Consider the following 70,665-nt stretch of genomic DNA (forward strand, 5'->3'; position numbering starts at 1 on the left):
GCTGGAACAGGCAGACCTGCAAAGTCACTTCCAGGTTGTGTCAGCTTTTGAGTTGTACAGGCATGTCCTTGTGCCCAGTTGTCTCTGATGCTATTTCTAGACTTCATCAGCTTCTGGGCAGCTTTGTGCAATCGTGCATAGCTTTGTCCAGAGGGAAGGGATGGCAGGTGGCCATGGGGAGAGCAGTCCAGAGCCCACCCCCACGATTGCCTTTGCAGCAGGGCCAGGACCTGCAGTTGTTTTGGGTTTGCCATGGGGTGCAGGAGGAGGCGGATGAACAACAGCTTTGGTAAACAGAATGTCCAACCCAAGGCTTGTGTACTTGATTCCAGCCTTGCTGAGAAAGGGCCCAGTGCATCCCTGACAGGAAGTGATCCTTCCGCTGAAGTTTGAACAGGGCCTGGTTTGGCTCTTTAGCTGTGCCAGGGACAATGGGATACTAAGGAAGGGTGTGCATCTGCCCCTGCTGCCTCCACCCACCTTGCTGGACATGGCATGGGGGCCCCGGAGCAACTTGGGCCGGCAGAGGCCTTCCAGAGAGCAGCAGGGCAGGGAGCTCTGTGGATCTTCCTAAATGCCAGTGAGCCTGAGATGATGGATGTGTGGGAGCTGGAGAGCACCGAGCATCCCCAGAGCTCAGCAGCATCGGGGCTCAAAGGCTGCCGGGGAACTGTACGAGGGAAGGGAAGCAGCAGCAGAAAGGAGGGGCTTGAGAAAAGCAGGTTTGGACATCCTGCAGAATGGCTTTGTGGGGGCTTGGCTGGAGATCAGCACTGGCTGTTAGGTGCTTTAGGGACAGGGATCCAAGCCCATTCCCATACGATCCAAAAGGCCAGTGGAGGCAGTGGCACCACAGGACATCTTGGTGCCAAACATGTGGATGCCAGCTGGCAATCCAGCCATATTTCCAGAGAAGTGAGCACAGGGATAGAAGTGGCAAATGTGGGACATGGTCTCTCACTCACCACTTCCCTTTCCATTCCCTGTCCTAGACCAAGCTGCTCCATCAGTTTGACATTTCTGCCAGGTCCCAGCTAACACCATGGCTAAATGTCTTCAGGCATGAATGGGGGCAAGGCTGGATGCTTGATCTGAGGAGTACTGTGTTCTACTCTTTGCAGGCTTCCTTGCTGTTTTCCAGCGGTGGGGATATGAAGAAGGGGTCATTGGGACCACCTTTGATCCCCCCAATACGCAAGGCAGTGAGTCCCCCTGTGAGCAGTGCGGCAGCGTCTGTCCCAAGCTCTCTGCAGCTGGATTTCCAGGAGTCCCAGGAGACGAGGTAAGCCAAGGTGTCTGCTGCTCCAGTGTGCTGTTCCCCTCGCTCTTCTTGTTTCGTGAGGTTATTTTCCACAGTCATCTCTCCCATGTATTTAGGCAAACCTCCGTGTATTCCCCATTTTGCCCATCTGTGGTGATCCAGCGCAATGGCAAACCCAACACCATATGCCCTAAGAGCAGAGGTGGTTGTGGGGAAGAGGAGGCAGGGCTTAAGAGCACCTCAGAACAGGTCCTCTGCTGGACTTGGCTGCTGATTCCCTCTGTGGTGTTTGTGGTGTCATTTGGGAACTGTATTGCATGGATCTGGATACTGCAGTTCTTTGAATACTGTGATCCTTGACTGTCAACTTCTGCGGCCATGAGAATATGTCAGGGCAAATATTGGCTACTGAGGAGGTGTCTGCAAATTCAGGTGCTGCTTCTGTAAATGTCAGGCGTGACTTCTCTGTGCCTGGGCCTCCACCGTGAAACCAGAGCCCAGATAAAACTTGGGGTACAGATGTATAATCTGATCGATGTCTAGTATTTCGATCTGGGCTTAAGATCAAAGAGGGCAAGGTGCTAGAGAAGAGTTATAGGACTGTACCTGATGCAAAGATATTAGCTTGGATATAGGTGTGAGAAAATGTAGCTGTCAAGCTTATCCTAGTGACAAGGATAAGGAAGGAGTCACAGAAGTTGCAATTGAAAAGCATCCGTAGGGCTTTTAAAGTGCAATCTGAATATCCTTACCTAGCAGCTGAGATGAAAAAGGCCTTTTTGTCCTTGAAAGAGCAAGCAGGTGTACTGTCATTCTCAGGAGAGAGCAGTGCTATGACCCCATGTAGCCCGAGACTGTCACCAGTGTAAGGCATGAGCAGGCAAAGTCAAGCTTTGTCAGGAGAACAAAAGTAGCTGCCCTCCATACAGACTTGTGTCTCAGCTCAGCAGCTCTTGCTGCTTCACAGAGGCTGTAGGAGCCACTTGGCTCCAAAAGGAGAGAACTGGGCAGGTCTGATGCAAGTTGAAGAATGACTGCTGTGTTTCAGCCGGAGCTTGGCAAGCTCTGTGGGACTCCAGCAACTGAAAGCTTAAGGACAATTCATCAGCTTTGCAACTGGGTTTGCAGTTGGGTTGGTTTGCAGTTTTGCAGTTGGGTTTATGTGTTGCATTTCCTCCTTCATCAGGGGGACCGTGCTAAGAAGGTTTGCCTCCTTTGATGCTACACACATTCCATGCCCTTCTCTTTCTACCTGCTCATATGTTCTTTTGTCCTCCATTTTCTCAAGGCCAAGATCCAGCAGCAGAAGCAAAGAGAAGAACTCTGAACATGCAAGTAGGTACAGGGCATGTCTGTCCTAAAATGACCATTGGAATGCTGACCCAGGGGTGGCATTGGGACAGTTTGGTTGAAAACCATCCTGGTTTAAATTTCTTCAAATTCCTTTGAATTCCTTGATGGGCTCAGTGGACTCTCCCAGAGCCTGGTCACTGGGAGTGTGCTCCGGTGGTGCAGCGAAAATTACTCCAGGAGCTGCACTGGTACCTTGGGGCTTGGGAAATGTGCCACAGGAAAAGAAAACATTCCTCTCCATCCTGCACATGCCTTTCATCTCCCTGCACCCTTTCTAAGGTCATAATTAGTAGAGAAAAAAAGACATTTAGCATGAAAGGAGAAATGTTCCCACTCCTTCCTCCTGCCTTTGAAGGAGGACACCTTCCCTTGGGGCAGTTTCTGTGCTGAAGCCTTTGCGATCTGAAGGAGATTCATGGACATTGCCTGGTTTTGCATGGGGAGAAATAGGGAAACCTCCTTAGACAGAAAGGCCTTGTTAATGTTCCAATTAAGGGGAAGGAGACTTCCAAATGGATGCAGCCTATGCAGGACCAGAGTTTGTCATCCTCTGACAGCACAAGCCTAAAGCCACCTATGGCAGGTTCACGATGGCAAATCTCTTCCCCGACTCTCTCTGCCCGTGTCAGTAGTGCAGGCTGAGGCTGGGGGAGGAGATGGCTTCTGCCCTGTCCCCCCTCCCTGCCTTGCCTGAGCCCTGACAAGAAGAGTTGTGCCAGACAAAATGCGGTGTCTGGTGCATGTGTGTCAGCCCCTGCTTTCAAGTTCAAAGCCTCAATGACAGTGGTGTTGTTCCTTTGCCATCTCTGGGCGTGGAATGATAGGAGAGGTGAGATTTGAAGGAACAATTTTGCTGATGCAGAAAAAGGGATCAGATCCACTGGTCCCTTGCCTCAGGGTTAGTTCTGCCAAATCCTTGGCAAGGCCCCTTTGGAATGACTCCGTAATTGCTGATATGCAGCTGGAATGCTGAATGCATCTGGGGAGAAGTATTGTTGAGTATGTAAGGTGGCATTTCTGGATTAATTCTGGAGTAGAAATGAGCTATCTCTTTTAATATTGACCTGACCGTTCTACAGGGGGAAAAAAATCCAGATTTAAGACAGGTCTTCTTTTTATGACCTGCCCTATGCCACTTCCATTGAGAAAATTTTGAATTGTCAGGAACCGCCATGATCAGAAACATTCTGAGGCAGGTCATGTTTGTGTTGGGTTCCAGTTTCTTTGCAGAAAAGAAAGCAAGCAATAAATGCCTGGAACAATGAATTAGAGCAAAAGTGGGATGTTTGGATGAGCCGTTTGTTCCCAACAGATACAGGCTACTTAAGTATTGGGGACATCTCATGGGGAGTGCAAACCTTCTGCAGCTTCTAACATGGGGTGCCATTGTTTGTGTCCCAGCACTGCCTTTGTTGTAAAGAGAAATAAAAACCACCAACAAAACCCAGCCGAGAACTGAGGGGGAGTTACAGAAACAAAGGCCTTGAAAACTTGCTTGGGAAAGCAATTACTTCCTAGGCTGAATTGTCAAATTCTAGAGACCCCTGTGGGTTGCCAACTGTTTGGAAGGAAAGGGATCCCTTCCAAGTAGTGGATGAGCTATGAGCAGCACAGAAGCAAAAGTAGTGGAATGTCTCTCTCCTGTCCTGCCAGCTCCATAGAGTTCAGAGCAATTATAGTGATGCTAGTTTCATGAAAAATAAAAGGGATCTTCTCAATATTTAAATATCCCCTTGAATGCCTCACCCATGATTGTAAAGGTGGGAGTTGAACTAACTCACTTCTTCCCTTGTACCTGATCTACAGCTTCTTCTGGAGACAAAACCTCAAGGAAGAAGTGGATGGAGACCATGCCTAAGGAGGGCCCTGTGTGGCCTCCCCACCCTGGTGCCCTCCCGCCCCTGCCTGGCTGCAAGGATGCTGTGCAGACCCCCAGGCTTGGCAGTGCAGGTCTCCGCTCGCAGCCTGCTCAGGGGGCCTTGGCCCAGGAGCCCCGGCAGGGGCAGCTGAGCAGCGCTGCCCCCGGGGTCACTGCCAGGGAGGACACGGTGAAGGCTGAGCATGGCTCAGCCTCACAAAGAGGTAAGGCGGGAGCTGGGCCGCTCTCTGGCGGGAGGAAGGCTCTTGTGCCAGCCTAGAGAGCCTGGGCACATTGCCAGGGAACAGTTCTGCCCTGCATGTGCCCCCTGCAATGAGCTGTGCAGCTCCCAGTGCCCCGTGTAGCTGTAGGGCTGCTCAGCTGTGGGGCCGGGAGAGGAGCAGGAGGGTGCGTGTGCAGCTGAGCCATTCCTGGAAAGCACAGGGCTCTGGGCTCCCTGCTGTCCCAGGGCAGCCCAGAGGCCAGGCTGTTCCTGTGCTGGCTCTCTGGAAGTGGGTCAGGGTGTCTCCCTGGTCTGCCTCAAGTGGCTGCTGGCAGGAGCGTGTTTCCCTGTGCAGCTCTTTAGAAGTTTCCAGGTGGTCTGTCCCATTAAATACGTAGCTTCAGATGCTTTAGGTTTGCATTGCGGCCTCTGTTATATTTTGTGTCTCCGCTTTGCAGGCGTGACTGGCTACAGTCTTATCAAGAAGTTTTCCTTGGACATTTCCTATGTTCCCTTACCGACAAAGCCCTTGCCTCCTATCCAGAAGAGCTCTCTTTCCTCGAGCTCAGGAAGAAGGTGCTGCCTGTCCGAAGAATGTTTGAAGATTTGGATTTATACGTTAGGCTTTGTAGTTACAGATGTACATATGTTCTGACATGTAGATGTAGGTTTGAATAAATGTGTTGTGATTTTATCTTTTACATTTTGAAAATAGATTTTCAACAGTATATCTTTTATTTTGATTTTTTCGGTTTTAAATAAAATAATTTAAAAAAAACCAACAAGCCGAGAATGTGTGACCTGCTGGCCTAGAGGTTGTCAGAGTGCAGCTGACTCAACAAGCCACTGTCTCACGGTATTCTTTCCTCACAGGGCCTCTCCTCTTCCTCTTTTGCCATGTTTTCTTCATGTCATTTGTGCTGCTGTTTGTTAGTTAGCATTCCAATGGGGCCACCTATTACCATGTTTGGGGGACAATGGACCCAGAAGATCCTGTGTAGTCTACAGTTTTCTGCCTCAATGTATTCTGTGCTCACAAAAGGCCTGAGCAAAGCAACAAAGAGAATGTGCCCAAATCCCAAAGCTTTGCTCCTTTGCAATCTCAGACAGATCTGGCTCAGAGGTGTCTTCAATCACAATTCCATAGGTAAGAAGAGGACGTGTATTTCACTGGCAAAAGAGGCACTGCTTTGGAAAAGGCATCTGTATGTATATTTACCCAGGACAGCAGTCCAACAGCGTTGTTTGCGACTTGTTTGCAGAAGGATGAGCGAACTGTGAGGTTATTGAACAGGTGACAAGGGTTCCTCAAATCTGTACTGCAGCCTGGGTGCCATTCAGCCCAGAGTTATGGGATAATGGCGTAGTACGTCCCACACACATTCTGCCTCCAAGAAAAGCTTGGCTTGGCTTAATCGAGTGAAATAAATAGAAGAGCAATGAAATGCACATTTAAACTCGGCACTTTAGAGTGATTCTCCTGCTTTCCAATGTCAGCCCTGTACCTCATACTCCCAAGGCTTGTTATGAACGAGTGTTTGAGATTGCTTAAAAATTCACTGTCAAGGTTATCAGTAAAACCAGATTGAATATGTCCTAGGTTACAGTGTAAGATGCAACCAACAGTATGTATTCTATTGTCACCTTCACAAGCTGTTAAAAGAGATGGGGCTGTGTTTGTTATCTCCTACCATGACTCATCCTTGCTAAATCCCTCTGGAGGCTATCTCTGTTTAATGGGCAAGCAATGACCCACTGCATGACTCATAGAATTACATCAGCCCCTTGGGAGATGCTCCACCCAGGGGGAGGAGCCAAGCATTCCCACCTGGATATAATCAGGTAGGATTGAAGCACAAGCAGCTCTTCCCTCCTGGGTTCCCAGAGGATAAGAGTTACTACTGGACCTTCAGCCGAAGACCAGACCCTTCAACAGGATCACTGCTTCAATAGGACCACTTCATCTGGGCTGCTACCACCACCCTGATTAACAGGGTGTCAGGTTGTATCCTGACTCTGTCAGTGTTCTTGTACTATTGCAATTATTTTCATTTTCCTATTAAATTACAGTTCTGTCTTGTGATTTCTCACTGGTTTGTTTTCAAACTAGTGCAGAATATTAAGTAACAGCTCAACAAAATTTGTTGGCAACATTCACACTATTACTTACTAGTCCTTTAAGGCACAACAAGGGAAAAAAGCAACAAACAAAATGCAGTCAATCAAACCAGACATGAACTGAGAACTCTGTGTGTGTGTGTGTGTTTAGACGGGTTTTGACAAAGGGAGAGAAAGGACAAGGATGAAAAGGAATGTGGCCTAAAAGCTTAACAGCACTCAAGCTTAACAGTAGTTAAACTGGAGCCGTGAGGAGTGGGGGGATTGGCCCAGGATCCATTGTTGATCGATGATCCTGTGAGTACAGGAAACTTGAGCTCGCTGGCTCTGAGAGGCCCCACTGGAGGTTGCCAGTGGCAGCTGCTGTGGTCCAGGAGAGCTTCGAGGGCTTCCTTTTGGGCCGCTGTTGATGGGCCACAAGACAGTGGGCTTCAGTCATAAAATGCTTCCTCATGGCCGCACTTTGGGTCAGCAGCCTGTCTTTGGAAGTGCGAGAAGAAGGATGTTATGGCATTCAGGCAAGAAAAGTAGTTTCCAAGACTGTTCATAGAAAACCCCAGGATCTGGTTAGACAGCACAAGTTCCTGGGAGCACTCAGTGTTTTGGGCAAGCTCAAGAGGAGCTTAGTCCAGGGGCTGTTCATCAAGGCTGAGGCCTAACAAGCATTTCTGAGATCACAGTGTGGCCTGACAAGGCCAGGGAAGATTCACCACCCCAGTGTGAAGCATGAAGTTTTGATGTAAAAAGCCATGGCCCAGTGGAACCCCGGGGCAGTTTCCTCAGGCCTGCGGGAGAATCCTACTGCAGATCCTTGTGCCACTGATTCCATCTCTCCCCACTTTTCTAAGTTCTTGGTGGCAAGGTCACTTAGGTTAGACACACAGCTCACAAGAAGTGCTCCTGTGTTTCTCTATACAATGAATTAAAGTGAGACTACACATCCCAAATCTGCATTTTCTTTCTGGCAATCTGACTGATTGGAGGAATTTCTGGAGCAGGAAGCTTGCTTCCTCAAATATTTACTGTGCATGGTAGTGAGCACAGAGAAAAGATTTAATGTTAAAAGCTTTGCCCAGGCAATGCTCCTTTGACAAGTTCTCTCCTTAGCTCTCCTTGGGAAGATCTGAAAGGTTCAATGACCCCAGCAAAAGCTCCTGCAATGGCTGCCTGCCAGCAGAGCAGGGCTGTCAGCTGTGAACCAAGTGTTGCCACAGGCAGCAGCTTAGCCAGGGCAGCAAATCAGGAGCTAGGAAGGAGCTGATCTGAAGGCCAAACCTCCTTAGCTCCTTCCAAGAGCACTGCAACAATTCCTCATTCCAAGGAGGTGCAGTGCTGGACACCAGAGCTCTGTGTGAGGACTGGACACAAGTTTGCTCCCACGGAGTGCCGTGATGGTTTCTGCAGGAGCTGTGGGCTCCTGTGCCTGCCGGACACCATGAGGAGAGAAGGAGCCGAGTACACTGACACACCTTTGCCTTGAGCATAGCCCGGCCTTGACCAAACACACTGAAAGGTTTCCCCCTTGGCCCATGTTTCAAAACGCCAGGCCAGCTGTGTGAGGGACAAAATGATGTTTTCGTTCAGGCATTGCAGGTAGCCATGAGAAGGAGTGCTCCTGTCACACAGGCAAAGATGGAACGAGCAGGAGGCCAGGCCTGCTGAGTGTGGGCGGGAGGAAAAGGGGAGTGAACCCACGCTTGTTACCGGCAGAGAAAGGGGAGGGGAAAGGAGCTGTTGCTTGGAGCCTGGTGGGCAGTGGGAAAGAATGTAAGTTCCTGAGCAGCCAGCACGTGGGAAAGGGGACAGGCAGCCCCACGGGCCGGGCAAAGGCATAAAGGTTTGTGCATTTGAGGGGGAGCTGTGCCTCATCAGGGAGATGCACGCAACTCAGCTGACTTGTTTATACTCATAAAGAGTTTTGCTTAGATGACTTTCTCCTCTTTCAGCCTTATGGGTGAGTGAATATTTCTCACAGCTGTTTGACAGCTCAGGTTGGTTTGTTGTCAGAGAATTTCCCTCAGAAACAGGAGGGTTATCTTCCTCTGTGCCTTCCTCTCAGCAGCCTTGGGGCTGTTGCTGTGTGAAGCCATCATAGGGGACTAGTAAAATATGATCACTGGCCAGCATTTTTCTCCTAGGAGAGCCCTGCATGCTGTTCCACACATCTTTCCTAAAGGCCCAAACAAACCCCAGACACACTGCCTACAGCAGGTTTCCACAAAGGGCTGCAGAAATCCAGGACAGCTCCAAGTGAGTGTTGGAAGGGTTTTGTCCTGGTCCTGACAGGAGAATTCTTAATGATCTGAAGCAATTTCATTCAGATGTAGCATAGGATCTGAGTTTTTTCTATGGATATGTTTCAGGATGACTTACAAGCCTTGGGAGAATCAGGTACAAGGCTGACATCAACAGCGTGATCGTATCCAAGTATAATTGCCCATTTTATTATTCATCTATTTTTTTCCACTCTAATAAGCCAAGGCAAGCTTTTCCTGGAGACAGAACGTGTGTGGGATGAACTGTGGTCCCTCACAGGGTCACCAGGGCTGGCAGTGACAAAGCAGGCAATCTGCTTCATTGGGAACCACTACAGAGCTACACCCCAGTGTGGGTTTCAGTAGCAGGGTATTATTAAGAGCTCCTTTCCTGCATGAGATACAAAAAGGAGGTCCCAAATGATCTTCATGCAAGCATGCAGTAAAGAACTGAACCTGCTGTCCTAATGAAGCTATTGCCTATAATGTGGAGCCTCCCAGGAGGCTGCTCTGCAGAGGTTCTGATGCACCGGTGTCCCTTCATTCACACAGCCTGCTTCAAGTGGCTGCTGGCAGGAGCATGTTTCCCTGTGCAGCTATTTTAAAGTTTCCAGGGAATCTCTCCATACTGTAGCTTCAGATGCTTTATGTTGGCATTGTGGCCTCTGTTATATTTTGTCTCCACTTTGCACTTGGGACTGACTGCACTGCTCCCAAGGAGGTTACCCTGGAGTCAGTAGTTTTTCCCTATTAACTTCCCAGATGCTCTTACCTTCCGAGGCCTTGCCCCCAATCCAGAATAGCCCTCCTTCCTCAAAGCCCATATCTAACTCTTTTTTATTATTAAGCTGACCATTTTGCAGGGAAAAAAATCCTGATTTAAGACATTGGTTTTTTGCTACTTTGCTGCCACGGGATTTTATCCTCTGTGAAGCCATGTAAAGAGTGACTCATCCTCTGAGTTCTAAGGGCTCTGTTGGGGAGTATTTCAGAACGAGTTACATTGTTCCACTTCCATTAGGAAAATCAGCCTTTAGTCAGACTGGCCTGAAAGTGGCCCAATCTCACACAGTTTAGAATGAAAATCCTCGGGGAAAGCAAATGATCCCGTTTCAAGAACACAATTCACATTTGGCTAACACTCCTGCAATCCTAAGCTTTTCTTTTCATGTCCTCTAAAATATTGCCACAAAGAGAAGAAAATACTGATCTAAATGCTTACAGGTATTAGAACCCAGGAGTTCTTTTAGGAACCAGGAAGAAGATGTGTACTAAAATCAGCATGAATTAGGGCAGATAAGAATCTCTGTCAGGAGCAAGCTCCGTCTCTGCCCTTCTCTATCAAACACAGCGGCTCTCCAGCACCCAGGGGTGAGGCCTTCATCATGCAGGAGGTTTCACTCTGCTGGCCAACAGAGCAATGCCATGTCTGCTGCCAGTGCACTGTGGCAGTAGCCCATCCATTGGGAGAGGTTCTAGGCATATGTACCTTGCTGCTCTCAGACACAATCTCTGGGCCTTATCAGAGCTCCGCAGTCTGGAAGCTGTCTTGCCTGTTGCCCAGCGTGGCGCTGTTGGGGGCTTGAAGTGTGCCAGAGATTTACAGGAACCTTTGCTTCCATTAACAGGCCTCCCACTGAGCCAGGCCAAGGAGACGGATCACCCCACCGGTGCTGGCCTTACGAATGCCGAAGCCCTGAAGGATGGCTTTCGAAAGGTGAGGGATAAGGACAGGCATGAGCAGACTTCCTTTCCAGTGACTGTTTAGTGTTTGGCCCAAAATGTCCCTGAAAATCATAATCTTCCACTCTTGGGGGATGGGGATTCTCTTGGGAATATATTTGACAGCTCCAGAGCAATTGCTTGGCTATTTCCAGTGGTGGCAAGGTCACTGGTTTGGAGATGGTGCTAAGGTCATGCCAGAAGCATTCTTTATGTGCAAAGGCCCTTGTAGAGAAGTTCTGAATGGCAGAGCAAGCTACACATCAGTGAATGTGGGCAAAGTGCATCCTTGGAAGCACAGAAGCAAGGATTCTAATGCTGAGTGTAAGCAAGGCTGCAAAATAAAATGGGAGACTTTGATTTTTCCTGGTTACCTTTCTTGCTGTATCTCACAGCCCTCTCATTCTCAATTTTTCCGCACATTAACATCAATGTTTCTGCAACTTGTTTTCACGTGACTCCTCTTTTTGGCCTCACGGTCTCTGAGAGCAGCTGAGTCCTTCAGAAGCCAGAAGTGAGAAACTGCTGCAATTCCTGGCCACGAGTGTTAAGCAACAGCTAATTACCCCTCCTTGCTGCGTATTGCACATGGTTTTTATTCTTCCTGCCATGTAGGAAGGGAACTGCCTGCCCACCGGTCACGTGGGCTCTTCATCTGTCTTGGAGCACTCCTGTGATTTTCTTGCTTCAAGCAGGGCCTCTTGACATAGGCTGAGAAACAGTACCTTGGAGCAGTGGAAGGTTATGGCAATAAAGCGTTCCACCTCACTGTGTGTAATTGCCAAGGTGAGGACAGGAGACATTCTTCAGAAACCATTGGAGTGTACATGGAGCTGCATCAAGGACTGTGGAACTCGATGGACTCTGTGCTCCTGATGAGATGTTGTGTCTGGTTTGTGTGTCTCTGCTTACAGTCTGTGATGCATTCCCATTGCATGTAGATCCTTGCTGCATTGTGCATTTTGGCTCAAAGGAACTTAGAGCGGAATCCAATGGGGCCTTTGGAGACAGAGATCAAGACAAAGAGAGAAAAGGAAACGTCCTTGCAGCTGCCTCCACAGACAGTTGACCCCGGGGATGCAGCTGCAGCAAGTAAGTGGTTGCTACACCTGGGGTCCTTTCTGATCACTCGCTTGCCCTCTGCACAGTGTTGCCCTGAGACTGGGGGGCTGTTACACTCGCATCCAAGTGGGAGTTTGCATAGGATGTATTTCCGGTCCCCAAAGAAAAATGGAGAGGCATGAAGTGTCTTGCCCAGGGCCTCACTGAGTCAGTAACAGAATATCAGCTTCCCACCTTCCCCTCTGAAGTCCTTCAGAGTGTAAAATTCTGTCTTGCAAAGTACACTGGGGCTTCAGACTCTCTCCTGGCTAGCAGCCTCCAGGAAAAGTGGGTCCAAAAGAATGCTTTTCAACCAAGGTGCAACCTGGAAGAAACAAAATTCAACTCCTTCTAATGAAAACCCCAGAGACCCTTCTCCCACCACTCCCTGCTGAGGAGCTGGCGCTGTAGAGCTGTGCTGAAGCCCCGAGCCAGTGCTTCTGTTGTAGCCCCAGGAGCAAGCAGCGTTCCCGACTGAATCCCGGCTGAGGGGCTCTGACTGCAGTGCTGTGTGCGCTGCCCCAGGGCAGCAGCAGGGACCTCAGGAGGCAGCACTCAGCCCGAGGGCATCACGCAAGGTTATCTGCGCTTTCTTTTGGGAACTTCCCCAGCCAGCCTCTGAAACAGGGAAACAAAAGAAAAGCAATACTGGGGTTTCCTTGTTTCTTCAGGGAAGCATCCCTGCAATTTGGTTTGAAACCAGAAGAGGGTAGATTTCGATTAGATATTAGGAAGAACTTTTTTATAATGAAGGGGATGAAACACTGGAAGAGTTTGCCCCGAGAAGCTGTTGTTGATCGATCCTTGAAGGTGTTCAAGGCCATGTTAGATGGGGCCCTGAGGAACCTGCTCTAGCTGAAGATGTCCCTGCTCATGGGGGCTGGACTAGATGGTGGTTAAAGGTGCCTTCAGACCCAAACTCTTCTAGGAGTCTGTGATTCTGTGATCACTTTCCCATGGTACTGTGCCACTGTTATACTTGAAGTTCGTTGGGATAACAAAGAGACGTTACCCAGCTCCAGCAAGTTTTCTGGGCCTTTCCATTGTCAGCCTCCACTCCCAAGCTCCTCTTTGGTCCCTGCAGGCTTTAGCCTACTGCCTGTCAATGGCACAGCTTCCAGTGTGCAGAGAAAACACCCTGGTAGTGCCTTGAAGGAGAAGGTCTTGAGGAAGCAGGACAATGTGCCCTTACTGCCCAATAAGCCCATCATCCATGGAGACGGCAGCTTCCCACGCAACTCCTCAGGTAAGCCTGCTCCACAGCAGCTTTTTCCTGCACCGGTTTTCCTTGCACAAGGAGCGCAAACCGCCTCCTGCCTCAGCCACCACAGCTGGGATCTTGGGTTCATAGCCTGTGCTGAGAATGGACAGCAAATCTACTCTTGAGTTACTCCAGCTCGGCAGTACTGGAGCACTTGGTTCTTAGAGATCCATTGGAAAGCTGAGCTGCATAAAGTAGTGGTAAAGACCTAAGCTCTGGCTTTTGCCCATCCTGATAGACCAAACTACAGCACTGGTGCCAGGAGGCAGCTGTAACTGCAGGGATGAGCTCGGGGCAGTCTGGCAGGGTGTGCTCACTGTGCACCTCCGAGTACCACCACGATCAACTGTCCGCTCTCCATCTTGGCCCTCTGCCTGTGCTGCTGTCCGGCTCTGCAGCCAGCTTTCCTGCTCTCCCAGCAAGGGTTGTCTCTGCATGGCAGTCAGCCACTTGGTGCAGCCGTGCTGCTGCTCCCAGAAGTGCCCAATGGCTTCTCGCTGCTGCCATCCCACGGCCTGCAATGCCAAGAGGGAACAAGCAGCGCCTCCTGTGTCACCCCACCCAAATACAGCGGCCTGTGTAGCAGGTGACAGCCAGGAGGGGCTGCCTGGTGCTCCCAGGCTGTTTGCTGCCCGCCGTGAATACACAGCACATAGTCCCTAGTGGCTCTTGCCTCTCCTTTGAGGGCAGCCTGCCTGTGCTATGATCCTGAGTAGGGTGAGATAAGAAGAAGGGAGCTAGGAATGATACTTTGAGTGCTCTTTTCTAGTGATGCTACTTCCATGGTCACAATTGACCAGAACTAGCCTGACGTGGCTCCCCATTCATTTTGAATATAGATGTATACATCGACATCCTGCTGCAGTGACACCACTGATGGCAGTGACAGGGCTACATCAGTGACAGCCAGATTAGCTCCCATCTGAATATTCTAGATTCTGTGCAATATTTAAACTCCATCATTTGAGACAGCTCAGATGTTTCCATGTACACATTAGAAAACGACCTGTTGAGTGCATGACATGAAATTTATGATCAACAGTCCTTTTGATGACAAATGGGTTTCATAAGAAATGGATTTATCGTCTGAATTTTCTCATACCTTGTAAACTGACTATCAAGAGATTGTGTCTGCCCACAATTTGCATCTGTATTTAGGTATTCTTATCATCAATTTGCATTTGGAAGGCTTTTTTATCAACCATCTGGGCTAGAGATTCCATTTTTCCACAAGAGAAAGCTTAGGCTTGCACAGTGTGCACACAAGTCCATTTGATGACAAACAAATTTCACCTCAGCATCTTTGAAATACAGCCAGTATGTACTTTACTGAAATAGTAAAGATTCGTGATGCTTAGAAAGAACAAAATCCATGAACTACTCCCTTCCCAATAGCAGGCTGAAATGTAAGTGCACTCAGCTGCCCTCTGTCTAGAGCAGCTGAAGTCAATGGGAACAGAGGCGCTGTGAGGTGTGAAGGGTCAGGTATCGCTGTTCCCTGGTAGTTGCTCTGAGGGGATTCAGCCGGGCCCAGCAGGGCTCGGTTGTTCAGGCTCGGCTTGGTGCTGTCACGAGGCAGCTGCAGGTCTTTCCTCAGGGAGTTGCAGAGTGCCTCTGTCCTCAGGGCTCGGGGAAATCAGGGCGCTGAGACAAGAGAGGCAGCTGAGGGGTCCCTCCTGGGGTAGCAAGTCCTGCTGGTGGGCACTGTCTCACAGGGAGTGGGAGCTCTGCGGCCTCAGGAAGGTGCCGCTGGCTGTGGTACCTGTGGCACTCGGGAGCTGGCGCTGTGTGGGCAATTGTCAGGTTTAGCCAAGGAGCTGTGCCCAGCTAGGGGGGGCTGGGAGAAAGCAAGGAGCCAGAGAGCAGGGAATTCTCTGAGCCAGTGCCAGTTTGTACCTCATGGAAGCCTGGCTGGGAGATGGGGCTGCAGGCCGCTCCATGGCGGGGTGCCTTGCCCGGGGCTGCAGCGCTCAGGGCTGACCCTCTCCTTACAGTGACCCCGCAGACGGCCACTGGTGCCGAGCGCCGAGAGGAGCCGCTCCATGGGAAGGGGCAGAAGGACGGAGCCTCTTTGGAGCCACAGCAGTCCTTGCTCGAGGCACTCTCCTTGCTCAGCAGCGATGACTGGTAAGAAAGGCCCCGTTCCCTCTTTCTCCCTCTTAGCGTTAAGGTAGGTGAGGAGAGTATCTTGCTAGTGCCTCTGAGCCCCAACAGCCCAGAGGGCCGAGGGGCACCAGTGAAACCACTCCAGAGCAGAGAGAGGATAAAGATTTGAGAGCAGCCTTTTCTTGGCCTTGCTCTGCAGCAGTGCTCCAGCTGCAGCAGGTCCGTGCTGTTTCCTCGCTTTGCCTGCTGCTCTGTGGAGCTGCAAAGGAAATCTTGAGGGAAGAGGGAAAGCTGTGGGACAAGATGATTTGCTGGCTGAAGCCAGAAGCAGGATGGCAGCAGTTTGGAGTGTAGAGATTTGGGTGCCTCGGGTTGCAGTGGGACTGAGTAAGATTTGTCTCTGGCCCCACTGCTGGCAGCAGTGGCAGGAGTCGGGGTCTGCCTGTGACCTTCCGCATGTGAGTCCCAGGAGCAGCTACAGGGAGTTCTTCTTTCTGAGAAATGCACTGAGTTGTGCCATAGAGTCACAGGGAGGTGACAAGAAACAGCAGCATGGCACAGTCTCACAGCTTCCAGGAAGCACTGACATAGGGACTTCATGTGCCAGAGACTTCAGAAAGGCTGCCTTGTTAAACGGCCACAAACGAAGACTCTGAAACCCCTCTATTTGCCTCTTGGATTTGTGTATGCTTTTGACAGCCACAGCAACCTGTGGCAGCGAGTGCCACGATTTCATCAAGTACTGCCTGAAAAGCACCTCCCTTTGTTTGACTGAGCCGCCAGCCTGGTAATTTCAGAGGGTGCTGCCTAGTTCTTGGGTGGAGAGAAAGTCAATCTTTTTGGTACTTGCCTTTCAGGGAGCTGAAGGAGAAGGGACTCTTCAGCATCAAACACCTGGCTGAGTCCCACTCAGAAGTCCTTCTTTGTAGACTTCGTGAGGTTTGCTTGGCACTTACCAACGAGGTAAGAACATTGTTCTGAATCGTCCTCCGTGCCTCATACACGGTGTGTAGAGTAGATATGTGCCTGTTCATCTCCCTGTGTGCTCAGGGACTGCCTTCATTTCTGTTTCTAGACCTTATATTTCTCATGTCTGTCAGCTCTCTATAGGATCTGTGTGCACGTGTAGCTCTATTTACTGCTAGGTCGGGCACTCTCGGGCACTCTCCTCTTGGAGCGAGCTGCCATTATCATGCAACGTGCAAATGCAGAAACGGAGACACCAATTATGTTATTTGCTCCAGTCCAAATCTCTGCAGATCCTTGTGCCACTGCCTTGGAACCAAAGTACAAGTAAAAACACCTCAAAAAAGTATTAAAATACATCCAACACATCTTAAAACACTTGTAAAAGTATACAGTAAACACAGGAAAGATAACTCTTATGGTGTACAATGGTTTGAAGTTTGAAAAGGGAGCATTAAGTTGGGAATTTTAACTGGGGAATTTTTACTGGGAAGGGTGCAACTCTCTTACTAAACTACTTTGAACAATTGAAAACACTGATAATGGAACTTGATTTTTGTACCTGGGCTGATGGGCTGATTTGAACATTCAATTTAAAAATATTTAACTCAAAATTAATTAATTAAAGCACTTAATATGCAAAGACCAAGCACAAATAGGGATTTCATGTATGACAAACGGCGTTGTTTGCAGAAGGATGAGAGGACTGTGAGGTTATTGAACAAGGGATCCTCAAATCTGTACTGCAGCCTGGGTGCCATTCAGCCCACGGGTATGGGATCATTTGGTACCATGGACCAGTGCTTGCCAGCATATTGAATTCCTGCCCAGCTGGAAGAAGCAATTCTGGGTTCAGCTCCAGCTCTTGGTGGGCTGCATGATCACGGACAATGCTGCCTTTCCAGAATTTATTTCTCAGTTGCCTTTCATAGTCATTTGAAGCTTTTAAACCTCACATGTCAATTTGCTCTGCCTTAGGGAAAAACACTTCTGAGCCCAGTGCAAACTGTAACCTTTTGACACCAAAGTCTTCATGGTTTCCAGGTTCTGATGTTAGAGAAGAAAATGCATGTGAATGTGTTAATTAGCTTTTCTGGAGGAAAAACTCTGTGTCACGTGGCTGCGTGTGTTTGCTTAGCTATGGCTTAAATCCCAGCCTAGTAAAGCCCGGGAAGGCTGGCATGTGTCAGGGAAAACTAGTCTGTGAGCTTATGGGGTTGCCTGCCATCACCAGCAGAGTGGATGTGTCCTTTGGGGATTCCACTGGAGACAAAATTAGGCACCTGCTCCCTCCTGCAATATTCTCTTAGATCTTTCTAAAATATCCTAGAAAAGACAGTGAAACTTCATGTCTACTTGCACACCCACTGTTTGAATAGGGGCATTTTTGTCTCTCCGCTAAGTCATTGCCCTTGCACATCAGAAACAGGAACACCAACAAACGGGAATGACGCATGATCCTCCTGCTGGTGCCTCAGAATACTGGTAAGTGCAGATCTGGGTAGCTACCAAGATGAACATTTAATTAGCATTTCATGCTCCTTCAAGATACCCAGATCTCAGGGCATTTTGTTTCCAAGCTGCAGCTATACCGTCACTCTCTGGGGAAGAACAGTCAATAGGAAACAGCGACTGCCAGTATTGCAAAAGTGTGGGGCAAAACCTGAAGTGTCTGTGTGAAAAGGTGAGTGGGAAGAGTGTAATTCCCACAGCCAAAGCTTAATTAGGGCAGCAGGATCACTTCTTTACTGCATGGCTGCAAGATGATCATCAGGGACCTCCTTTTTGTATCTCATGCAGGAAAGGAGCTCTTAATAATACCCTGCTACTGAAACCCACACTGGGGTGTAGCTCTGTAGTGGTTCCCAATGAAGCAGATTGCCTGCTTTGTCACTGCCAGCCCTGTGACCCTGCGAGGGACCACAGTTCATCCCACACATGTTCTGTCTCCAGGAAAAGCTTGCCTTGGCTTATTAGAGGGGAAAAGACCAGAAGAATAATGAAATGGACAATTAATCTGGTCACTTTGGAGGACATGCTCATGCTTTCACATGGCAGCCTTGTACCGGCTTGTTAGTCATCGTGAAACATATCCATAGAAAAAACTCCGATCCTATACTACATCTGAATGAAATTCCTTCAGATTATTAAGATTTCTGTTGTCAGGACCAGGATAAAACCCTTCCAACACTCACTTGCAGCTGTCCTGGACTTCTGCAGCCCTTTATGGAAACCTGCTGTAGGTACAGTGTCTGGAGTTGGTTTGGGTCTCTATGAAAGATGTGTGGAACAGTATGCAGGGCTCTCCTAGGAGAAAACTGTTTGTCCAAGACCGGGGACATCGTGCCTGCAGAAGTGCAGTAGCCCCGCTCCCAGCCCAAGAGTCTGTGAGCTGAGCCACGCTGGAGAGAAAAGACACCGAGGGGCACCAGCCCAGCCACTTCACCTGCCATGACCGTTCTGCGGAGCTCTGCCGTGGGGGGGAAGTCGACGCTGGGCGAGCCACCGAGCTTTCATCTGCTGCTAGAACTACTCCGTGATAGCTCCTGTTTTTCCCGAGAGAGAAGCCGGCGCCATCTTGTAACGCGTGTCATGGGCGGGTTTTCCTCTGGCATTTTGGGTCTTTGTTCCAGTGGGAGGACGGTGAGGTCTGACAGTTTGATATCTACAAGTTACTTACTTATTTTTCCTTGCCTTGTGGGCATTCTGTTTGTTAATAAAGTGTTGGGTTTTTTCCACTTTCATCTATTAGTATTCCTTTCCTATTGCTGGAAAGGGATTGTTGGAACAGTTTAGAGGGGACAACTTATTCCAGACTGCCCTAAGTTTTCTCAAACTGAGACAGATGGCTTCACATAGGAACATCCCCAAGGCTGCTGAGAGGAAGGCACGGAGGAAGACAAACCTAGTTGTACCGGTTTGGCCAAATTTTGAAATATATCCCCTGAGAGAAGGCAGGTCACCACCCCTCCCCCACCAGCTTCAGGAAAAAATAAATTTTCCTCAAAGGAAAGTGAAAGAGATAAAAATTATTTCTTTAACAAACAAACGTGAAAAGGAAAATAATGCTAAATAATAAAAATCTCTCGCTGTGGAGAAAAAACCTGGGAAAGTGTTAAGAGTCCTCCCTTTAGTCTCCTCGGAGCTGGGACTTGGCCCAGGGCCAGGCCCTCTGTGCTCGATGGAAAGTCCTCTCGACGTGCACTGATATTGAAGCAGTCCAGTAGAAAAGAGAGAAAATCTGAAATTCCAGGGAAGGAAAAAAAGTTCAACTCTCAGTCTCTCTCTGGAGAAAAAGAAACTGAACAACTGGCCAAAAACTGACCGGGCAGCCGCGAGCCAGGTGCCTCCTCCCTCCCCTGCCACAGCTGGAAAAAAAGTCGCTATCTCTGTGTGACCTTGAACAAGCTGCAAACTGCTTTGAAAAAGTTTTGCTCAGTTTTTCCTTCCCCTTCTCAGGCTCAGTTTAAAGGCATAAAAAGGCACAAAAATTAATTTCTGGGCATAGGGCAGCAATAAGGAATACACATCATAAAGTCACCCCAAGACACTAGTATTTCTGAGGGAAATTCTTTTACACCAAACCACCTGGAGTCATCAAACAGCTGACCTGGCGTTTCGAGACATGGGCCAAGGGGGAACCTTTCAGTGTGTTTGGTCAAGGCCGGGCTATGCTCAAGGCAAAGGTGTGTCAGTGTACTCGGCTCCTTCTCTCCTCATGGTGTCCGGCAGGCACAGGAGCCCACAGCTCCTGCAGAAACCATCACGGCACTCCGTGGGAGCAAACTTGTGTCCAGTCCTCACACAGAGCTCTGGTGTCCAGCACTGCACCTCCTTGGAATGAGGAATTGTTGCAGTGCTCTTGGAAGGAGCTAAGGAGGTTTGGCCTTCAGATCAGCTCCTTCCTAGCTCCTGATTTGCTGCCCTGGCTAAGCTGCTGCCTGTGGCAACACTTGGTTCACAGCTGACAGCCCTGCTCTGCTGGCAGGCAGCCATTGCAGGAGCTTTTGCTGGGGTCATTGAACCTTTCAGATCTTCCCAAGGAGAGCTAAGGAGGGAACTTGTCAAAGGAGCATTGCCTGGGCAAAGCTTTTAACATTAAATCTTTTCTTTGTGCTCACTACCATGCACAGTAAATATTTGAGGAAGCAAGCTTCCTGCTCCAGAAATTCCCCAAATCTATCAGTTTTCCAGAAAGAAAGCACAGATTTGGGATGTGTAATTGCACTTTAATTCATTGTGCAGAAAAATACAGGAGCATTTCTTGTGAGCTGTGTGTCTAACCTAAGTGACCTTGCCACCAAGAACTTAGAAAAGTGGGGAGAGATGGAATCAGTGGCACAAGGATCTGCAGTGGGATTCTCCCGCAGGCCTGAGGAAACTGCCCCGGGGTTCCACTGGGCCATGGCTTTTTACATCAAAACTTCATGCTTCACACTGGGGTGGTGAATCTTCCCTGGCCTTGTCAGGCCACACTGTGATCTCAGAAATGCTTGTTAGGCCTCAGCCTTGATGAACAGCCCCTGGACTAAGCTCCTCTTGAGCTTGCCCAAAACACTGAGTGCTCCCAGGAACTTGTGCTGTCTAACCAGATCCTGGGGTTTTCTATGAACAGTCTTGGAAACTACTTTTCTTGCCTGAATGCCATAACATCCTTCTTCTCGCACTTCCAAAGACAGGCTGCTGACCCAAAGTGCGGCCATGAGGAAGCATTTTATGACTGAAGCCCACTGTCTTGTGGCCCATCAACAGCGGCCCAAAAGGAAGCCCTCGAAGCTCTCCTGGACCACAGCAGCTGCCACTGGCAACCTCCAGTGGGGCCTCTCAGAGCCAGCGAGCTCAAGTTTCCTGTACTCACAGGATCGTCGATCAACAATGGATCCTGGGCCAATCCCCCCACTCCTCACGGCTCCAGTTTAACTACTGTTAAGCTTGAGTGCTGTTAAGCTTTTAGGCCACATTCCTTTTCATCCTTGTCCTTTCTCTCCCTTTGTCAAAACCCGTCTAAACACACACACACACAAACACACACACACAGAGTTCTCAGTTCATGTCTGGTTTGATTGACTGCATTTTGTTTGTTGCTTTTTTCCCTTGTTGTGCCTTAAAGGACTAGTAAGTAATAGTGTGAATGTTGCCAACAAATTTTGTTGAGCTGTTACTTCATATTCTGCACTAGTTTGAAAACAAACCAGTGAGAAATCACAAGACAGAACTGTAATTTAATAGGAAAATGAAAATAATTGCAATAGTACAAGAACACTGACAGAGTCAGGATACAACCTGACACCCTGTTAATCAGGGTGGTGGTAGCAGCCCAGATGAAGTGGTCCTTATTGAAGCAGTGATCCTGTTGAAGGGTCTGGTCTTCGGCTGAAGGTCCAGTAGTAACTCTTATCCTCTGGGAACCCAGGAGGGAAGAGCTGCTTGTGCTTCAATCCTACCTGATTATATCCAGGTGGGAATGCTTGGCTCCTCCCCCTGGGTGGAGCATCTCCCAAGGGGCTGATGTAATTCTGTGAGTCATGCAGTGGGTCATTGCTTGCCCATTAAACAGAGATAGCCTCCAGAGGGATTTAGCAAGGATGAGTCATGGTAGGAGATAACAAACACAGCCCCATCTCTTTTAACAGCTTGTGAAGGTGACAATAGAATACATACTGTTGGTTGCATCTTACACTGTAACCTAGGACATATTCAATCTGGTTTTACTGATAACCTTGACAGTGAATTTTTAAGCAATCTCAGACACTCGTTCATAACAAGCCTTGGGAGCATGAGGTACAGGGCTGACATTGGAAAGCAGGAGAATCACTCTAAAGTGCCGAGTTTAAATGTCCATTTCATTTCTCTTCTATTTATTTCACTCGATTAAGCCAAGCCAAGCTTTTCTTGGAGGCAGAATGTGTGTGGGACGTACTACGCCATTATCCCATAACTCTGGGCTGAATGGCACCCAGGCTGCAGTACAGATTTGAGGAACCCTTGTCACCTGTTCAATAACCTCACAGTTCGCTCATCCTTCTGCAAACAAGTCGCAAACAACGCTGTTGGACTGCTGTCCTGGGTAAATATACATACAGATGCCTTTTCCAAAGCAGTGCCTCTTTTGCCAGTGAAATACACGTCCTCTTCTTACCTATGGAATTGTGATTGAAGACACCTCTGAGCCAGATCTGTCTGAGATTGCAAAGGAGCAAAGATTTGGGATTTGGGCACATTCTCTTTGTTGCTTTGCTCAGGCCTTTTGTGAGCACAGAATACATTGAGGCAGAAAACTGTAGACTATACAGGATCTTCTGGGTCCATTGTCCCCCAAACATGGTAATAGGTGGCCCCATTGGAATGCTAACTAACAAACAGCAGCACAAATGACATGAAGAAAACATGGCAAAAGAGGAAGAGGAGAGGCCCTGTGAGGAAAGAATACCGTGAGACAGTGGCTTGTTGAGTCAGCTGCACTCTGACAACCTCTAGGTCAGCAGGTCTCACATTCTCGGCTTGGTTTTTTTTTTAAATTATTTTATTTAAAACCGAAAAAATCAAAATAAAAGATATACAGTTGAAAATCTATTTTCAAAATGTAAAAGATAAAATCACAACACATTTATTCAAACCTACATCTACATATCAGAACATATGTACATCTGTAACTACAAAGCCTAAAGTATAAATCCAAATCTTCAAACATTCTTCGGACAGGCAGCACCTTCTTCCTGAGCTCGAGGAAAGAGAGCTCTTCTGGATAGGAGGCAAGGGCTTTGTCGGTTAGGGAACATAGGAAATGTCCAAGGAAAACTTCTTGATAAGACTGTAGCCAGTCAGTCCTGCAAAGTGGAGACACAAAATATAACAGAGGCCGCAATGCAAACCTAAAGCATCTGAAGCTATGTATTTAATGGGACAGACCACCTGGAAACTTCTAAAGAGCTGCACAGGGAAACACGCTCCTGCCAGCAGCCACTTGAGGCAGACCAGGGAGACACCCTGACCCACTTCCAGAGAGCCAGCACAGGAACAGCCTGGCCTCTGGGCTGCCCTGGGACAGCAGGGAGCCCAGAGCCCTGTGCTTTCCAGGAATGGCTCAGCTGCACACGCACCCTCCTGCTCCTCTCCCGGCCCCACAGCTGAGCAGCCCTACAGCTACACGGGGCACTGGGAGCTGCACAGCTCATTGCAGGGGGCACATGCAGGGCAGAACTGTTCCCTGGCAATGTGCCCAGGCTCTCTAGGCTGGCACAAGAGCCTTCCTCCCGCCAGAGAGCGGCCCAGCTCCCGCCTTACCTCTTTGTGAGGCTGAGCCATGCTCAGCCTTCACCTTGTCCTCAATCGGAAGTTGCTTCAGGCACCCCATGCCACGACTAGGAAGGGGGGTGGAGAGAGCGGGGGCAGGTGCACACCCTTCCTTTGCATTCTGTCATTTTTGGCACAGCTAAGAAGTCACATCCGGAGGTGTCCAACTCAGCACTTTGTCATCTTTCTACAGGTCATCGACACTCCACCAGCCCAAAATGTTGGAGAGGTTTTCCTGCACATGCGGAGGCTGGCTGGCAGCATGCTTCCTCAGCTTGGCGCCCATCACCTTGTAGAGGGCGCAGGCAAGCTTGGTGACCACAGTGCAGACATTGGCGCTTCGGACAGGCAGCGCCTTGTTCCCCAGGAAGGACCAGAGCACGGGCAGGGCGTAGCGCTGGACGACTTTGGGGCTCCTGGGATAAACCCATCCCACAAGCGCTGCCGGAAGAGAGACACAAACTTCTTAACCACCAGCCTTAATGCAAACAAGGATCTACCTCTACTTGTGATTTTGGGAGTCTCTCTGGCTAAGATCAGTGAAATAACAGTGAGAGCCTCATGATCCAGAAATGGGCAAAGCAGCTGAACATCCCCGAAACAGAACCACCAAGCTCTCAGGACTAATTTCTCCAAACAGAGCCTTGTACCTGTGGCAGACTTCACACCTTTACTAAATCATTCCACAATTTATTTCTGCATGAACAGTGACTGAAATGTCAAATTGCCGTTTATTTCCATTTAGAAGTTGTCGAAACCCACGCCAAAGATTTTGAAATGCACCATAGAGAGGCAGTTGAGAGATTTCTAATAAAAGGGATGATTCCATTGTTGTGACCTTTGATGTCAAGTGCCAAAAGTCTCATCTGGCTCTTCCCTTTGCTTGGTGGCACACGGCAAAGGGCAGTATTAGACCACACTTGGAAACTCCAGCCCACCAGAGATGGGTGCTGTTTGACAGCTGGATTTGAAACATCAGTGACTAGCCGGTGTCTTTGGCAGAAGGCTTTTGTGGCTTCTAACAAACAGCTGTTTCAAACCTCAGGCTGTCTTAGGTAATTAGCCAGACCCCATTGCCATGGCATTGGAGCATCTCCAAATTTTAATGGCATTTCCCCTCACAATGTTAATGGCATTTTTTCTTACAATGTGCGCTGAAATAGGGGAATAGAGAGAGAAGAATGCTACACAGGGGACAGAAATGTAACCAAAACACAAGTGTTCTCTCCCGCTGTCTCCAAAGCCTGCTCTCTGCTCATTTTCTGAACTGTATCAAACACAGACAAAAATCTACTACCAACAGGCTCCTTGCATGGCAGATCTGGCTGAGCGATCAAAACCTGATATGGTCTGGGGACCATTCTTATTTTCTGACCAGGCAAAATGTTATGTAGTCGCCATTTATTATTCTGTAGTGGAAGAGACTTCATTTTCTCTATGCTGTTAATCCACCAGCAGTCATCAACATTTAAACAGCTCCTGAAAGTACCTAAAACCAATTTTGCTAAGCAGGAAAAGGCTTACGGTACCCATTTTAAAATGGGAGTTCATTTGAGCTTACATGCAATTAAAGACATCGGTCACTACGCAACTTGCGCAGAGAAATCTCAGAGAGATTGCCACTAAATCTCAGAGAGAGCATCTGCTCTTTCTAAAGAAGTCCTAATTCCAGTTGAATTCCTTTATTTGAAAAAGAGATTAAAATAGCTGCAAAACTAAATTCCCTATTCCTGGAGATCTACTTTATTCAAATGCTCTGTAAAGGGCCTTTGACACTCCAATGGCTGAAGGTGCCCTTTTGAGATTCAGAATGAAGACACAAAGTGTATTAAACCTTGCATTTAAAGATGCTGGCATAATTAGCAGTGGATTTAGCCCCAGCTAAAGCAAGGCTATAAATAAAGCAAGGCTGTACACTGTCTTCTCTAGCGTATATTGAGATTATCATTTTTCCATCCCTTGGCTATTGCTGACATAGCAAGCTCCTCTGAGCAATCAATTATCAGCTGCATTTGGAGCATTTTGGGCAGCGCTGACATAGGAAGACCCTGACTGCACACCCTGAAATGCTCAGTCCAATGGCACTTTGACAGCACAGGCAGGGAGCCTCAGCACTCTGCTTCTGCCCCTCTGCCCCCAAAGGCTGCCTTGCACAAAATCCGGGGCTGAGTTTTGACCTAAGCTGTGACCCCCAGGCACTGCAGGCTTCCACCTCAAAACTTTCCAAGAGCAAAGCAAGAATTCTGTGAGGACAAAACAAATGGATCCCCTGAAACAGCATTTGCCACCATTTTCCCTAAAGGATCAGAGCTGTCCCGGAGCTTCCAAGAGAGGAGCCAGCTTGGGAATTTTTAGCCCCTCCCTTTCCTGGAGGCGGCCCCAGTGAGAGCTCAGCCCCGAGGCCGAGCGCCACCCCCATCTCAGATGCTGCACACCTCTGCAGCAGCCAGGGAAAACCTGCCCAATACACCTTCCATGGGTATTGGGCAGGAGGGACAAGCTCAGCACCTCCTGATTTGGACCTGTCTATTCACTGGCATTCCCTGTAAATTCTGCCTCGGAAGACCTCTTGGCTTAGAAGGGGAGGCCATACCTGAGAGATGCTCCGTGACATCCAGCAGAGCTTGGCCCTTCAGTTCACTCCTTCGGTGGCTGAACTCTTTCATCAGTGATACTTTATCTACAAGGGAAACACACATTTCTGCTCTCTCTTCTGAGGTCATAAGAGAAAGGACAGTGGGGAGGGAAAGGGCAGGGGCAACTACATTTTGTAAAAGAAAGGAAATTCCTGCCGATTTTTGAATCCTTTTCTTCTTTCCTTCCAGCCTACTTGGGAGGATTTTAAATTCCAAAAGAAAAGCTCTCCTTTCACATTTATAAATCCAAAGTTGTCTGCTGTACCAGGAGCTATGTAAAACATTTCACATCAGGGACCTCAAGAGTTCAATCACATGTAAGCAGTGAAAAGGTTTTGCATCCCAGAGCTTTGCAGAAGTGATCTTCTCCCTCCCCTCTGGAAAAGGGTGAGAAGGCTCCAAAATTCACACATCCATTCCCACCTGAAGGATAAGCTGTTTTTAAATTGCAGGTTACCTGTGTGGATCTAGGGACAAGACACCAAGTTACTCATACAAGAGCTATTACTGTTCAGTGCCTCAGTATCCTGTGGGTTTCTGTAACATCTGTGAAATCAGATCTTGGCAGAGAGACTGGAAAATGAACTGATTTCCCAATACTTGACCGTCGTATGTATTTTAGTTTTCCTTGTGCCTATCTGTTGCGGTTTTGGGGGTCTTGTTTGAGTTTAGACACTGTTGCCTGCATTGTCCTGCAAGCCTCCAGTCCTACCACTCTAATAAGCCAAGGCAAGCTTTTCCTGGAGACAGAACGTGTGTGGGATGAACTGTAGTCCCTCGCAGGGTCACCAGGGCTGGCAGTGACAAAGCAGGCAATCTGCTTCATTGGGAACCACTACAGAGCTACACCCCAGTGTGGGTTTCAGTAGCAGGGTATTATTAAGAGCTCCTTTCCTGCATGAGATACAAAAAGGAGGTCCCAAATGATCTTCATGCAAGCATGCAGTAAAGAACTGATCCTGCTGTCCTAATGAAGCTAATGCCTATAATGTGGAGCCTCCCAGGAGGCTGCTCTGCAGAGGTTCTGATGCACCGGCGTCCCTTCATGCCAACAGCAAAGCTATTCATTTGGGAAGTCAAATGGGGACCAGGAAAACTCCAAACATCCCTTTGGCCCTGAATTCCAGCAAAGCTGTAGTCCAGCACTTCCTCTTCAGACAAGCAGCACAGAGCCAAGGGCTCCTGGGACTTTTGGGAAATGCCAATGCACATTCAGGCCTGTTGGGGGACTGGTGCGTAAGGACTGCACCTGCACAGCTTCTGGTGGATGTCAGCTGGAGGTTTCCACAGACAACAACAGCTGTCAAGGCACTCAGCGTTCTCTTGACTTGCAGAGGCAGAGACACAGTTGAGGAGAGTCCATGCCAGGGCTCAGCCTTACCTAAGTGAGCCATGGATGCTTCCAGCGCTTTCACAGCTGCGGCATAAACCCCGGGGTCCTTTGAGTTTAGGTTGTTTGTTATTCCTTCAACCAAACAGATGATCACCGGGTTTAAGGCATCTTTCAGGACGCCTATGATTTCAGCCAGCACGTCCAGCGCCTTCTGCTTCACTTTCTTGTGCGTATCACCAAGTCTCGGGACAAAATAATCAAAAATCTGTGAAGAGAACAAACAACATGAAAGCTGGATTAAAATGTCCTTGTTTGAGGAAGGGATGTAGAAATGAGCACTCAGCAATGTAAAAGATGAAAGTGATCCTTCCTGTCAGGTCAGCACTTGCTTGCACAATTTTCCTGTGGGCCACTCACTGGAATGGTTGCGCAACCTCATGCTGGTTGAAAGATTTTCATATATTTTGAAGAGGTTTGGGCGGGGACAGAATAGTTCCTATGGTGTTTCTCTCCACATCTAAATCATTAAATTAATCCCATTTATTGATGCAAAACAGTATCTTTGCTTTCCAAGTATGGAACCAGATATTTACAATGCCCGTTTTTCTACACAGTTGTCTCAAGTTCTGAGGGCAGTTATGATTTTGCCAAAACTATGGCTGGAGGAGATCCAGGTTTTGTTCCGTCTGTCTCAGAACCTGTGTCTGGAGAAGTGCAGGGCTCGGATCAACTCTTCCAGGATCCAGACCAATTGTCTACCTAGCAGGTAGACTTCTGAAATTTAATGTGCTGTACCGCTCTCATTAGAGCAGGTTCAGTCCCTTGACAGCCACATTATCAGGCACCATTTTCTGGACAAAGGGAAAAAGCAGCTCCTGGGAGGAGAAGGAAGAGATCTGTCCCTAGCTATTTCCCTCCTTTTCCAAAGAGAAAAAAACGACCCCCCCAAGAAGGGTGAGCACCGTCTTTACCAAGAGGAATAGGGATGCCGATGGAAACGAGTAGCCAGAGTTGTGCCTGTGCAAGACAAGTCGGAGTTTACAGAAGTATCCTTTGAAAAAAATTGGTTTAAACCTGCCCAGCCTGATACTTCTCTTCCCCATCCAAACCCATTTTTTTGTCTAGAGAATAATTGCCACGCTTTCAGTGGCTGCATTCCCTTCACTTAACCCAAGTGGGAGTAGGAGACAGCAGAAGTTACACCAGCAGAAAACTCTGTCCTCATTTGATGAACAACATCAATAGGCACCTGCCAGACAAATATATCTGGACTGAAATAACTTGTCCTGAAGCGTGGAGCTGAATTAAATATTTCAGGGTAAGAGGCACCAGCCTGTCCCACACAGCCAGGATGTAGTGCCAAGACACACTGAATTAACTTTCCTGCTACAGGCTTGGGAAAGGAGCTAAAGGAAAGGAACAATGAAGACACCCTACATACTTGGACAGTGTTAGTGGAGACGAGCTGGGGGCTGGTTTTACACAGGTCTAGGAGGAGTGCCACTCCTTCCATCCGTGTCTTAAACTCCTTGGCTTCCAGGAGATTGTAAAGCTTCTGGAGTGGCTCCGTTTCTTTCACAGCCAGAGGTAACGTGACCTGGGCTTTTGGGCGGCGTAGGAGGCGTTCATCAGAGGTAGACTTCACCCTGGAAAATAAAACCAAATTAGGACCTGTTGGTGATCATACCTTCGGTTAACTGTGAGCAGAACATCTTGCGGAGGTTTCCTAATGATGTGATTTCAAGCTAGAAAATCCTGACCTGAAAAACAACGTGACACCTCATGACAATCATTACAGGAGACAATCTGCAAGCAACATTCTCACCAGTGCTTACTCAGGAAAACCAAGGATGAGATGCATCTCACTTATCTCCAGACAGCTTCCCAGGTACACATGTCGCACTGCTTTGTGAGGAAAGAGAGACGCTATTTCCAAGTTTAAATGCCTCATCATGAGGGAGGTGTGTGTCTTATAATAAGGAAACTCATCCCTCTGGAGAAGTGTCTCTACAGCAGGCATGACAATCTGGAAAAGTAGCTCAGATGCATCTGAACAGATGGATAGGGGCATATCTGAAGGATCCAGAAAATCAGTAACAGGGATAAAAACAGAAGCCAGACATCCCAGCACTACGCTCACATGATTGCTTCCCTAGAGACTAGATCCACAGCCTAACAAACCCACTGGGAACAACTCTCTTGGATCAGCCGGTCTCTTCCATGAGCATGGGAAGATCCTGACTATGCTACTGAGCCATGTGGTCACTCTCCTGCCAGCGCTGACCATGACAGAGCTAAATAAATCCCCTCTGTTATCAGAGGACAACAGGTACAAGTAGCTCTCCCACTGGCAGGAAGAGACAGCAAGGACCAAATTCCTGTCTCAAATGCTGATTGCAGCACAGGGGGAAATAAACCAAACATGCTGCCCATCAAGCAAACGGTATGAAGGACAGGAATGTCAAGACAAAACGTCCACATTGAGACACCTGTTGACCAAAGTTGCTCAGGAACTGGCTTGCTACTTACTACTCATCTTGGTACTGTCTGAGGGTAAGAAAACCATGGTTCAGGAAGGCCAAACCACATGCATGGGAAGTGCTATTTTGGGGAACGGCATCTTGCTTCAAGACTGGGACTTCTCATCAAAACCCCCATCTGAAAAAGACTGCTCTCAGAGGAAAAAAACCCTGCTTGAATTTACTTGTCCCAAGTGAGGCAGTGGAGACATGGCCCTCTCACAGCCTCCACAGCACTGTCCTTGCCACTGCACTGGATCTTCTGAGCTGCAACCGATGGGTGTCTTTTTGTCGCCCATTTTTTGTGGAAACCCTTCCAGAGAAGTTGTGTTCAGAGTAATGCAGAAGGAGACATATTTTTTGATAGAGCATTTGTAGGGAAAGGAAACAATCTCTGGCACAGGTCATCTCCACCGGAAAGATTTTCCTGAGGAAGAGACATGTAAAGCTTGTCATGTGCTTTGTCACATCTAACTAAAGTGCTCAGTACCGTTTACTAGAAGGCAATGTGGCCTGGGGCTTCTTCGAGCCATCACTCCTCTTCTTCACAGGCTCCTGGACAGATGGGTGCTCAGCCTTCTGCGTTTCCATCCCCTACAAAGGCATAAAGAAACCCCATGGATCTTTAGAATGTAAAATAGGAAATTACCTGTTTAAAACACAACTTAGAACCAGGATCGCTGCTACCAAGGCTTAGGCAAACATTTCGGAACTTACAGAAGGAAACAGGCCAGAGGTTCAGTGATGCCAACTCTTTGTTTTCAATAGCCCAAGGCAGGTTGTGGCTGCTACCATACTGAGCAGCAGTCTAAAATCCCAAATGCATTACTCTTGAGCATAAATGGGAATAATGCAAACTGGTAGGGAACGAATGTTCTTAAAGGAAGCTGCAGAAAAATTTGGACTCTTTGGAGGTTGGCCCATTGTGTTGGAAGTTGATTTGGTGCCACACTCACTCTCCCTGTTGCTGCACAAAGGCACACTCCCTTCTATAATGTAGGTAAAAAGAATAAAAAAACCTCCAGGCAAACAAATGATTTTCCACTGGATGCTGCTGAATTCACCAAGCTTCTTCCAGCTCCACAGGGCATGACAGCAGGGCAGTATTGCCAGAAGACAGACAGTAATTGTAGTAATTGGGATTGACTGGGACATCTTTTGTATATTTGGAAATTTTCTTGGCACTACTGCTTCCTGTGTCTTTTGCAAAGACTCTGTTATCTCCAGAAGCACTGTTCTCACTTAATTGCGTCACTGGGGGCAGAGTAGGGATAGTGGGGTGGGGGGTTATGCTTAAATGTAAACCCATTTTCTCCTCTTTCCCTTCCCTGTTTGTGGCCGATATTCAAAATATCCAATACTACACTTTTCCCCTAATACTATCTATCAGTTCCTTTGTGCTCTGCAGATGAACAGGTTGAGGATCAACAGTTCGTTCCCAGGAGCAAAAGGATTCGGCAGAAAAGGAATGAGATAAGATTAGGTATGTTTGATCTCATATCAGCAGTGGCAATACTTGCACAAAGGAGACATGTCTCCTACCAAGCACTTACTTTCTTCTTAATTCTTGTCAGAATATCTTCCAGGTCACGGGTGGAAAAAGATTGTTCCAAAAGCCTGTTAAATTTTCGGTGACTCAGCATCATTTTCACCATCTCCTGTCCATAATGCCTAACAAGAAAGAAAGAAAGAAAGGTGAACAAACAAAGGAGGAGTGTTAACAGAATAAGCTGATACCTTAAACTCAGCAGCTGCCATACCTGCATGAGAAGGCATTACCTACTCAGCAAAGAGAGAGATTTACCTCCACTTGTCACTGCACAGTGCTGTCAGCTGAACACAAGAGACAAGAGGCGAACGTGGGGCAACAGAAAATACAATCTCACTCTGAAACTGTGGGTGCGCTTCTGTGGCATCGAAGGATCCCAGGGAACAAGCGAAACACCTCTGCTTTGAGTCAGAGCTTATTAGCAGTGCCTTGCTGCCATTGCACAGTCATTTGCCTTTCTTTAACTGGCAGGGAAGCCAGGACCAAATGCCTCATGCTTGCTTTTGATTATTCTATACCATATGTATGCACAGGGGCAGCTAGTTGCTCATGCGTTCTTGGCAGCTATTAATGGGAATTTAATCCTCAAAGTAAGGGGATTTTGGTGGTTTGGGTTGATTTTGCCACTAGGAAACCACAGTTTTCTTCAAGAAGCAATTTGGAGGTCATTCAGCCCCAGATAACAGCATTATAGAAATCTGCAGAAGAGGTTTAGAAAGACTGAATACATTGGCTAAAGATCCCTGGAATATTTCTAGGAAAGTCTTAAGTTAATGAGAAAGAGATGTATGGGATCCTTCAGTGATGAACATTAGCCAACATTTTGGCTTTGTCTTGTGCACCTAAGGCCAAGCAAAACTGTTTGACTGCCTCATCTGATGGCTCTTTTGATCTCAGGAAAGACTCATTCCAGTCCCAGGAAGCTGGCAATGCTCCCTCTTGCGGGACAACCTCAGGTTCCCCAGCACAGTCATTTCCCCAGACAAGCCAGGGCAGTGGTCACAGCACCAAGCCTGACAGAGCTCAAGAAGCGTTTGGACAATGCTCTCGGGCACATGGAGTGACCCTTGGGGGGCCCTGCGCACGGGCAGGAGCTGGACTCGATGACCCTGATGGGTCCCTTCCAACTCAGCGTATTCCGTGACTCTGTGAACCTCATCCACACAGTGAGGTAACTTAATATTTCCTTTAGCTTCCACTCTTCTGTGGTTTTGCCCTTTACAGCCAGACACCCAACAGTTTTCCTGTTTTAGGAGGGGAAATGAAGATCATTACCTTGTGTCCTCGTGACAGTCCTGAGCAAGCGTCCCTGCCGCGTGCGCCAGCCTCTCAGCCCTGGGCGTTCCTGCGAGCTTCGTGACTCCAGTTTTCTCCATCAAGGACAGGAGGAGTTGGGCCGCGCACTTCCGCACCTGGACGTGGCGGCTCCTGGGAAGAAGAGAGCAAACACTGGGGCACAAGGAGCAGAGGGACACAGCGCAGGCCTTGGCCAGAGCATGCTGTCATTGCTGGGGGAAGGAGGCCTGGATTCTCCCTGACACTTGGGACACCTGTAGAAGGTTCTGTCCTCAGAGAACCACAAAGTTAGCCCTGTACAGAAGGACTGCCTGCAAGCAAGAGCGAGGAACTCAGTCTCCCTGCACTATCTGATACTCAATGTCTTTCCCCAAATTCACTCGGAGAAAGAGGGAAATTAAAGACAAGCCAGGCTGACCCATCAGGGGCCAGCCGCTACACAGACAGCTGCAGCAGGATTGAGGATATTTCCACCCATTTACCCCCAAATCTGCAGACCTTGGGAAAAAAACAAATGCAGGCAAAACACGCTGTGGGACATGAAGTTGCAGAATATCCAGCAATGCAGCCGGTTTCTTCTGTGAGGCTTGGCAAGAGATACATCTGAACGTTTCCCCCTTTTCCAAAGCTGAGGAAAGGGTGGCAGTCAGTTTAGCCAGGTTGTCCTGTTCTAGAGAGTGTCTCTTGGGGACTATCAGGCCCAGCACCAACACTTAAGGCAGCACCTGGTTCAGCTGTCCCATGGCAGTCGGCCTGTGAAGGTGCCTGTACAGTGATTCATCATCTCAAGGCTAACATGAGACATCAGTTTGAATAGAAAGGGGGGCTCTAAGGCCAGGACAGTCATACAAGACTCCTCTTGGCCGGAGCTGCACCTGCTGTGCAGGCTGTGCCACACCCAGCACGTTGTCCCCCATGTGCTCCATGCCCCAGCAAGAACCCTCCTTACTTCTCAAGGGAATGGCATAATGAGGATGCATGGTTTTTCCCAGGGCCTCTGTGGTTAGGGCTGTGAAATATCAAAGAGCGCTCACAGCTGCAGTTGCAATTGTCCCTCTTCCCACAAAACCACAGGGCTCTATCCTTAGCCTTTGCAGGCACTTTCACTTGCCCGCCATTCACCACATCTAGGCAACTCGGACAGACTGGGAGAACTCCAGGAAGCAGCAGCAAGCTGAGTCAGGGGAGGTTGAGGTTGGATATCAGGAAAAAGTTTTTCACCCAGAGGGTGGCTGGGCACTGGAACAGGCTCCCCAGGGCAGTGGTCACAGCACCAAGCCTGAGAGAGCTCAGGAAGCCTTTGGACAACGCTCTCAGGCACATGGTGGGACCCTTGGGGTGTTCTGTGCAAGGCCAGGAGCTGGACTCGATGATCCTGATGGGCCCCTTCCAACTCAGCATATTCTGATTCAGCTCTGTGATTCTGTCAACTAATGGGCTGCACGAGGGCAGAAATAGGTGACAAGAGGAAAGAAGTGAGGTTGATCGGAGAGTCACTGAGTTCACAGAAGATGCAGGATACAGGACCCTTCCCTCCCACCATTCCCATTCTCTCTCTCAGCCCTTCTCCCCCCCACACAATAGAAGGTGAAGAATATCACTAAGACAAGAAGAACCTACTGGACTCCACTGTCCATGAGAGCAGTCATTGCTCGTGCAGGAGTCACATGCTCCACCATGACTCCCAGGGTCTGACTGGCTGCTTTCTGAACAAACTCTGGGGAGTTCCACACCATCTGGAGAAGGACCCGAGCAACCTCATCCACCTCCGAGTCCATGTCCTTCTGCAAGGTCACAAAGAGCTCTCCAAGAGTGACGATTGCACAGTAAGACACCTTTGAGCGAAGGTTGGTCACCTGGGGAAGTCATGAGGGGAAACATAAGAATCACCTTGAAAAGAAAACCAGTTGCCTTAGACAAAAGTCCCAGGAAACGACAACACTTCCAGCTGTGTCCTGGGGAACACAAAAGCACAGGCAGAGCAGAAGAGCACAAGCACAGAAAGGCACTTACTCTGGCACCAACTTGTGCTAGGCCTCAGGCCTGCTTACTGCAGGCCTGAAACATATTATTTCACTTAAAGTGTTCTACTTAACTCTTCTGTAATGTCCACTGCTTTGGTTTTAGGCCCTTTTATTCAAAAAACAAAGAAACAAATTAAAGCAAGGGCTGCTCTCAAACCATAAAGGCACAAGCCATAAAGACAAAGGAGTCATTTACTCCTGTTTGAAAAAGCAACAGCAGCGGTTGAAGCCCTCAGCCAGGAAACAGAAAACACAGGCTCAAGTCTACAGACTAATTGGCAGGGTTGAATCACAGCTTGGGCAGAGATTTGGACTGCAGCAAATAACATAATTGGTGTCTCCGTTTCTGCATTTGCACGTTGCATGATAATGGCAGCTCGCTCCAAGAGGAGAGTGCCCGAGAGTGCCCGACCTAGCAGTAAATAGAGCTACACGTGCACACAGATCCTATAGAGAGCTGACAGACATGAGAAATATAAGGTCTAGAAACAGAAATGAAGGCAGTCCCTGAGCACACAGGGAGATGAACAGGCACATATCTACTCTACACACCGTGTATGAGGCACGGAGGACGATTCAGAACAATGTTCTTACCTCGTTGGTAAGTGCCAAGCAAACCTCACGAAGTCTACAAAGAAGGACTTCTGAGTGGGACTCAGCCAGGTGTTTGATGCTGAAGAGTCCCTTCTCCTTCAGCTCCCTGAAAGGCAAGTACCAAAAAGATTGACTTTCTCTCCACCCAAGAACTAGGCAGCACCCTCTGAAATTACCAGGCTGGTGGCTCAGTCAAACAAAGGGAGGTGCTTTTCAGGCAGTACTTGATGAAATCGTGGCACTCGCTGCCACAGGTTGCTGTGGCTGTCAAAAGCATACACAAATCCAAGAGGCAAACAGAGGGGTTTCAGAGTCTTCGTTTGTGGCCGTTTAACAAGGCAGCCTTTCTGAAGTCTCTGGCACATGAAGTCCCTATGTCAGTGCTTCCTGGAAGCTGTGAGACCGTGCCATGCTGCTGTTTCTTGTCACCTCCCTGTGACTCTATGGCACAACTCAGTGCATTTCTCAGAAAGAAGAACTCCCTGTAGCTGCTCCTGGGACTCACATGCGGAAGGTCACAGGCAGACCCCGACTCCTGCCACTGCTGCCAGCAGTGGGGCCAGAGACAAATCTTACTCAGTCCCACTGGGCCCTGAGGCACCCAAATCTCTACACTCCAAACTGCTGCCATCCTGCTTCTGGCTTCAGCCAGCAAATCATCTTGTCCCACAGCTTTCTCTCTTCCCTCAAGATTTCCTTTGCAGCTCCACAGAGCAGCAGGCAAAGCGAGGAAACAGCACGGACCTGCTGCAGCTGGAGCACTGCTGCAGAGCAAGGCCAAGAAAAGGCTGCTCTCAAATCTTTATCCTCTCTCTGCTCTGGAGTGGTTTCACTGGTGCCCCTCGGCCCTCTGGGCTGTTGGGGCTCAGAGGCACTAGCAAGATACTCTCCTCACCTACCTTAACGCTAAGAGGGAGAAAGAGGGAACGGGGCCTTTCTTACCAGTCATCGCTGCTGAGCAAGGAGAGTGCCTCGAGCAAGGACTGCTGTGGCTCCAAAGAGGCTCCGTCCTTCTGCCCCTTCCCACGGAGCGGCTCCTCTCGGCGCTCGGCACCAGTGGCCGTCTGCGGGGTCACTGTAAGGAGAGGGTCAGCCCTGAGCGCTGCAGCCCCGGGCAAGGCACCCCGCCATGGAGCGGCCTGCAGCCCCATCTCCCAGCCAGGCTTCCATGAGGTACAAACTGGCACTGGCTCAGAGAATTCCCTGCTCTCTGGCTCCTTGCTTTCTCCCAGCCCCCCCCAGCTGGGCACAGCTCCTTGGCTAAACCTGACAATTGCCCACACAGCGCCAGCTCCCGAGTGCCACAGGTACCACAGCCAGCGGCACCTTCCTGAGGCCGCAGAGCTCCCACTCCCTGTGAGACAGTGCCCACCAGCAGGACTTGCTACCCCAGGAGGGACCCCTCAGCTGCCTCTCTTGTCTCAGCACCCTGATTTCCCCGAGCCCTGAGGACAGAGGCACTCTGCAACTCCCTGAGGAAAGACCTGCAGCTGCCTCGTGACAGCACCAAGCCGAGCCTGAACAACCGAGCCCTGCTGGGCCCGGCTGAATCCCCTCAGAGCAACTACCAGGGAACAGCGATACCTGACCCTTCACACCTCACAGCGCCTCTGTTCCCATTGACTTCAACTGCTCTAGACAGAGGGCAGCTGAGTGCACTTACATTTCAGCCTGCTATTGAGAAGGGAGTAGTTCATGGAGTTTGTTCTTTCTAAGCATCAGGAATCTTTACTATTTCGGTAAAGTACACACTGGCTGTATTTCAAAGATGCTGAGGTGAAATTTGTTTGCCATCAAATGGACTTGTGTGCACACTGTGCAAGCCTAAGCTTTCTCTTATGGAAAAATGGAATCTCTAGCCCAGATGGTTGATAAAAAAGCCTTCCAAATGCAAATTGATGATATGAATACCTAAAGACAGATGCAATTTGTGGGCAGATGAACTCTCTTGATAGTCAGTTTACAAGGTATGAGAAAATTCAGACGATAAATCCATTTCTTATGAAACCCATTTGTCATCAAAAGGACTGTTCATCATAAATTTCATGTCATGCACTCAACAGGTAGTTTTCTAATGTGTACATGGAAACATCTGAGCTGTCTCAAATGATGGAGTTTAAATATTGCACAGAATCTAGAATATTCAGATGGGAGCTAATCTGGCTGTCACTGATGTAGCCCTGTCACTGCCATCAGTGGTGTCACTGCAGCAGGATGTCGATGTATACATCTATATTCAGAATGAATGGGGAGCCACGTCAGGCTAGTTCTGGTCAATTGTGACCATGGAAGTAGCATCACTAGAAAAGAGCACTCAAAGTATCATTCCTAGCTCCCTTCTTCTTATCTCACCCTACTCAGGATCATAGCACAGGCAGGCTGCCCTCAAAGGAGAGGCAAGAGCCACTAGGGACTATGTGCTGTGTATTCACGGCGGGCAGCAAACAGCCTGGGAGCACCAGGCAGCCCCTCCTGGCTGTCACCTGCTACACAGGCCGCTGTATTTGGGTGGGGTGACACAGGAGGCGCTGCTTGTTCCCTCTTGGCATTGCAGGCCGTGGGATGGCAGCAGCGAGAAGCCATTGGGCACTTCTGGGAGCAGCAGCACGGCTGCACCAAGTGGCTGACTGCCATGCAGAGACAACCCTTGCTGGGAGAGCAGGAAAGCTGGCTGCAGAGCCGGACAGCAGCACAGGCAGAGGGCCAAGATGGAGAGCGGACAGTTGATCGTGGTGGTACTCGGAGGTGCACAGTGAGCACACCCTGCCAGACTGCCCCGAGCTCATCCCTGCAGTTACAGCTGCCTCCTGGCACCAGTGCTGTAGTTTGGTCTATCAGGATGGGCAAAAGCCAGAGCTTAGGTCTTTACCACTACTTTATGCAGCTCAGCTTTCCAATGGATCTCTAAGAACCAAGTGCTCCAGTACTGCCGAGCTGGAGTAACTCAAGAGTAGATTTGCTGTCCATTCTCAGCACAGGCTATGAACCCAAGATCCCAGCTGTGGTGGCTGAGGCAGGAGGCGGTTTGCGCTCCTTGTGCAAGGAAAACCGGTGCAGGAAAAAGCTGCTGTGGAGCAGGCTTACCTGAGGAGTTGCGTGGGAAGCTGCCGTCTCCATGGATGATGGGCTTATTGGGCAGTAAGGGCACATTGTCCTGCTTCCTCAAGACCTTCTCCTTCAAGGCACTACCAGGGTGTTTTCTCTGCACACTGGAAGCTGTGCCATTGACAGGCAGTAGGCTAAAGCCTGCAGGGACCAAAGAGGAGCTTGGGAGTGGAGGCTGACAATGGAAAGGCCCAGAAAACTTGCTGGAGCTGGGTAACGTCTCTTTGTTATCCCAACGAACTTCAAGTATAACAGTGGCACAGTACCACGGGAAAGTGATCACAGAATCACAGACTCCTAGAAGAGTTTGGGTCTGAAGGCACCTTTTACCACCATCTAGTCCAGCTCCCATGAGCAGGGACATCTTCAGCTAGAGCAGGTTCCTCAGGGCCCCATCTAACACGGCCTTGAACACCTTCAAGGATCGATCAACAACAGCTTCTCGGGCCAAACTCTTCCAGTGTTTCATCCCCTTCATTATAAAAAAGTTCTTCCTAATATCTAATCGAAATCTACCCTCTTCTGGTTTCAAACCAAATTGCAGGGATGCTTCCCTGAAGAAACAAGGAAACCCCAGTATTGCTTTTCTTTTGTTTCCCTGTTTCAGAAGCTGGCTGGGGAAGTTCCCAAAAGAAAGCGCAGATAACCTTGCGTGATGCCCTCGGGCTGAGTGCTGCCTCCTGAGGTCCCTGCTGCTGCCCTGGGGCAGCGCACACAGCACTGCAGTCAGAGCCCCTCAGCCGGGATTCAGTCGGGAACGCTGCTTGCTCCTGGGGCTACAACAGAAGCACTGGCTCGGGGCTTCAGCACAGCTCTACAGCGCCAGCTCCTCAGCAGGGAGTGGTGGGAGAAGGGTCTCTGGGGTTTTCATTAGAAGGAGTTGAATTTTGTTTCTTCCAGGTTGCACCTTGGTTGAAAAGCATTCTTTTGGACCCACTTTTCCTGGAGGCTGCTAGCCAGGAGAGAGTCTGAAGCCCCAGTGTACTTTGCAAGACAGAATTTTACACTCTGAAGGACTTCAGAGGGGAAGGTGGGAAGCTGATATTCTGTTACTGACTCAGTGAGGCCCTGGGCAAGACACTTCATGCCTCTCCATTTTTCTTTGGGGACTGGAAATACATCCTATGCAAACTCCCACTTGGATGCGAGTGTAACAGCCCTCCAGTCTGAGGGCAACACTGTGCAGAGGGCAAGCAAGTGATCAGAAAGGACCCCAGGTGTAGCAACCACTTACTTGCTGCAGCTGCATCCCCGGGGTCAACTGTCTGTGGAAGCAGCTGCAAGGACGTTTCCTTTTCTCTCTTTGTCTTGATCTCTGTCTCCAAAGGCCCCATTGGATTCCGCTCTAAGTTCCTTTGAGCCAAAATGCACAATGCAGCACGGATCTACATGCAATGGGAATGCATCAGAGACTGTAAGCAGAGACACACAAACCAGACACAACATCTCATCAGGAGCACAGAGTCCATCGAGTTCCACAGTCCTTGATGCAGCTCCATGTACATTCCAATGGTTCCTGAAGAATGTCTCCTGTCCTCACCTTGGCAATTACACACAGTGAGGTGGAACGCTTTATTGCCATAACCTTCCACTGCTCCAAGGTACTGTTTCTCCGCCTATGTCAAGAGGCCCTGCTTGAAGCAAGAAAATCACAGGAGTGCTCCAAGACAGATGAAGAGCCCACGTGACCGGTGGGCAGGCAGTTCCCTTCCTACATGGCAGGAAGAATAAAAACCATGTGCAATACGCAGCAAGGAGGGGTAATTAGCTGTTGCTTAACACTCATGGCCAGGAATTGCAGCAGTTTCTCACTTCTGGCTTCTGAAGGACTCAGCTGCTCTCGGAGATCGTGAGGCCAAAAAGAGGAGTCACGTGAAAACAAGTTGCAGAAACATTGATGTTAATGTGCAGAAAAATTGAGAATGAGAGGGCTGTGAGATACAGCAAGAAAGGTAACCAGGAAAAATCAAAGTCTCCCATTTTATTTTGCAGCCTTGCTTACACTCAGCATTAGAATCCTTGCTTCTGTGCTTCCGAGGATGCACTTTGCCCACATTCACTGATGTGTAGCTTGCTCTGCCATTCAGAACTTCTCTACAAGGGCCTTTGCACATAAAGAATGCTTCTGGCATGACCTTAGCACCATCTCCAAACCAGTGACCTTGCCACCACTGGAAATAGCCAAGCAATTGCTCTGGAGCTGTCAAATATATTCCCAAGAGAATCCCCATCCCCCAAGAGTGGAAGATTATGATTTTCAGGGACATTTTGGGCCAAACACTAAACAGTCACTGGAAAGGAAGTCTGCTCATCCCTGTCCTTATCCCTCACCTTTTGAAAGCCATCCTTCAGGGCTTCGGCATTCGTAAGGCCAGCACCGGTGGGGTGATCCGTCTCCTTGGCCTGGCTCAGTGGGAGGCCTGTTAATGGAAGCAAAGGTTCCTGTAAATCTCTGGCACACTTCAAGCCCCCAACAGCGCCACGCTGGGCAACAGGCAAGACAGCTTCCAGACTGCGGAGCTCTGATAAGGCCCAGAGATTGTGTCTGAGAGCAGCAAGGTACATATGCCTAGAACCTCTCCCAATGGATGGGCTACTGCCACAGTGCACTGGCAGCAGACATGGCATTGCTCTGTTGGCCAGCAGAGTGAAACCTCCTGCATGATGAAGGCCTCATCCCTGGGTGCTGGAGAGCCGCTGTGTTTGATAGAGAAGGGCAGAGACGGAGCTTGCTCCTGACAGAGATTCTTATCTGCCCTAATTCATGCTGATTTTAGTACACATCTTCTTCCTGGGTCCTAAAAGAACTCCTGGGTTCTAATACCTGTAAGCATTTAGATCAATATTTTCTTCTCTTTGTGGCAATATTTTAGAGGACATGAAAAGAAAAGCTTAGGATTGCAGGAGTGTTAGCCAAACGTGAATTGTGTTCTTGAAACGGGATCATTTGCTTTCCCCGAGGATTTTCATTCTAAACTGTGTGAGATTGGGCCACTTTCAGGCCAGTCTGACTAAAGGCTGATTTTCCTAATGGAAGTGGAACAATGTAACTCGTTCTGAAATACTCCCCAACAGAGCCCTTAGAACTCAGAGGATGAGTCACTCTTTACATGGCTTCACAGAGGATAAAATCCCGTGGCAGCAAAGTAGCAAAAAACCAATGTCTTAAATCAGGATTTTTTTCCCTGCAAAATGGTCAGCTTAATAATAAAAAAGAGTTAGATATGGGCTTTGAGGAAGGAGGGCTATTCTGGATTGGGGGCAAGGCCTCGGAAGGTAAGAGCATCTGGGAAGTTAACAGGGAAAAACTACTGACTCCAGGGTAACCTCCTTGGGAGCAGTGCAGTCAGTCCCAAGTGCAAAGTGGAGACACAAAATGTAACAGAGGCCACAATGCCAACATAAAGTATCTGAAGCTACACTATTTCATTGGAGAGATTCCCAGGTAACTTCTAAAGAGCTGCACAGGGAAACACGCTCCTGCCAGCAGCCACTTGAGGCAGACCAGGGAGACACCCTGACCCACTTCCAGAGAGCCAGCACAGGAACAGCCTGGCCTCTGGGCTGCCCTGGGACAGCAGGGAGCCCAGAGCCCTGTGCTTTCCAGGAATGGCTCAGCTGCACACGCACCCTCCTGCTCCTCTCCCGGCCCCACAGCTGAGCAGCCCTACAGCTACACGGGGCACTGGGAGCTGCACAGCTCATTGCAGGGGGCACATGCAGGGCAGAACTGTTCCCTGGCAATGTGCCCAGGCTCTCTAGGCTGGCACAAGAGCCTTCCTCCCGCCAGAGAGCGGCCCAGCTCCCGCCTTACCTCTTTGTGAGGCTGAGCCATGCTCAGCCTTCACCGTGTCCTCCCTGGCAGTGACCCCGGGGGCAGCGCTGCTCAGCTGCCCCTGCCGGGGCTCCTGGGCCAAGGCCCCCTGAGCAGGCTGCGAGCGGAGACCTGCACTGCCAAGGCCGGGCTTCCGCACGTCAGTTGGCACCAAGCCGAAAAGTTCAGCCAGGTCCCTTGGGAACAGAGGCATCCCAGGTCCTATCACACACCATGAATTTTTTTTCTTCCTCTGGGCTTTTGTTGTAGACTCAGAAGAAGCTGTAGATCAGGTACAAGGGAAGAAGTGAGTTAGTTGAACTCCCACCTTTACAATCACCACAACTAATGGGTGAGGCACTCGAGGGGTGTTTTAATATTGAGAAGATCGCTTTGTTTTTATTTTTCATGAGACTAGCATCACTATAATTGGTCTGAACTCTATGGAGCTGGCAGGACAGGAGAGAGACATTCCACTACTTTGCTTCTGTGCTGCTCATGGCTCATCCACTAGTTGGGGATCCCTTTCCTTCCAAACAGTTGGCAACCCACAGGGGGGTCTCTAGAATTTGACAATTCCACCTAGGAAGTAATTGCTTTCCAAAGCCAGTTTTCAAGGCCTTTGTTTCTGTAACTCCCCCTCAGTTCTCGGCTGGGTTTTGTTGGTGGTTTTTATTTCTCTTTACAACAAAGGCAGTGCTGGGACACAAACAATGGCACCACGTGTTAGAAGCTGCAGAAGATTTGCAATCAAAATTAGATGTCCCCAGTATTCAAGCAGCCCATATCTGTAGGGAGCACATTGTTCATGCAAACGTTCCAGCTTTTCTCTGCTTTGTTGCTCCAGGGGTTTATTCCCTGCTTTCTCCCCTGTGGAGACACCCAAACCCAACATAAACATGACCTGCCTCAAAACATTTCTGATCTTCGCTAATCCTGACAATTCAAAATTTTCTTAATGGAAATGGCAGGGGCAGGTTAATCTGAAATGCTCTCCAACGGAGCTTTTAAAACTCAGAGAACTAATCATTCTGTACAGGCCTCCACCGATGATAAAATCATGTGGCAGCAGGGCAGTAAAAAGGAATAACTGTCTTAAATCAGGATTTTTTTCCCCTGTAGAATGGTCAGCACAATTATAAAAGCGTAACAGGTAAGCTTTAATGAGATAGCTCATTTCTAGTGCAGAATTAATCCAGCTAAAATGCCACCTTACATACTCAGCAATACTTCTCCCCAGATGCATTCAGCATTCCAGCTGCATATCAGCAATTACGGAGTCATTCCAAAGGGGCCTTGCCAAGGATTTGGCAGAACTAACCCTGAGGCAAGGAACCAGTGGATCTGATCCCTTTTTCTGCATCAGCAAAATTGTTCCTTCAAATCTCACCTCTCCTATCATTCCACGCCCAGAGATGGCAAAGGAACAACACCACTGTCATTGAGGCTTTGAACTTGAAAGCAGGGGCTGACACACATGCACCAGACACCGCATTTTGTCTGGCACAACTCTTCTTGTCAGGGCTCAGGCAAGGCAGGGAGGGGGGACAGGGCAGAAGCCATCTCCTCCCCCAGCCTCAGCCTGCACTACTGACACGGGCAGAGAGAGTCGGGGAAGAGATTTGCCATCGTGAACCTGCCATAGGTGGCTTTAGGCCTGTGCTGTCAGAGGATGACAAACTCTGATCCTGCATAGGCTGCATCCATTTGGAAGTCTCCTTCCCCTTAATTGGAACATTAACAAGGCCTTTCTGTCTAAGGAGGTTTCCCTATTTCTCCCCATGCAAAACCAGGCAATGTCCATGAATCTCCTTCAGATCGCAAAGGCTTCAGCACAGAAACTGCCCCAAGGGAAGGTGTCCTCCTTCAAAGGCAGGAGGAAGGAGTGGGAACATTTCTCCTTTCATGCTAAATGTCTTTTTTTCTCTACTAATTATGACCTTAGAAAGGGTGCAGGGAGACGAAAGGCATGTGCAGGATGGAGAGGAATGTTTTCTTTTCTTGTGGCACATTTCCCGAGCCCCAAGGTACCAGTGCAGCTCCTGGAGTAATTTTCGCTGCACCACCGGAGCACACTCCCAGTGACCAGGCTCTGGGAGAGTCCACTGAGCCCATCAAGGAATTGAAAGGGATTCGAAGAAATTTAAAGCAGGATGGTTTTCAACCCAAATGTCCCAATGCCACCCCTGGATCAGCATTCCAATGGTCATTTTAGGGACAGACATGCCCTGTACCTACTTGCATGTTCAGAGTTCTTCTCTTTGCTTCTGCTGCTGGATCTTGGCCTTGAGAAAATGGAGGACAAAAGAACATATGAGCAGGTAGAAAGAGAAGGGCATGGAATGTGTGTAGCAACAAAGGAGGCAAACCTTCTTAGCATGGTCCCCCTGATGAAGGAGGAAATGCAACACATAAACCCAACTGCAAAACTGCAAACCAACCCAACTGCAAACCCAATTGCAAAGCTGATGAATTGTCCTTAAGCTTTCAGTTGCTGGAGTCCCACAGAGCTTGCCAAGCTCCGGCTGAAACACAGCAGTCATTCTTCAACTTGCATCAGACCTGCCCAGTTCTCTCCTTTTGGAGCCAAGTGGCTCCTACAGCCTCTGTGAAGCAGCAAGAGCTGCTGAGCTGAGACACAAGTCTGTATGGAGGGCAGCTACTTTTGTTCTCCTGACAAAGCTTGACTTTGCCTGCTCATGCCTTACACTGGTGACAGTCTCGGGCTACATGGGGTCATAGCACTGCTCTCTCCTGAGAATGACAGTACACCTGCTTGCTCTTTCAAGGACAAAAAGGCCTTTTCCAACTCAGCTGCTAGGTAAGGATACTCAGATTGCACTTTAAAAGCCCTACGGATGCTTTTCAATTGCATCTTCTGTGACTCCTTCCTTATCCTTGTCACTAGGATAAGCTTGACAGCTACATTTTCTCACACCTATATCCAAGCTAATATCTTTGCATCAGGTACAGTCCTGTAACTCTTCTCTAGCACCTTGCCCTCTTTGATCTTAAGCCCAGATCGAAATACTAGACATCGATCAGATTATACATCTGTACCCCAAGTTTTATCTGGGCTCTGGTTTCACGGTGGAGGCCCAGGCACAGAGAAGTCACGCCTGACATTTACAGAAGCAGCACCTGAATTTGCAGACACCTCCTCAGTAGCCAATATTTGCCCTGCCATATTCTCATGGCTGCAGAAGTTGACAGTCAAGGATCACAGTATTCAAAGAACTGCAGTATCCAGATCCATGCAATACAGTTCCCAAATGACACCACAAACATCATAGAGGGAATCAGCAGCCAAGTCCAGCAGAGGACCTGTTCTGAGGAGCTCTTAAGCCCTGCCTCCTCTTCCCCACAACCACCTCTGCTCTTAGGGCATATGGTGTTGGGTTTGCCATTGCGCTGGATCACCACAGATGGGCAAAATGGGGAATACACGGAGGTTTGCCTAAATACATGGGAGAGATGACTGTGGAAAATAACCTCACAAGACTGAAAGAGCGAGAGGAACAGCACACTGGAGCAGCAGACACCTTGGCTTACCTCATCTCCGGGGACTCCTGGAAATCCAGCTGCAGAGAGCTTGGGACAGACGCTGCCGCACTGCTCACAGGGGGACTCACTGCCTTGCGTATTGGGGGGATCAAAGGTGGTCCCAATGACCCCTTCTTCATATCCCCACCACTGGAAAACAGCAAGGAAGCCTGCAAAGAGTAGAACACAGTACTCCTCAGATCAAGCATCCAGCCTTGCCCCCATTCATGCCTGAAGACATTTAGCCATGGTGTTAGCTGGGACCTGGCAGAAATGTCAAACTGATGGAGCAGCTTGGTCTAGGACAGGGAATGGAAAGGGAAGTGGTGAGTGAGAGACCATGTCCCACATTTGCCACTTCTATCCCTGTGCTCACTTCTCTGGAAATATGGCTGGATTGCCAGCTGGCATCCACATGTTTGGCACCAAGATGTCCTGTGGTGCCACTGCCTCCACTGGCCTTTTGGATCGTATGGGAATGGGCTTGGATCCCTGTCCCTAAAGCACCTAACAGCCAGTGCTGATCTCCAGCCAAGCCCCCACAAAGCCATTCTGCAGGATGTCCAAACCTGCTTTTCTCAAGCCCCTCCTTTCTGCTGCTGCTTCCCTTCCCTCGTACAGTTCCCCAGCAGCCTTTGAGCCCCGATGCTGCTGAGCTCTGGGGATGCTCGGTGCTCTCCAGCTCCCACACATCCATCATCTCAGGCTCACTGGCATTTAGGAAGTTCCACAGAGCTCCCTGCCCTGCTGCTCTCTGGAAGGCCTCTGCCGGCCCAAGTTGCTCCAGGGCCCCCATGCCATGTCCAGCAAGGGGGGTGGAGGCAGCAGGGGCAGATGCACACCCTTCCTTAATATCCCATTGCCCCTGGCACAGCTAAAGAGCCAAACCAGGCCCTGTTCAAACTTCAGCGGAAGGATCACTTCCTGTCAGGGATACGCTGGGCCCTTTCTCAGCAAGGCTGGAATCAAGTACACAAGCCTTGGGTTGGACATTCTGTTTACCAAAGCTGTTGTTCATCCGCCTCCTCCTGCACCCCACGGCAAACCCAAAACAACTGCAGGTCCTGGCCCTGCTGCAAAGGCAATCGTGGGGGTGGGCTCTGGACTGCTCTCCCCATGGCCACCTGCCATCCCTTCCCTCTGGACAAAGCCATGCACGATTGCACAAAGCTGCCCAGAAGATGATGAAGTCTAGAAATAGCATCAGAGACAACTGGGCACAAGGGCATGGCTGTACAACTCAAAAGCTGACACAACCTGGAACTGACTTTGCAGGACTGCCTGTTCCAGCAAACACCTTTCTCCGTCCAAACAGGACACAGCTGACAGAAAATACCACCAAGACACACAGATGGTTCACACATACCCGTAGTTCACTAAATGTAGAAGGATTGGTTCACAAGATTGGCCAACTTCAGCTGCTCTGACTGCCTGTTGGTGTTTTCTCAGCCATAAGACAGAGCAGGAGCCACAACAGAGCCCCAAAACCATGCAAAGACCTCCCCTGCTACTGATACACGCTGAGGACATGACGCCTGCACTACACACCCACTGCAAAGACAGCCTGAAGTGCAGTGTCCTGCTGAGCTCTCTCTTTGCTCAGCTGCTTCCCTGGGCTCACACCACAGCAAAAGCTCTCAGAGCTCTGCCTACAGCACATAAACTGGAAATCCACCAGACAGGACTTAGGCTGGTCCTTACCGTATGTCCTGTTCCCTCTGAACTCAGCTCCTGCTGTTTTCTTCTGTCATCACCATTGCCAGTGATAGTTTTCCCATTCTCCTGCTCTCCGCTACATATTTTGTTGGTGTTAGAAGAAGGAGAGCTCTTCTGGATGGGAGGCAATGGCTTGGAGGGAAGGAGCATGGAGGGAGATGCCACGGTAAACTTCTTGGCAAGAGTGTAGCCAGTCAGTCCTGCAAAATGGAGACACAAAATATAACAGAGGCCACAATGCCAACATAAAGCATCTGAAGCTACACTATTTCGCTGGAGAGAGTCCCTGGAAACTTCTAAAGAGCTGCACAGGGAAACACGCTCCTGCCAGCAGCCACTTGAGGCAGACCAGGGAGACACCCTGACCCACTTCCAGAGAGCCAGCACAGGAACAGCCTGGCCTCTGGGCTGCCCTGGGACAGCAGGGAGCCCAGAGCCCTGTGCTTTCCAGGAATGGCTCAGCTGCACACGCACCCTCCTGCTCCTCTCCCGGCCCCACAGCTGAGCAGCCCTACAGCTACACGGGGCACTGGGAGCTGCACAGCTCATTGCAGGGGGCACATGCAGGGCAGAACTGTTCCCTGGCAATGTGCCCAGGCTCTCTAGGCTGGCACAAGAGCCTTCCTCCCGCCAGAGAGCGGCCCAGCTCCCGCCTTACCTCTTTGTGAGGCTGAGCCATGCTCAGCCTTCACCGTGTCCTCCCTGGCAGTGACCCCGGGGGCAGCGCTGCTCAGCTGCCCCTGCCGGGGCTCCTGGGCCAAGGCCCCCTGAGCAGGCTGCGAGCGGAGACCTGCACTGCCAAGGCCGGGCTTCCGCACGTCAGTTGGCACCAAGCCGAAAAGTTCAGCCAGGTCCCTTGGGAACAGAGGCATCCCAGGTCCTATCACACACCATGAATTTTTTTTCTTCCTCTGGGCTTTTGTTGTAGACTCAGAAGAAGCTGTAGATCAGGTACAAGGGAAGAAGTGAGTTAGTTGAACTCCCACCTTTACAATCACCACAACTAATGGGTGAGGCACTCGAGGGGTGTTTTAATATTGAGAAGATCGCTTTGTTTTTATTTTTCATGAGACTAGCATCACTATAATTGGTCTGAACTCTATGGAGCTGGCAGGACAGGAGAGAGACATTCCACTACTTTGCTTCTGTGCTGCTCATGGCTCATCCACTAGTTGGGGATCCCTTTCCTTCCAAACAGTTGGCAACCCACAGGGGGGTCTCTAGAATTTGACAATTCCACCTAGGAAGTAATTGCTTTCCAAAGCCAGTTTTCAAGGCCTTTGTTTCTGTAACTCCCCCTCAGTTCTCGGCTGGGTTTTGTTGGTGGTTTTTATTTCTCTTTACAACAAAGGCAGTGCTGGGACACAAACAATGGCACCATGTGTTAGAAGCTGCAGAAGATTTGCAATCAAATTTAGATGTCCCCAGTATTCAAGCAGCCCATATCTGTAGGGAGCACATTGTTCATGCAAACGTTCCAGCTTTTCTCTGCTTTGTTGCTCCAGGGGTTTATTCCCTGCTTTCTCCCCTGTAGAGACACCCAAACCCAACGTAAGCATGACCTGCCTCAAAACATTTCTGATCTTCGCTAATCCTGACAATTCAAAATTTTCTTAATGGAAATGGCAGGGGCAGGTTAATCTGAAATGCTCTCCAACGGAGCTTTTAAAACTCAGAGAACTAATCATTCTGTACAGGCCTCCACCGATGATAAAATCATGTGGCAGCAGGACAGTAAAAAGGAATAACTGTCTTAAATCAGGATTTTTTTCCCCTGTAGAATGGTCAGCACAATTATAAAAGCGTAACAGGTAAGCTTTAATGAGATAGCTCATTTCTAGTGCAGAATTAATCCAGCTAAAATGCCACCTTACATACTCAGCAATACTTCTCCCCAGATGCATTCAGCATTCCAGCTGCATATCAGCAATTACGGAGTCATTCCAAAGGGGCCTTGCCAAGGATTTGGCAGAACTAACCCTGAGGCAAGGGACCAGTGGATCTGATCCCTTTTTCTGCATCAGCAAAATTGTTCCTTCAAATCTCACCTCTCCTATCATTCCACGCCCAGAGATGGCAAAGGAGCAACACCACTGTCATTGAGGCTTTGAACTTGAAAGCAGGGGCTGACACACATGCACCAGACACCGCATTTTGTCTGGCACAACTCTTCTTGTCAGGGCTCAGGCAAGGCAGGGAGGGGGGACAGGGCAGAAGCCATCTCCTCCCCCAGCCTCAGCCTGCACTACTGACACGGGCAGAGAGAGTCGGGGAAGAGATTTGCCATCGTGAACCTGCCATAGGTGGCTTTAGGCCTGTGCTGTCAGAGGATGACAAACTCTGATCCTGCATAGGCTGCATCCATTTGGAAGTCTCCTTCCCCTTAATTGGAACATTAACAAGGCCTTTCTGTCTAAGGAGGTTTCCCTATTTCTCCCCATGCAAAACCAGGCAATGTCCATGAATCTCCTTCAGATCGCAAAGGCTTCAGCACAGAAACTGCCCCAAGGGAAGGTGTCCTCCTTCAAAGGCAGGAGGAAGGAGTGGGAACATTTCTCCTTTCATGCTAAATGTCTTTTTTTCTCTACTAATTATGACCTTAGAAAGGGTGCAGGGAGACGAAAGGCATGTGCAGGATGGAGAGGAATGTTTTCTTTTCCTGTGGCACATTTCCCAAGCCCCAAGGTACCAGTGCAGCTCCTGGAGTAATTTTCGCTGCACCACCGGAGCACACTCCCAGTGACCAGGCTCTGGGAGAGTCCACTGAGCCCATCAAGGAATTGAAAGGGATTCGAAGAAATTTAAAGCAGGATGGTTTTCAACCCAAATGTCCCAATGCCACCCCTGGATCAGCATTCCAATGGTCATTTTAGGGACAGACATGCCCTGTACCTACTTGCATGTTCAGAGTTCTTCTCTTTGCTTCTGCTGCTGGATCTTGGCCTTGAGAAAATGAAGGACAAAAGAACATATGAGCAGGTAGAAAGAGAAGGGCATGGAATGTGTGTAGCATCAAAGGAGGCAAACCTTCTTAGCATGGTCCCCCTGATGAAGGAGGAAATGCAACACATAAACCCAACTGCAAAACTGCAAACCAACCCAACTGCAAACCCAATTGCAAAGCTGATGAATTGTCCTTAAGCTTTCAGTTGCTGGAGTCCCACAGAGCTTGCCAAGCTCCGGCTGAAACACAGCAGTCATTCTTCAACTTGCATCAGACCTGCCCAGTTCTCTCCTTTTGGAGCCAAGTGGCTCCTACAGCCTCTGTGAAGCAGCAAGAGCTGCTGAGCTGAGACACAAGTCTGTATGGAGGGCAGCTACTTTTGTTCTCCTGACAAAGCTTGACTTTGCCTGCTCATGCCTTACACTGGTGACAGTCTCGGGCTACATGGGGTCATAGCACTGCTCTCTCCTGAGAATGACAGTACACCTGCTTGCTCTTTCAAGGACAAAAAGGCCTTTTCCAACTCAGCTGCTAGGTAAGGATATTCAGATTGCACTTTAAAAGCCCTACGGATGCTTTTCAATTGCAACTTCTGTGACTCCTTCCTTATCCTTGTCACTAGGATAAGCTTGACAGCTACATTTTCTCACACCTATATCCAAGCTAATATCTTTGCATCAGGTACAGTCCTATAACTCTTCTCTAGCACCTTGCCCTCTTTGATCTTAAGCCCAGATCGAAATACTAGACATCGATCAGATTATACATCTGTACCCCAAGTTTTATCTGGGCTCTGGTTTCACGGTGGAGGCCCAGGCACAGAGAAGTCACGCCTGACATTTACAGAAGCAGCACCTGAATTTGCAGACACCTCCTCAGTAGCCAATATTTGCCCTGCCATATTCTCATGGCTGCAGAAGTTGACAGTCAAGGATCACAGTATTCAAAGAACTGCAGTATCCAGATCCATGCAATACAGTTCCCAAATGACACCACAAACATCATAGAGGGAATCAGCAGCCAAGTCCAGCAGAGGACCTGTTCTGAGGAGCTCTTAAGCCCTGCCTCCTCTTCCCCACAACCACCTCTGCTCTTAGGGCATATGGTGTTGGGTTTGCCATTGCGCTGGATCACCACAGATGGGCAAAATGGGGAATACACGGAGGTTTGCCTAAATACATGGGAGAGATGACTGTGGAAAATAACCTCACAAGACTGAAAGAGCGAGAGGAACAGCACACTGGAGCAGCAGACACCTTGGCTTACCTCATCTCCGGGGACTCCTGGAAATCCAGCTGCAGAGAGCTTGGGACAGACGCTGCCGCACTGCTCACAGGGGGACTCACTGCCTTGCGTATTGGGGGGATCAAAGGTGGTCCCAATGACCCCTTCTTCATATCCCCACCGCTGGAAAACAGCAAGGAAGCCTGCAAAGAGTAGAACACAGTACTCCTCAGATCAAGCATCCAGCCTTGCCCCCATTCATGCCTGAAGACATTTAGCCATGGTGTTAGCTGGGACCTGGCAGAAATGTCAAACTGATGGAGCAGCTTGGTCTAGGACAGGGAATGGAAAGGGAAGTGGTGAGTGAGAGACCATGTCCCACATTTGCCACTTCTATCCCTGTGCTCACTTCTCTGGAAATAAGGCTGGATTGCCAGCTGGCATCCACATGTTTGGCACCAAGATGTTCTGTGGTGCCACTGCTTCCACTGGCCTTTTGGATCGTATGGGAATGGGCTTGGTTCCCTGTCCCTAAAGCACCTAACAGCCAGTGCGGATCTCCAGCCAAGCCCCCACAAAGCCATTCTGCAGGATGTCCAAACCTGCTTTTCTCAAGCCCCTCCTTTCTGCTGCTGCTTCCCTTCCCTCGTACAGTTCCCCAGCAGCCTTTGAGCCCCGATGCTGCTGAGCTCTGGGGATGCTCGGTGCTCTCCAGCTCCCACACATCCATCATCTCAGGCTCACTGGCATTTAGGAAGATCCACAGAGCTCCCTGCCCTGCTGCTCTCTGGAAGGCCTCTGCCTGCCCAAATTGCTCCAGGGCCCCCATGCCATGTCCAGCAAGGGGGGTGGAGGCAGCGGGGGCAGATGCACACCCTTCCTTAATATCCCATTGCCCCTGGCACAGCTAAAGAGCCAAACCAGGCCCTGTTCAAACTTCAGCGGAAGGATCACTTCCTGTCAGGGATACGCTGGGCCCTTTCTCAGCAAGGCTGGAATCAAGTACACAAGCCTTGGGTTGGACATTCTGTTTACCAAAGCTGTTGTTCATCCGCCTCCTCCTGCACCCCACGGCAAACCCAAAACAACTGCAGGTCCTGGCCTTGCTGCAAAGGCAATCGTGGGGGTGGGCTCTGGACTGCTCTCCCCATGGCCACCTGCCATCCCTTCCCTCTGGACAAAGCCATGCACGATTGCACAAAGCTGCCCAGAAGATGATGAAGTCTAGAAATAGCATCAGAGACAACTGGGCACAAGGGCATGCCTGTACAACTCAAAAGCCGACACAACCTGGAACTGACTTTGCAGGTCTGCCTGTTCCAGCAAACACCTTTCTCCGTCCAAACAGGACACAGCTGACAGAAAATACCACCAAGACACACAGATGGTTCACACATACCCGTAGTTCACTAAATGTAGAAGGATTGGTTCACAAGATTGGCCAACTTCAGCTGCTCTGACTGCCTGTTGGTGTTTTCTCAGCCATAAGACAGAGCAGGAGCCACAACAGAGCCCCAAAACCATGCAAAGACCTCCCCTGCTACTGATACACGCTGAGGACATGACGCCTGCACTACACACCCACTGCAAAGACAGCCTGAAGTGCAGTGTCCTGCTGAGCTCTCTCTTTGCTCAGCTGCTTCCCTGGGCTCACACCACAGCAAAAGCTCTCAGAGCTCTGCCTACAGCACATAAACTGGAAATCCACCAGACAGGACTTAGGCTGGTCCTTACCGTATGTCCTGTTCCCTCTGAACTCAGCTCCTGCTGTTTTCTTCTGTCATCACCATTGCCGGTGACAGTTTTCCCATTCTCCTGCTCTCCGCTACATATTTTGTTGGTGTTAGAAGAAGGAGAGCTCTTCTGGATGGGAGGCAATGGCTTGGAGGGAAGGAGCATGGAGGGAGATGCCACGGTAAACTTCTTGGCAAGAGTGTAGCCAGTCAGTCCTGCAAAATGGAGACACAAAATATAACAGAGGCCACAATGCCAACATAAAGTATCTGAAGCTACACTATTTCATTGGAGAGATTCCCAGGTAACTTCTAAAGAGCTGCACAGGGAAACACGCTCCTGCCAGCAGCCACTTGAGGCAGACCAGGGAGACACCCTGACCCACTTCCAGAGAGCCAGCACAGGAACAGCGTGGCCTCTGGGCTGCCCTGGGACAGCAGGGAGCCCAGAGCCCTGTGCTTTCCAGGAATGGCTCAGCTGCACACGCACCCTCCTGCTCCTCTCCCGGCCCCACAGCTGAGCAGCCCTACAGCTACACGGGGCACTGGGAGCTGCACAGCTCATTGCAGGGGGCACATGCAGGGCAGAACTGTTCCCTGGCAATGTGCCCAGGCTCTCTAGGCTGGCACAAGAGCCTTCCTCCCGCCAGACAGCGGCCCAGCTCCCGCCTTACCTCTTTGTGAGGCTGAGCCATGCTCAGCCTTCACCGTGTCCTCCCTGGCAGTGACCCCGGGGGCAGCGCTGCTCAGCTGCCCCTGCCGGGGCTCCTGGGCCAAGGCCCCCTGAGCAGGCTGTGAGCGGAGACCTGCACTGCCAAGCCTGGGGGTCTGCACAGCATCCTTGCAGCCAGGCAGGGGAGGGAGGGCACCAGGGTGGGGAGGCCACACAGGGCCCTCCTTAGGCATGGTCTCCATCCACTTCTTCCTTGAGGCTTTGTCTTCAGAAGAAGCTGTAGATCAGGTACAAGGGAAGAAGTGAGTTAGCTGAACTCCAGCCTTTGATATCTACTCATTGAATGGGTGAGGCATCCAAGGATTTTTTAAGTATTGAGAAGTTTGCTTTGTTTTTATCTTTCATGAAACTAGCATCGCTGTGATTGTTCTTAACAGTATGGACCTGGCAAGCCTGAAGGGCAAGGTGGAAGGCTGCAATGATAAGAGGGGAAAAAACCCATTCCTTCTTGAGACTGGGCTTCTGTGCATACCAAGTACAGACCCACACAGTCCTGACTGCTGTTCCTGCAAACCAGCAAGACCTCTCAGCAAGCAGGCAGGCCTTGCTGGTGTTTTAACAGCACTGTTATAACATCCTCAGGGGTCGAGCTGATCAGCCAGCAGACGAAGAAGGGGAAATTTATTTTTAGTGAGACCTGACATTGAGTGCTAAGATAGAAACAGGCCTTGCATCTTATGACCATGTCCACTTTGTGGTCTGCTGTGGCCACAGTCCCTGTCCTGACTGGCAGTATGAGTCATTTGGCTACTGAGAAAAAGGAGAAAGCAGAGTAAACCAAGGACAGAATGTTGTGATGCCTTGGGCATCCTTGCAGGATCATCTGTACCTGTCAGCCACCTACTCTGACACAGAGCCAGCACTGACCACCATCGACCAGTTTTCCCTGAAATCTGCTGGGATTTTTTTCCATTTGGCCGAGGCCTTTCATCTCCATTCTATCCTCACCTTTTTCTTCAGCGGTCTTTCCTTTTCCAGTGAAGTCCATGTTCGAACCCGTGCTTCTGCCTCGCAGAAGTATCTGGGTTTGAATTTGGGAACGCTCTCGGCGTAGACAGCGACGGGAGCTTGGTACCCAGCCTTAGAACAAGGTCGGGGGACTCCAATCGCCAGCAGTCGGCGCAGAGAGGCAGAGCCGGACGCGTCTCCTGCCGCTGTGCCTGTGACACCCGCGACCTTCACAACCTCAGCGCGGGGCTGCCCCTTTGTGACACGCTCGCCCGTGGTTCTCTCGTTTCCATGGCCGCAAAACCCCCATCCCAACACCATCCCCTTCCCTTCCCAAGGGCAGCCAGCCCTAAGCCCCAGCAGGCTAGGCCTGTGGGTTTGACACTGTCTAGGAGGAAAGGCACTTTCCAAAGCTACTTCTCAAGGCATTTATTTTTGTAACTCCCACTCAGATCTGGGCTGGGTTTTGCACTTTTTGGATTTGATTTTTTCTGTTCACATCAAACGAAGGGCTGGCACATGAACAGTGGTACCCCATGTTAGAAGTTGAAGAAGCTTTGCACTCTCCATTAGATATCCCCAGTATTCAAGCAGCCCATATCTGTAGGGAACAAATTGGCCTATCCAAACAATCCACTTTTGCTCTACTTCATTTTTCTAGGGGTTTATTCCCTGCTTTCCTTCCTGCAGAGACACCCAAACCCAACATAAACATGACCTGCCTCAAAATATTTCTGATCTTGGCTAATCCTAACAATTGAAAATCTACCTAATGGAAAAACCACTGGGCAGGTCATTCTGAAATGCTCTCCAACAGAGCTCCTAAAACTCAGAGAACTAATCATTCTCTACAGTCCTCCACCGATGATAAAATCATGTGGCAGCCAAGCGGTAAAAAAAAAGAATAACTTTCTGAAATCAGGATTTTTTTCCCCCTGTAGAACATTACAGTTACATTACCTACACACTCCTAGTCCAGAATTAATCCAGCAAAAATGCCACCTTACATACTCAGCAATACTTCTCCCCAGATGCATTCAGCATTCCAGCTGCATATCAGCAATTACGGAGTCATTCCAAAGGGGCCGTGCCCAGGATTTGGCAGAACTAACCCTGAGGCAAGGGATCAGTGGGTCTCATCCCTTTTTCTGCATCAGCAAAATTATTTGTTCAAATCTCATCTTTCCCATCTATTAAAGGAAGCTTTGCCCCCTGCAATAGATGCTCCCAGTATTCAGCGGGCCGATATGATCCGTGTGTCTGTAGGGTGTAAATTGGCCATGCAAATGTTCTCCTTCCTTGTGGCAGGGGTTCATTCCTGCTTTCTTTCCTGCAGACACACCCAAACCCAACATTAACATCACCTGCCTCAAAACAATTCTCATCTTGGCTGTCCCTGAACATTCAAAACTATACACAGAGCGTTTCCCTGTCCCCCGGGACAGGCTCTAAGGCTGGGCTCTCACTTGCACGGAATGAAGAAGAGCTGCTGCACTTGCCAGCGGCTCTGGGGTCTCGCGATCAGCGCTTTGAGTGCAGCTTTTGTACCCACTCTGCCTCCCTGAGCCGAGCAGCATTCCTGGGCATCGGCACCGCCGCTGCAGGCCAACATCCTCCGGGCACAGCTGCAGGAAGGAGATTGCAACGAGTCCTGGCTGAAGGAGTCTCCAGTCTGCTGCAGCCCTTCACCTGGGGCGGAATTGTCTTGTGCCGCCATGGGGGGAGCAAAGGGGCGATGGGCTCTGTGCAGATGAGGGTCTCCTCGGTGTGCTGCTGGTCGCTGGGCCCCACACAGCTGCTGGTGCGTTGCCCCGCAGCATCAGGAGCCTGCATGGAAAAATAACACTGCCAGTGCAAGTGACAGCCACCCATCCCTGCCATGGCCCTGCCCACAGGGCGTCCTGCCTACCAAACTGCTGGAGTCAGGTCATGTTAGAGCAACATAAAAAATGTTCAAATGATGCATTTTGCACATTCTGTCAAAATCATGGCCATACAGTCCACATGTTGGAGGCAGACTGCTGTCAGCAGAATGGGGGAAGCCCCAGCAGCTGCTCTCCCCATGGCAGGATGCCCATGGCAGCAGAGGCAAGTCTCTGACCTTGCCCACTGCAGTGGGACCCAGGACAGTGCTTTGGAGTTGTTCCCACGGAACTCAGGCTGCTGCTACAGCAGCAACATCACTTCACACATTTGATAACAAAGAGTTGGAATGGCACACAGGACTTGCCCCAAGAGCTACAAATAAAAGGCGGGGTGGTTAGAAGAGTTTGCTCCTTTTTAATACAAGCAGGCCTGGATTTAAGCAGGGACACTGGGCTAATCATACTGGGGACTGCTTTATAAGCCTTGTCTCTAGCAATTCCCACCAGCCTGCAAGATTTTGTCAGTAGAAAGGGGTAGCTAAGGTTTTACAGCACATCCATGAGCAAGTCTGGGCCAGAACTCAAAAGCACAAGACAAATACTCCCAAATCTGCCCCCCATGGGGAAAGGAAGCAGAAAAGCAGATGAAACAAGTGCCATTGAAGCTAAATTGCCTGCATTTATCTTCTGGTCCAACCTTTCTGTACAAAATCTCCTCAATTCAAACACACAGCTTAAGATCAAGGAATAAAAGTGTTTCGAGAGCATTTAAAGCCTGATTCCTCTTACTTGCACGGAAAGGTAGATGCTAAATTCCTTAAGAACACAAATGTGGGTCTGTTTGGGACTGCATCCTTCAAAACAAGGAATGGAGGTTTAGAATCACAGAACTGTTTCCATTGGGAAAGACCTTTAAGATCACAGAGTCCCCCCAATAACCTGAGGCCGCTAACACTGCCAAGGCCACCACTAAAGCATATCCCAGGACGGGATGCCATTGGCCTTCTTGGCCACCTGGGCACACGCTGGCTCACGTTCAGCCACTGCCAAGCAGCACCCTCAGCTCCTTTTCTGCTGGGCAGCTTTCCAGCCACTCTGCCCCCGGCCTGTAGCCTTCCGTGGGGTTGTTGTGGCCCAAGTGCAGGACGGGACACTTCACCTTGTTGAACCTCATACAACTGACCTCAGCCCATGATCCAGCCTGGCCAGATCTCTCTGTAGAGACTTCCTACCCTCCAGCAGATCAACGCTCCCACCCAGCTTGGCGTCATCTGCAAACTGGCTGAGATGCCCTTGATCCTCTCCTCCAGATCATTGATAAAGATATGAAACACGACTGGCCCCAGTGCTGAGCCCTGGGGAACACCACTTGGGACCAGCCACCAACTGCATTTAATTCCATTTAATTCCACCACTCCCTGGGCCCGCCCATCCTGACAGTCTTCACCCAGGGAAGGAAGAGTGCATTAAGTACTTCAGGCTTTTCTTCATGCTTTGTTCTATGTTTCCCCCCACATCCAGTAAAAGGCAGAGATTCTCCTCAGCCCTCCTTTTGTTGCTGTTGTATTTACAGAAATAGTTCTACTCTCTTTTGCAAGTTTCTAGGAAGAAATTCTTTACTGGGAGGCTGCTGAGGTACAGGGAACAAGTTACCCAGAGAAGCTGTGGATGCCCCAAGCCTGGAAGCATTCAAGGCCAGGTTGGATTGAGCCCTGAGCAACCTCGTCTAGTGGAAGATGTCCCTGCCCACAGCTAGGGCTTTGGAAGTAGAAAATCTCTCAGGATCTTTCCAATATAAATCATTCTGTGATTCTATGATTTCCCAGGAGGAGTCACATTAAATATGGGCGTTGTTTCCGGTTTCTCTCCCCACTTGCAGGTGGCCATCAAGCGAGTGTCCCGCGATCGCATCCCGGAGTGGGCGCTCCCCACCCCCCGCCCCAAAGAGACCAAAGCATCCCCCACAAGCCCACGGTGCTGCACCAGATCCCGGGCACGTGGCCTCCTCCAGTCCTTGGCGGCCTCGGGGAGGCTCCAGAGCCCTGTGTGCGGGACAGCTGCTGCAGCACCCACCGCTGTGCCTGGGGGCAAACAGCGCCCAAGGAGCGGCTGCGCAAGTTCAGAGTCTGAAGCAGAATCCCCGGTGCACGCAAGTGAGAGCTGGGATTTCAGGGGCTGCCAGGAGACGCTGAATTCCTCTCCTCGCTGCCCTTTCTAGCCACAGCCATGCTGATGCAATTGGAAGAATTGCCCCTGCCCAGGCAGCTCTCAGGTAGAAGACTGGCTTTTGCTCCTCATGTTTCTGAGGGGCTAGCTGCCAATTCCTCAGGTTTTCCTTCCAATTAATATGGGGTTATGACTATTTTTACTAGTTTATTACTAGTTTATTTCTAGTTTTACTTCCTGCAGCTCCCTGTGAGCGAGGAAGCACCACAAACCCTCTCCCTCAAAGCCTTGAGGTACTGCCCAAGCAGAACTTTTTCATGCTCTTTCCTCCTGGTGATTTTATAATCTCGTCCACAGTCTGAAAGCAAACTGATGCCGTAGGCAAAAGCTTGACCTTGGAACCCTAGGGCACTTTCTGTGCGTGTGTTTGTGTCCCCACGGCCTTCGGGTGAGCCTGGTGAGGCCGAGGCCTGGGGCCCTCAAGATGGCGCCGGGGAGCCCCCGGGGCAGCGGGGCGGGGCGGCAGAGGGTGGATTTCCCCCGAGCGAGCGAGGGAGCGAGGGAGCGGCGGGGAAAGGCGCGGGGAGCAGGGGAGGCACAAAGGCCCCGGGTCTCTGGCAAGCGGGCGGCCAGTCGCCAACTGCTGGCTCCCGGAGCCGCTGGCAGGGCCGTGTCTCCTCCACGCCGGTGACACTGCACCTGCAGCGCTGCATCCGGCTCTGCCGGGCTCCCCAGCACGGACGGCAAGGACACGGACGGGCTGGAGCACGTGCGGACGGGGGACACCGAGATTTAGCGAGCGCTGGAGCACCTCTCCTGCAAGGAAAGGCTGAGACAGCTGGGCTTGTTCAGCCAGCAAAAGACACTTAGGCTTAGGCTCGACAGAACCGTGGCCTTCCAGGACCTGACGGCAACCTACAAGAAAGCTGGAGAGGGACTTTGGACAAGGGCAGGCAAGGACAGGACAAGGGAGAATGGATCCAAACGGAAAGAGAGTAGGTTTAGATGAGGTATTCAGAAAAATGACTCTCGTGGCACAGGTTGCCCGGAGAAGGTGTGGCTACCCCCTCCCTGGCAGTGTTCAAGGCCAGGCTGGATGGAGCTCTAGACAAGCCCTTGGTCCAGTGCCAGGGGTCCCTAGCCACAGCAGGGGGGCTTGCAACGACGTGATCTTTCAGGTCCCGTCCAAGCCAAACCATGCCGTGACTCCGTGATTCTGGGATACTTCCCCTCCTCATCCTCTGGCAGAAAAAGAAGCTTGGGACCAAGTTCCACATTGCAGACTCTGTCTTTTGGCAGCCTGCAACTGTCTCAACAGAGGATGAAAAGAGATGACATTACTGACACGATTTATCTTTTCTACCTGAAAATTAAAGGCTCCACTCCTGTCCACTCTCGCACAACCATCAGGACAGGGAACTCTTCCCGGTGAAATGCTTCATCTCACCCAAGGAAGAAGAAAGCTACAAGCCCACACTTTTCTTTATTTCTGTATTGATTTATTAGGTTATTTCTTTCACGGGCATTTATTTCTTTGTTTGCTTCTTCCCTTCCGCGGGGCGCGCGCCGGCTCCTCCGGTGGGCTCGCGCAGGGAACGGACGAACGGAACGGCCGCGCGCTCCGGCGGCTCAGCGGCAGCAGCAGCGGCAGCAGCAGCGGCAGCAGCAGCGGCAGCAGCAGCGGCAGCAGCAGCGGCAGCAGCGCCTCTCTCGATCGGTTTTCCACTCGGATTTCCGCTCGCTCTCCGTCCCCTTCTCCCTCTCACACTCCACTCACTCCCGTCCCGTCCCTGTCTCCGCCTCTCCCAGCGCGGCTCATGCCGCGTCCCGCGGGCCGCCCCTCTGCGGGGCCGCCCCGTGCCCGCCGCGGTGCCGCCTCCGCCGGGCTCTCTCCGTCCTGGCAGCGGCTCTGGTGCTGGCGGAGCAGCACGCTCTTTTGGCTCCGCCTGGCGCGGGCCCTGGCCCGGCCCCGGCCGAGGCCCCTCCCGCGGCTCCGCCCGGAGCCGCCCCGCTGCCGCCCCTCGGCGGGGCCGCCCCCTGCCCGCCCCTGCCCGGCCCGCCGCGGTGCCGCCTCCGCCGGGCTCTCTCCGTCCTGGCAGCGGCGCCGCTGGAAGTGCCGCTCGCTCTGGTGCTGGCGGAGCAGCACGCTCTTTTGGCTCCGCCTGGCGCGGGCCCTGGCCCGGCCCCGGCCCCGAACGAGGCCCCTCCGGCGCTTCCGCCCGGAGCCGCCCCGCTGCCGCCCGGCTCCCGCCCCGTCCCCGGCAGCGTCGTCCGCAGCATCGCCGGCAGCTTCCCCGCTCCGAACTCCGCCGCTCGTCAGCTCGGCCGCCGGCCCCGGGGCGGCTCGGGAAGCAGCAGCGCCCGGGGGCCCCGGGCAGAATGCCGAGAGCGCGGTGCCGCCCGCACGGGCGGAGAAGCCTCCCCTGGAGCAGCTCTACCGGCAGGGCCCGCTGCTGGGGAGCGGCGGCTGCGGCAGCGTTTACTCCGGGACCCGGCTCGCCGACGGCGCCCCGGTAAGAGTGGGGCCGGGTCGGAGGGGGGCGGCGGGCGGCGGGCGACGGGCGACGGGCGACGGGCGACGAGCTCAGCCCGCCGCTCGCCTTGACTTGCAGGTGGCCATCAAGCGAGTGTCCCGCGATCGCATCCCGGAGTGGGCGCGGCTGGTGAGTGAAAGCCGGCGGGGCGTGGCGGGCGGGGCTAGGGCGAGGCCCGGGAGGGTGGGAGCCGGGACGCTGCGAGGGGAGCGAGCGTGCAGTGAGCGGGGGCCGCGGAGCGTCCCGGGCCGGGCAATGGCGAGCGGCGCTGGGGCCGGGCCGGGGTGCCGAAGGCTCGGCGCAGCATCGGCCCCGCTGACGGCATCGCGGTCCCCCCCGCAGCACAACGGCGCCCTTGTGCCCCTGGAGCTGGCGCTGCTCTGGATGGTGTCGCGCCCTGGCTTCCGCGGCGTGGTGCGGCTCCTGGACTGGTTCGAGCTGCCCGACGGCTTCGCGCTGGTCATGGAGCGTCCGGAGCGCTGTCAGGACCTCTGGTACTTCCTGGAGGAGCGGGGCTTCCTGACGGAGCCCGTGGCGCGGGGGCTGTTCCGCCAGGTGCTGGAGGCCGTGCGGCACTGCACCAGCCGCGGCGTCCTGCACCGCGACATCAAGGCCGAGAACGTCCTCGTCGACCTGGCCACCGGCGAGGCAAAGCTCATCGACTTCGGGTGTGGCACGGTCCTCCAGGACACCTTCTACACCCGAATGTCAGGTGAGCCCAAAGGCGGGGCCCAGCCGGGCAGCAGAGATTCCCCCCTTTGCTGACAGAGGGGGAAGAGGGAGGGAGCGAGGGGAAATCCTTCTGCAGCCGGCTGCAGCCAAGTTGCTTTCCGGCGGGGCGAGGGCTGCCTGTTGTGGAACGGGAGCTGGCTGGGAGGGAGCAGCACTCATCAGGGCCTGATGAGCTGCGCCCGTGTCCCGTAGGCACGCCGGAGTACAGCCCGCCGGAGTGGATCCTCTTTGGCTGCTACCATGGCCAGCCAGCCACCATCTGGTCCCTGGGCATCCTGCTCTATGAGCTGGTCTGTGGGCACCTTCCTTTCAACACGGATGAGGACATCATCCGGGGCCAGCTCTTCTTCCCGCCCCGGGTGTCTCAAGGTGGGGATGCGCCTTCACGGCACGGGGGGAGGGGGGGAAGGACGTGGTTGGCAGAGGGCAGGTGGCACACAGGCGTCCTGCTCTTGCAGCTAGGGAGGAGGCTGATCTGCTGGGGTTAGCTGGAGGAGGTGGCACGTGTGCCTCTGGGCTGCTCTCGTCCGAAAGGGAGGATCGACGGGAAGGTTGGGGTGCAGCTTCCGAGCGCTCCTAGTGTGGCCTGGGCACCGTGGAATCTGGGAGAGCAGGGGCAGGAGCCTTGTCCCGCTGAGCAGCGTTTTCCCGTTTCTCTCCCCAGAGTGCCAGCACCTCATCCGGTGGTGTTTATCCATGGACCCCGCGCACAGGCCGTCCTTGGAAGACCTGTTTGAGCATTCTTGGCTGCAGGACCGTCACCTGGCCCAGGAGACAGCAGAGATCCATCCCTCTGCACAGTAGGATCCAGGAGCCCAGCAAGCACCAGCTGCACGCGTCTCGGGGCGCTCGAAGAAAACGGCAGAGCGTTTCCCTGCGGCCGTGGCACGGAGGAGAGAGCGCAGCCGAGGAGATGCTTCCGCTGGTCCTCGGCGCCTTGTGGAGGAAGCGGCTCAGTGCTCCCCATCCTATTGGAGAAGTCGTGGCAGTGCGGTGAAGTTGCCACGGACTGGAAAAGGGGAAACATCCCCCTGCAGCTCAATGGCATCGTGATGTCCCCGCAAGCCGAGGCACTGCCGGGGTGTTCTTCTGGAGCACGACCTGGAGCCGGACAACACCGTCCTCAAGCTGGCCGCTGGCGGGGCAAAGCCGGTTGGCTTTGGTTGCGACCCCTTCCTGGAGGACACGCTCTGCGCCCCGACGGAATCAAGATGAGTCCACAGCCGGCAGAGGGGTGGGGGGATGCTCGTGGTTCCAGGCGTGGCAGGGCTCGGCCGGGCCAGGCGCCGGAGCTTCCCCGCTTGGCGGCGCCGGGGAATATTAACTTTTCCGCCGGCCGCCAAGTTGCTTTTTGGCGGGACAGGGCACGGATGCTGTGCAGGGGGAGCCAGCGCCCGGCCTTGCTGACAGCTTCTGCCACCCAGCCTGGCCCGGGCTGGGGCGGGGGGAGCCAGCCTGGCAAAAGCATCCGTCCGTAGGGACGGGGGGCAGCAGAGGGGGGCGGGTTCCGAAGGCGTGCCCCAGCTGGTCTGCTTTGCGGGCCCTTGAGGAAGGGGTGGGCTTACGCGTGGGAAAGGTGGGGTTTTTCCCCAGCCGTGGAGAGCCTTAATGCTTGCATGGAGTGCTCAGACCCTCCCCAGGCCCGTGATACGGTGATAACCTTTGACGCTTTTTCTTGCTTCCAGGTCTTGTTTTGAATTGACTTTCATGCAATCGTTCTTTGCTTTTTCCAGGAAGATTGCACCGGGTGCCCGGACCGCATGGGGAAGCGCTGGCCTCCTGTGTGTGGAGTGCGTCCGGTGCCGGCGCTACCCCGGGGGGCCGCGGTCTGCGGGGCCATCGCCTTCAAGACGGACGAGGACCTCGTGCGGGATCGGCTCCTCTCCTGGCAGCAGGTCTCCAGAGGTGGGTACCCGGCTTCACAGCAACGGGTGGCAGAAGGGCTTCCGGCAGACGGCAGCGGGCACACGAGCATCCCGCTCTTGCAGCTGCTGAGGAGACTGCTCTGCCGTGTTTAAGTGGAGGCGGTGGAACGTGGCCTGCCATGCTGCTCTCCTCTAGAAACGGAGAATTGGCACTGCCAGCAGCCTGGCCCGGGCACAGGCCGTGCTGGGACAGGGGGGACAGGAGCCCTGTCCGGCTGACCGCGGCTTTCTGGTTTCTCTCCCCAGGGTGCCAGCACCTCAGGCACGGAAGCAGCACCGCTCGGCCTGCGAATCTGGGAGGGCTGGAGGGCGGCGGGTGTTAATTTGCTGTCAAAAATAAATCTTGTTCTTGTCGTTGTCATCGGAGCCTTTCTTTCATCCTTTTCCAAGCTTTTGGTCCCCTTCCTCCAGGGCAATCTTTTTGTGTCCTTCCTCAGCCACTTGGTGGCCTTTGGCAGGGGGGGTTAAGCAACGCGAAAATTTCAACAACAGCTCCTGTTGCCAACGGCAGCAGCCCCTTCGAGAAGCCGGAGCTGCCAGCCAGGCCCGCGTGTGCTTTGGAAAGGGGAGCGGTTTGCAGGGACGCAGTGGTCGCCCCGCTGCAAAAGCTGGGAGGAAATCAGAAGCGGCAAAATGCCATTTCGGCTCAAGCCCCGCCCAAATACTTCTTCATCTTTCCCCTCTGCTCCAAGATAGGCAGGCAGGGCTGGACTCCGGCAAGGTTCCAAGTTCTTTGTGCTCCCTGGCATCAAAGGGATCACGATGGAAACTCTCGTAGGCAGTGACTGCGGTACAGCTCCTGAAGGAAAAAAGGGAGTGTCACGAGATGGGACATCCTTCTTGTCTCCTTTGTCTCCCCAGGAGCCCCTGAGAAAGAGAAATGCCTGCAAGGGCTTTATCTGACTCCTTCCCAGCCAGCCCTTCCCTCCTCGCTCCCGGGTCTCGTTTGCTCCGCAGGCCTCATTAGCTCGCTAAACTCAGAGGAGCCCCGGTAGGAAAAATCGCTGCCTGGCGTGGCGCTGGTTGATCCCTGTCTCATCTTGATTCCATTTGCCCTGCTCCCCAACCTCCCCCCCAAAGAGACCAAAGCATCCCCCACAACCCCACGGTGCTGCACCAGATCCCGGGCACGTGGCCTCCTCCAGTCCTTGGCGGCCTCGGGGAGGCTCCAGAGCCCTGTGTGCGGGACAGCTGCTGCAGCACCCACCGCTGTGCCTGGGGGCAAACAGCGCCCAAGGAGCGGCTGCGCAAGTTCACAGTCTGAAGCAGAATCCCCGGTGCACGCAAGTGAGAGCTGGGATTTCAGGGGCTGCCAGGAGACGCTGAATTCCTCTCCTCGCTGCCCTTTCTAGCCACAGCCACGCTGATGCAATCGGAAGAATTGCCCCTGCCCAGGCAGCTCTCAGGTAGAAGACTGGCTTTTGCTCCTCATGTTTCTGAGGGGCTAGCTGCCAATTCCTCAGGTTTTCCTTCCAATTTCTGGAGGAAAAACTCTGTGTCACTTGGCTGCGTGTGTTTGCTTAGCTGTGGTTTAAATCCCAGCTTAGTAAAGCCTGGGAAGGCTGGCATGTGTCAGGGAAAACTAGTCTGTGAGCTTATGGGGTTTCCTGCCATCACCAGCAGAGTGATGTGTCCTTTGGGGATTCCTCTGGAGACAAAATTAGGCATCTGCTCCCTCCTGCAATATTCTCTTAGATCTTTCTAAAATATCCTAGAAAAGACAGTGAAACTTCATGTCTACTTGCACACCCACTGTTTGAATAGGGGCATTTTTGTCTCTCCGCTAAGTCATTGCTCTTGCACATCAGAAACAGGAACACCAACAAACGGGAATGACGCATGATCCTCCTGCTGGTGCCTCAGAATACTGGTAAGTGCAGATCTGGGTACCAAGATTAACATTTAATTAGCATTTCATGCTCCTTCAAGATACCCAGATCTCAGGGCATTTTGTTTCCAAGCTGCAGCTATACCGTCACTCTCTGGGGAAGAACAGTCAATAGGAAACAGCGACTGCCAGTATTGCAAAAGTGTGGGGCAAAACCTGAAGTGTCTGTGTGAAAAGGTGAGTGGGAAGAGTGTAATTCCCACAGCCAAAGCTTAATTAGGGCAGCAGGATCACTTCTTTACTGCATGGCTGCAAGATGATCATTAGGGACCTCCTTTTTGTATCTCATGCAGGAAAGGAGCTCTTAATAATACCCTGCTACTGAAACCCACACTGGGGTGTAGCTCTGTAGTGGTTCCCAATGAAGCAGATTGCCTGCTTTGTCACTGCCAGCCCTGTGACCCTGCGAGGGACCACAGTTCATCCCACACATGTTCTGTCTCCAGGAAAAGCTTGCCTTGGCTTATTAGAGGGGAAAAAACCAGAAGAATAATAAAATGGACAATTAATCTGGTCACTTTGGAGGACATGCTCATGCTTTCACATGGCAGCCTTGTACCGGCTTGTTAGTCATCGTGAAACATATCCATAGAAAAAACTCCGATCCTATACTACATCTGAATGAAATTCCTTCAGATTATTAAGATTTCTGTTGTCAGGACCAGGATAAAACCCTTCCAACACTCACTTGCAGCTGTCCTGGACTTCTGCAGCCCTTTATGGAAACCTGCTGTAGGTACAGTGTCTGGAGTTGGTTTGGGCCTTTATGAAAGATGTGTGGAACACTATGCAGGGCTCTCCTAGGAGAAAACTGTTTGTCCAAGACCGGGGACATCGTGCCTGCAGAAGTGGAGTGGTCCCGCTCCCAGCCCAAGAGTCTGTGAGCTGAGCCACACTGGGGAGAAAAGACACCGAGGGGCACCAGCCCAGCCACTTCACCTGCCATGACCGTTCTGCGGAGCTCTGCCGTGGGGGGGAAGTCGACGCTGGGCGAGCCACCGAGCTTTCATCTGCTGCTAGAACTACTCCGTGATAGCTCCTGTTTTTCCCGAGAGAGAAGCCGGCGCCATCTTGTAACGCGTGTCATGGGCGGGTTTTCCTCTGGCATTTTGGGTCTTTGTTCCAGTGGGAGGACGGTGAGGTCTGGCAGTTTGATATCTACAAGTTACTTACTTATTTTTCCTTGCCTTGTGGGCATTCTGTTTGTTAATAAAGTGTTGGGTTTTTTCCACTTTCATCTATTAGTATTCATTTCCTATTGCTGGAAAGGGATTGTTGGAACAGTTTAGAGGAGACAACTTATTCCAGACTGCCCTAAGTTTTCTCAAACTGAGACAGATGGCTTCACATAGGAACAACCCCAAGGCTGCTGAGAGGAAGGCACGGAGGAAGACAAACCTAGTTGTACCGGTTTGGCCAAATTTTGAAATATATCCCCTGAGAGAAGGCAGGTCACCACCCCTCCCCCACCAGCTTCAGGAAAAAATAAATTTTCCTCAAAGGAAAGGGAAAGAGATAAAAATTATTTCTTTAACAAACACACGGGAAAAGGAAAATAATGCTAAATAATAAAAATCTCTCGCTGTGGAGAAAAAACCTGGGAAAGTGTTAAGAGCTCTCCCTTTGGTCTCCTCGGAGCTGGGACTTGGCCCAGGGCCAGGCCCTCTGTGCTCGATGGAAAGTCCTCTCGACGTGCACTGATATTGAAGCAGTCCAGTAGAAAAGAGAGAAAATCTGAAATTCCAGGGAAGGAAAAAATGTTCAACTCTCAGTCTCTCTCTGGAGAAAAAGAAACTGAACAACTGGCCAAAAACTGACCGGGCAGCCGCAAGCCGGGTGCCTCCTCCCTCCCCTGCCACAGCTGGAAAAAAAGTCGCTATCTCTGTGTGACCTTGAACAAGCTGCAAACTGCTTTGAAAAAGTTTTGCTCAGTTTTTCCTTCCCCTTCTCAGGCTCAGTTTAAAGGCATAAAAAGGCACAAAAATTAATTTCTGGGCATAGGGCAGCGATAAGGAATACACATCATAAAGTCACCCCAAGACACTAGTATTTCTGAGGGAAATTTTTTTACACCAAACCACCTGGAGTCATCAAACAGCTGACCTGGCGTTTCGAGACATGGGCCAAGGGGGAACCTTTCAGTGTGTTTGGTCAAGGCCGGGCTATGCTCAAGGCAAAGGTGTGTCAGTGTACTCGGCTCCTTCTCTCCTCATGGTGTCCGGCAGGCACAGGAGCCCACAGCTCCTGCAGAAACCATCACGGCACTCCGTGGGAGCAAACTTGTGTCCAGTCCTCACACAGAGCTCTGGTGTCCAGCACTGCACCTCCTTGGAATGAGGAATTGTTGCAGTGCTCTTGGAAGGAGCTAAGGAGGTTTGGCCTTCAGATCAGCTCCTTCCTAGCTCCTGATTTGCTGCCCTGGCTAAGCTGCTGCCTGTGGCAACACTTGGTTCACAGCTGACAGCCCTGCTCTGCTGGCGGGCAGCCATTGCAGGAGCTTTTGCTGGGGTCATTGAACCTTTCAGATCTTCCCAAGGAGAGCTAAGGAGGGAACTTGTCAAAGGAGCATTGCCTGGGCAAAGCTTTTAACATTAAATCTTTTCTTTGTGCTCACTACCATGCACAGTAAATATTTGAGGAAGCAAGCTTCCTGCTCCAGAAATTCCTCCAATCAGTCAGATTGCCAGAAAGAAAATGCAGATTTGGGATGTGTAGTCTCACTTTAATTCATTGTATAGAGAAACACAGGAGCACTTCTTGTGAGCTGTGTGTCTAACCTAAGTGACCTTGCCACCAAGAACTTAGAAAAGTGGGGAGAGATGGAATCAGTGGCACAAGGATCTGCAGTAGGATTCTCCCGCAGGCCTGAGGAAAGTGCCCCGGGGTTCCACTGGGCCATGGCTTTTTACATCAAAACTTCATGCTTCACACTGGGGTGGTGAATCTTCCCTGGCCTTATCAGGCCACACTGTGATCTCAGAAATGCTTGTTAGGCCTCAGCCTTGATGAACAGCCCCTGGACTAAGCTCCTCTTGGGCTTGCCCAAAACACTGAGTGCTCCCAGGAACTTGTGCTGTCTAACCAGATCCTGGGGTTTTCTATGAACACTCTTGGAAACTACTTTTCTTGCCTGAATGCCATAACATCCTTCTTCTCGCACTTCCAAAGACAGGCTGCTGACCCAAAGTGCGGCCATGAGGAAGCATTTTATGACTGAAGCCCACTGTCTTGTGGCCCATCAACAGCGGCCCAAAAGGAAGCCCTCGAAGCTCTCCTGGACCACAGCAGCTGCCACTGGCAACCTCCAGTGGGGCCTCTCAGAGCCAGCGAGCTCAAGTTTCCTGTACTCACAGGATCGTCGATCAACAATGGATCCTGGGCCAATCCCCCCACTCCTCACGGCTCCAGTTTAACTACTGTTAAGCTTGAGTGCTGTTAAGCTTTTAGGCCACATTCCTTTTCATCCTTGTCCTTTCTCTCCCTTTGTCAAACCCGTCTAAACACACACACACACACAAACACACACACACAGCGTTCTCAGTTCATGTCTGGTTTGATTGACTGCATTTTGTTTGTTGCTTTTTTCCCTTGTTGTGCCTTAAAGGACTAGTAAGTAATAGTGTGAATGTTGCCAACAAATTTTGTTGAGCTGTTACTTAATATTCTGCACTAGTTTGAAAACAAACCAGTGAGAAATCACAAGACAGAACTGTAATTTAATAGGAAAATGAAAATAATTGCAATAGTACAAGAACACTGACAGAGTCAGGATACAACCTGACACCCTGTTAATCAGGGTGGTGGTAGCAGCCCAGATGAAGTGGTCCTATTGAAGCAGTGATCCTGTTGAAGGCTCTGGTCTTCAGCTGAAGGTCCAGTAGTAACTCTTATCCTCTGGGAACCCAGGAGGGAAGAACTGCTTGTGCTTCAATCCTACCTGATTATATCCAGGTGGGAATGCTTGGCTCCTCCCCCTGGGTGGAGCATCTCCCAAGGGGCTGATGTAATTCTATGAGTCATGCAGTGGGTCATTGCTTGCCCATTAAACAGAGATAGCCTCCAGAGGGATTTAGCAAGGATGAGTCATGGTAGGAGATAACAAACACAGCCCCATCTCTTTTAACAGCTTGTGAAGGTGACAATAGAATACATACTGTTGGTTGCATCTTACACTGTAACCTAGGACATATTCAATCTGGTTTTACTGATAACCTTGACAGTGAATTTTTAAGCAATCTCAGACACTCGTTCATAACAAGCCTTGGGAGCATGAGCTACAGGGCTGACATTGGAAAGCAGGAGAATCACTCTAAAGTGACGAGTTTAA

The 70,665-nt window shown here is 50.8% G+C and overlaps 1 protein-coding gene across 1 annotated transcript; it reads right to left on the bottom strand.

The window, feature by feature from the left end:
- Positions 1-23,525: 23,525 nt before the first annotated feature.
- On the bottom strand, positions 23,526-46,070 carry LOC138107145 (TOG array regulator of axonemal microtubules protein 2-like). Its single transcript, XM_069008456.1, has 16 exons — positions 45,940-46,070; positions 44,626-44,672; positions 42,388-42,669; positions 40,905-40,993; positions 39,808-39,958; positions 38,553-38,714; positions 36,411-36,543; positions 35,469-35,574; positions 34,471-34,706; positions 32,830-32,982; positions 31,559-31,676; positions 30,496-30,599; positions 28,928-29,132; positions 27,535-27,751; positions 26,111-26,197; positions 23,526-23,958 (listed from the first exon to the last, which is right to left on the bottom strand). Exons 1-16 carry the CDS (start codon positions 46,068-46,070, stop codon positions 23,705-23,707), a joined length of 2,475 nt encoding a protein of 824 aa, XP_068864557.1. The 3' UTR covers positions 23,526-23,704.
- Between the last annotated feature and the right edge of the window lie 24,595 nt (positions 46,071-70,665).

Source organism: Aphelocoma coerulescens, chromosome 3 (assembly GCF_041296385.1).
Source record: "Aphelocoma coerulescens isolate FSJ_1873_10779 chromosome 3, UR_Acoe_1.0, whole genome shotgun sequence".
In the NCBI taxonomy this organism is placed as follows: domain Eukaryota; kingdom Metazoa; phylum Chordata; class Aves; order Passeriformes; family Corvidae; genus Aphelocoma; species Aphelocoma coerulescens.

Coding starts and splice junctions, on each gene's coding strand:
- LOC138107145 (XM_069008456.1), bottom strand. CDS start 46,070: ATGAAGAAGGGGTCATTGGGACCACCTTTGATCCCCCCAATACGCAAG. Junction 35,575..36,410: donor TTGCTCAGCAGCGATGACTG/GTAAGAAAGGCC, acceptor CTTGCCTTTCAG/GGAGCTGAAGGAGAAGGGAC. Junction 27,752..28,927: donor TCTCCACTAACACTGTCCAA/GTATGTAGGGTG, acceptor TTCTCTTCACAG/ATTTTTGATTATTTTGTCCC.